Below are 55,605 nucleotides of genomic sequence, written 5' to 3'. Positions count from 1 at the left end.
CCATCGAAGAAGGTGATGACGGGGAAGGATCGGCTGTATCCATGGAAATTCTCTGGTATCAAATGGAAACGTGGTCTTGATTTTCACTTGAACATAATAGACAATTTGGTCTTCAAGGTTCTGTATGTAGCTGAAGCTGCTGTTCTTGTTTCCACTCTCTGCTTCTTCTATCTCTGCTGTGGCTGCCACATATGAGTAATCAATGACTAGCTCGTTGTTTTCTCTATCCATTCATTCTTTCTTCCCTTGATCTGAATCTGTATTCACCTTTTCCGTAAAATTAAGAGTTAATGATATTTTCGGTATGCAAACTTTTTTATTTTTTTTATTTGAGTATATCAACATTTATTTTTGCTACTTGAGTGTGTAGATTTTCAATTTTTTTTTAATCAAGTATTTCTGTTAAATTACTGTCACTGTTAACTTGATCAAAAATTTGTTAGCCTTTAAATTTAAAAACACTCAACTAACAAAAAAAAAAAAAAATGAAAATACAAATATTTTTAAAAAATAAAAGTGGAAAAATAAGAGGAATAAAATCACCTAGACTCAATTAAAAATAAAGTAAAATCTTCAAGTACACATGACGAAGATGATAAGAATTTAAGATTAAATTTTTTTTTTTTTTTTAGAGTTCAGTTCGAGTTCTGTAATTGTTAATATGATAGCTATTGAAGGTTTACATGGTTGTTAACTTCAGAGTCCGTGAGATTAGTCGAGGTGCGAACAAACTGACCCGAATACCCACGTTAATAAAAAAAATTAGAATTTAACATAAATATTTGATTAAAAAAATTAAAAATTTATTTATTTAGATAGAAAAAATAAAAGTTACTATACTTAAATAGAAAAATTACGCACCAAAAATGTTATTAACTCAACAAATTAATACAAGTATGCTTAATATCGGCCGAATTTAAAATTACTCAGGACTCAATTAAGACACAGGTAATACTTGAGGGATCAAATTGTCCTCTTCTATTTTTTGTTTCTTCGGGTGTAGCTCAAGTCTAGTTCCGACTGCCACCAGAAGAAATGCTCTCTACCCCCTGAAATCAAATCGAAACCAAACCATAAAGAAAAGAAAAATGGCATCATCAGCAGCAACACTTCAAAGATCCCAACTCCCCTCCATAAACACCACCGCTTCTCCTTCACATTCTTCCTCTTCTTCCCCCCTTCATCGCCTCTCCACTTTCAAAACCCCTTCTTCGTCCTCTCCTCCTCCACCATTCTCAACCACCACAAACCCATCACCTTCCCCTTTAGACTCTCTCGCCAAAGACCCAATTCTCTCCCCATTCCTCTCCTCCTCCTTCTCATCCACTTCCTTCTCCTCCGCTGCCCTCTCCTCCGGTTCCCCTGCTTCCACTGCCGAACACCTCCACCATGCCATTCGCCTCCTCGAATCCCAACTCCGTTCCGAAGTCCTTTCCCGCCATTCCCACCTCCTCCACCAACTCTCCTCCCTTAAAGACGCTGAACTCTCCCTCTCCACCCTCCGATCCGCTGTCTCCTCTCTCCAGTCCTCCGTCCGCCGCGTTCGATCCGAGCTTTCTGATCCCCATAATTCTATTCAGCCGAAAACTATTCAGCTCTCGAACTTGCATCGAACCATCCAAGCGTTACAGCACACGACTCGGGCGCTGAGGTCGTCGAAAAAGCTTCGAGATTTAATATCTGCATCAGAATCAGAGCCTGAAAAATTGGATCTTGCCAAGGCGGCGCAATTGCATCGCGAGATCTTGACAATGTGTGATGAGTTTGATTTGAGAGAAATCGATGTGGTTGATGAAGAGCTCAGTTGGGTTAAAGAAACTGGGGAAAAACTGCGAAGCGAAGCAATGAAAGTATTAGAGAGAGGAATGGAAGGATTGAATCAGGCAGAAGTGGGAACTGGGTTGCAAGTTTTCTATAATTTAGGAGAGTTGAAGGTGACTGTGGAGCAATTGGTGAATAATTATAGGGGAATGGGAGTAAAGAGTGTGGGTTTGGCATTGGATATGAAGGCTATTTCTACGAGTGGTGGTGGTGGTTTTGGTCCAGGAGGGATAAGAGGGAGTGGGACTCCACACATTGGAGGAGGGGCGAAAGCAAGGGAGGGACTCTGGCAGAGAATGGGGAATTGTATGGATAGATTGCATTCTATTGTTGTCGCTATTTGGCATTTGCAGAGAGTGTTGTCCAAGAAGAGGGATCCATTTACCCATGTTTTGTTGCTTGATGAGGTTATTAAGGTGAGAGGGATTTATTTTAGTTTTCATAATGTTTCGGTTTGTTTGCTGCTATTATATGAATGCATACGCCTCGGTTTTGGAATGTGGTACCTTCTGTCGTGTGAACTGCTAACCAGAGTTTTAGTTGGTTTGTAGTGTTTAGGTCTTGTAACGCTGTTAGTTATTCATCTGTTTTGGGTTGATCCTGTACTAGAAGTTGATAGCACTAGTTTGTAACGTAATAACCTGTGCATATCTTTGTACCATTAAACGAAGTTTTTGATCTTCTACTTTTGAATATAACAGAACTAAATGTTCTTGGATAGCAAGTTAGCACAATCTGATATCTAGAAAGAAATGCTATTGCATGGAGGTAGTAGGCCTATAATGGACAGATCCAAATCATGTGAAGCTACGGACCATCCCACTTGATCTAGCAATTCAGTGGATTAGAATCTATAGTCAAAACTCGTTTATTTTTCTTGGTGTTTTTCAATAATAAATTTAGCAATTTTATGTGCTCTGTTTCCTGGCTCATTCCATATAAAAGCTTCCTGAGTAGTTCAAGTCATTGTTGATGGTTTCCTGTGTTTTGGTTGCTTTCCTGGACCATAAACAAATTCAAGAAAGAAACATTCTCATGCTTACGCTTTTTTTTTTTTTGGGTGGGGGGCGGGGTTATTTCTGCGGATGTGTACCTACGATTGCTACTTGATTTTCTGCCGCTTTACTTTTCCTCTCTTTCTATGCTAACAATAAGCTGATATTTTTGTAGGATGGTGATCCCATGCTAACAGACCGAGTTTGGGAGGCACTTGTGAAGGCTTTTGCAAGCCAAATGAAGTCTGCTTTCACTGCATCAAGTTTTGTTAAGGAGATATTTACCATGGGCTATCCTAAACTCCTCTCCTTGATAGAGAATCTACTTGAAAGAATCTCACGTGATACAGATGTCAAAGGGGTTTTACCAGCTATAACTTTGGAAGGAAAGGAACAGATGGCTGCTGCCATTGAAATATTCCAGACATCTTTTCTGGCTCTGTGCTTAAGTCGCCTTTCAGATCTTGTGAACACTGTTTTCCCAGTTTCCAGCCGTGGAAGTGTTCCTTCCAAAGAACAAGTCTCAAGAATTCTCTCCCGTATCCAGGAAGAGGTTGAAGCAGTTCAATTGGATGGGCATTTGACTCTTCTTGTATTGCGTGAAATTGGCAAGGTTTTGCTCCTGCTTGCAGGACGAACTGAATACCAGGTAATTTTGTAAAACAAACAGTATTTTGGTTTGTTGGCTCAGGTTTCTCCGTTAAGTGCTCTTAATTTTCTGGTATAACGTGCTTATATATGTGGCATCATTCCCTCTATGATACATAAAAACAATCCAACTTCATATCTTACTTGAGCGTTTACTCAATCCAGTAATTTGATGTTTTCTTTCCTTCTTTTTCCCTTTTTCTTAAATAAACTTATAGGTGATGTGTTCTTGTAAAAGTAGCACAATGCTAAACAACATAAACCGAACTACAAGAGCACAGCTTCAAGAAATGCTATCACATCTCGGAGTCCACTGTGGATTCCGATCATGGCCCCAATCTGATGGTTGATCAATTTTTCATGTTGTGTTTGTGTAGTTTGGTCTTCTGATTAAGACTTTCTCATAAAATCATCATTCTTTTATCTGTTGTGTTAGATTGTTACTTGTTACTTGTAATTGTCCTATTCAAAGGTTGAACAAATGGTTAATTCCTGGTACGGTCATATTTACTAGTTTTTCATGCACAGAAATCTTGGTTCAAGTAAAGCAACTGTTTTCATAGTTTTAGTTAGTATGCTATCCAAATCTGGTTATTTAACGCTAGTGGTTTCTTCATATCTCGCGGTGTTTTCTGTTTGATTATGATAAATTCCCAATGTTGGAACTTGAGGACAGAGTAACTTGTATGCTGGAAACTTCTTTCACTTGTGTTTTCATTTGATCATGTTGCTGGACCATGTCATGGATCTCCTTCTGTGGCTAGGCCTTCAAAAATAATATATAGCAATGAAGATTTTCCAAAGTGGATGTAATTGGATTCTCTGAAGGGTTAGTTTTCTCATGATTTTTTATAGAGGAGAATTCCTTTCATATATAAAAAAACTGCATTGAAATTTCAGATATCTGCTGGTCATGAGGCACGCCAAATTACAGGTCCTGCAACTGCCGCACAAGTCAAGAACTTTGCTTTGTGCCAGCATTTACAAGAAATCCATACGCGGATATCATCTATGATTGCTGGGATGCCCTTTCTTGCTGCGGATGTGTTGTCTCCTTCTCTGGGTGCAATATATGGGGTAGCTCGTGACTCAGTGACACCCTTGTTCAAAGCAATGATTGACTGTCTTGAGACATGCATCCTGCAAATTCACGATCACAACTTTGGTGCTCATGGTATGGATGCTGCAATAGACAACAATGCTTCACCTTACATGGAGGATTTGCAGAAGTGCATTCTTCACTTTCGCACCGAGTTTTTGTCGAGGCTCTTGCCTTTAGCAAGGGCTACAATAGCAGGGACAGAAACTATATGCACCCAGCTTGTGAGAAGTATGGCATCACGGGTTTTGATATTCTTTATCAGACATGCATCTCTTGTACGACCCCTTTCAGAATCAGGGAAACTGAGGATGGCTAGAGACATGGCTGAGCTGGAGTTAACTGTAGGCCAGAGTTTGTTCCCAGTAGAACAACTTGGACCACCGTACCGGGCACTCCGAGCATTCCGGCCCCTTATTTTCCTGGAGACATCTCAGTTGGGAGGATCTCCTCTCCTTCAAGATCTGCCACCAAGTGTTGCACTTCACCACCTTTACACCCGAGGCCCTGATGAATTGGAGTCACCACTGCAAAGGAACAGGCTTACACCTCTGCAGTATTCATTGTGGCTGGATTCTCAAGGGGAGGATCAGATTTGGAAAGGTATCAAAGCAACTTTAGATGATTATGCCGCGAAGATTAGATCAAGAGGAGACAAGGAATTTAGCCCTGTATATCCTCTGATGCATCAATTAGGATCGTCTTTGACATAGAATGCTGCCGTGTCCCAAAAGCACCAATAACAAGTATACACAGAAAACCAGCATTTTTTAGACTTTTGCTTTCATTTTAAGTTTTTCCATTAATCTTCAATGTATATGAGTAAATTGAGGAAGCTTCCTATGGAGTGGTGCTAATTTTGCTCTCCAGGTACATTTTTCTCTTCATACAATTTTTTTTCACTTCAATTATACTGTCATTTTTTCTTAATTGCCATGTGTGTAACTATGAAAATCAAGGGATAAATCATTGTTCCAGGAAAACATCAAACTTTAAGCTAATTGTTCATGAAAATGTCTAATTGTTCTTACTGACAGGTAGAAATTCTGATGTTTGCATCTTGAATAACTTGGTTATTTCGCCTTTACCTTATGGTATTGGAATCTTGAAGTTCGTGCCTTGATTCTTCTACTCTTCCCGCACAATTTTCATCCAGAGTAGCATACCAGCATCTAAACTCACAAATTTGAAGGTATACTTATTACATAATCCTGGATTTTAGGAACTATGCATCCAGTTGTTGATGTATGGACATCGCTTTTTATATTTGCTGGCTTGATGATTCTTTAGGAGCTTTTAGAACCATCTCGCTTGTCAACTTCAATATCGAGTTCCCCCGAGGCACAAGGGAACTGGATTGGGATCGCCAGCTGCCAGCTGTATATGTCCTGCTTTCATGCACATTTACACTCTATACCTACGTATGGTTAGGACGATGAAATTGAGGAGGAAAGGTTGAAAGAGAACAAAGAGTCGGAATCAGCTTTTGAATTCCCTTTTCATATCCAGTGTTGGATAAGCATGGAGAATAAAATATGGAATCCAATTTTGTCTTTTTAGGCTGGATGGAGAAATGAGAGAAGAAACAAATGAAAAGTAAAAGCAAATAAACAAATAATTACCTTCCCCTTTGCAAAATTTTCTATTTGGGGAGATAGAAAAATTGTGAACCTTGAGACCTGTCTTCTTTCCTTTGAGCTCGAGCATCACATGTTACCCATTCCTTCTTGTCCATCACCCGCCGAGTTCCACAGAAACAAGCATGGTGTAAAGAAATGCTAAACGATAAATTCACACCTCAACTCCTTGTTTTGCTGGAATCCATACAAAATTTATGACCGTACCCACTGGATGGCAAATTGGAATATACCATCGGAAACTCAATCGCGACGTCCAAGCATGGGCATACGTGCTTGTACCATGTTGGACTATGCCAGGAGCAACCTTTTGAACCTCAGAAAACCAACTGAAAAATTCATAGCAGAGGTCAACAGTACAGCTCCTCCTGGTTATGCTGGTAAAAGAAAGCCATTCATTTAGTTCGCTGTTTAGTATTTACCAACTCAGAATCACTTGCCACCTTAGTCTGAAAATGCCTTGGAGGGGAATACAATGACTAAAAGCTTTGAACACAAATAAAAATTCTGACTGCATTTTCTATCTTTATCTTTTTATTTCCCCAAAGAATCTCCATAACGTCCTGACTGGTTTAACCGTCCACCCCTCAAGGTCAGGTCAGTGGGCAATAGGTTATCCGCATCTAAAATTTAACAGAGTAGGAGGGTTTGTAAACATGGGATCTTAAAAGTTCACGCAAGGTGGCTTATCTCTGTTTTGCTTCACCAGATTTCAGTACTGTGTGTTCTGGTTCTTCTGCCGCCCAGTTTATTAATATCAGTTAAAAGTCATCAAATCAGCTTAATCTTTGCAGTTTGATCATATTCTTTTGTCGTTACATGATTAGTTAGTTATTTGGAATCTAATGCAAGCTTTGGTTGAGCAGCCAAGCCTAGAAAACAGATGATGGTCTTCTTCTAAACACATGAAAAATTTAGGCCAGAAACCTCCAAGTTCATATTGGAAAATTAATATAAAATTATTCATTAACCAGTAGAGGATTCTTTTGTCATATTGTGTTCCTACTGAGCAGCCTCGTGCATACATCATGCCGCTCGGATTTCTTTTTTCCCAAGGGGAATTTTACTTGAAGTAACCTGTGAAAGCATCCCTTATAATTTAGACTAGCAATGCTATTTTAACCTATTATTTTTCCAGAAATGACTTTCTGAAAAGTTTCATACGTTGAATGGGTGGACACCATATATCAAGTGATAGAATATTTTTCAGGAAATGATTTGGGGAAGAATCTTTCTATCATCACTAATCCTTCTTGTTGTTTTTTCTCCTAATCGTCTTGGTTAGAACTCCATTACCATGAAAGTGGTGCGCGTGTTTCCTCCCAAAACTGTTGGAGATGTCAATCCAATCTGATCAAGTTGCAACAGATGTTATGTTTAACAACGAAAAACTTGGCAATCAGTAGAGATTAAAATGCAATCAAAAGCTTTCTTTGCTTCCAACCCTATATGCCCAGAACTTTATTTATTGCTGACAAAAGTAAATAATTATTCCACTATCAGAGAAAAGAACAAGATTTAAATAGATGCTCATAAGAGAAATATGTACAGACAACTAAAGTTCTGCACAAAAGTTAATTAACCGATTAACACATCTTGCTGACATGGTCTAAATGGACATATGCTAAACACTGCTCATGGACGAACAAATCTCATAAGAACTTGCTACAAAATGAATCATTTTTCATATCACCCACTGTGACAGAAATTTTTTTCCTCGATCATGGACAGGACACGCCATCCCACAAAATTTGTATCTCCAGCGAAGATCGGACAGGCTTTCCACGTCGAGGAGTTTCATGCGTGTTACCGTGAGCAATGCGTAAACCATAACTGCAGCTAGCATACAAGATTAAGAAATTGACGAGGAGTATTACCGAACGTTAGGCACATGATGTGACTTGCAGCGAGCCTGCACTTAATAATTAATTAGAGGAATTTTGTCCCCACATTTTCGTTTCACGTTGCCCAAAGGACAACGAACGCCAAAAGTCCAGATCTTGATTTGACATTGGACGAGCAAATAGAAAATGACACATTCTATCTGATGAAACTTTTTTTCATTTCCTTTTCACACTAAAAGTTAAACGAATCCAACGTCAACGCATACACGTATATTTTCAATAACAAGAACTGATGTGATTACTTGTGTCCTACGACAGCTCCCTCAGTACTCCATGCATCCATGACATTAGTACTGCTATTAATGCTTTTGTGTTTGATACAATACCAATACATTAATGTATTTCTTGCCAAAATGTTTCTTTAATAATATAATTATCAAACTGATGCACAAATTTAACTGGGATCAAAAACCTCTGCCAAGAAAAGAAAAACGAGCCCAAACTATTACCTAAATTAATTGCATCCAGGTGTTTGGAGTGCAGGTTGATCCAAGTTTTTTTTTAGGTGTTAGGAGTGACAACATCTATTATTAGATTCGGGTATAATACTTGGATCCAATTAATTTAGGATATTTGGTGTACGCCTAACTCCCATTGAGTCCAGGTGTAACACCTGGACCTAAATATTTTTGGGTAATGGGCGCACGCTCGACGCCTTGCTAGGCATGCATCCTAGCATGCATCTTCATAGGCTCGGACACGCGTTCTAAGCTTGACACTCATTTGAAATTTTTTCAGGATCCCGTGCGGGTCTCTCGGTATTTTTTCAGGACCCCTACGCAGGTCTTTTATTATTTTATATTAATCCAATACGTATTATTTTTTAATATAATACAACTCAAAGTATTACATGGGTGGAATGATTATTCAACCCTTTCTCTCCATAAAAAGACAAGACTCATGGACTATAAATATCTCATGAATCCTTTAAGCTCTAAGTTCACAATCTCTTCATTCTTAACATTTTTAGCACATATATTTTCAGAGTCTATCTCTCTAAAATATCATTGTATTTTCTCTCTTTAAAAAGATACTTGCTTAAGCATCTAACAGTCCCTAAATCTACAAAAGAAAATGTTTTGCAAGTACCAACCACTAGCTACCTTGACTTACTAGGTACAAGCTACCAGGCACTAGATATAAGTTACCAACTACTTTAGCTAGGAAGAATAAATCAGATTGCTGGAATTAAGAGATTAATTGATTATCCAACACATAAACCTTCCCCCTAAGCTACTTGAATTTTTTATGATGTCGTCATAAACTTTATTTGTTATTTTCCATCAAATTTCAACATCCTTTATCTCAACTGGAATGTGACTAGAAGCACAAGCAAAAGAAAATTACTCCATAAATAGTAGGTTTTGTGCCTTTAAAGCCCTTGTAACTCACAAACAACTTCAATTAATCTCATGCTAGGCATTATTTTGATTTCTGATGGATCAATATATTTATAAAATTTATTTTTTAGCCTGAGTTTATATTTAAAAGGGCGCAAGGTGATAATCCAATTATAAGAGGATGAGGCTTACGTCTATAACCAACTTCTCTAAGCTTGGAAGAATACCAGGCCCATATAACATATGTTTGACTTGCTTCCAAGCTTAACATTCTTGGGTTCAATTATGCGCTGGGCCGAAACGAACATAGGTATAACGAGCTAACAGACCCAACATCTCCGGGTTCGACTACGTGTCGAGCCCAAGTATACATAGGTCTCGCAAATTGCCAGACTTAACATTCTTGGGTTCGACTACGCGCTGAGCTCAAGTAGACATGAATTTGGCAAGTTGTTAGAACTAATATCCTTGAGTTCGGCTACGCGCTGAGCCCAAACAGACATAGGTCTGATGAGCTTCCAGACCTAACATCCTTGAGTTCAGCTACATGTTGAGCCTAAGAAGACATGGATATGTCAAGCTACCAAACCCAACATCCTTGAGTTTAGCTATACGCTAAGCCTAAACGGACATGCCAAACCCAACATTCTTGGGTTCAACTACGGGCTGAGCCTAAGTGGACATGAGTTTGGCAAGTTGCTAGACCCAATATCATTGGGTTCAACTACGCGTTGAGTTCAAGAAGACATGAGTTTGACGAGTTATCAAACCCAACATTCTTAGGTTCAGCTATGCGCCAAGTCCAACTACACATGTGTTTGAAGAGATGTTAGACCCAACATCTTTTAGTTCAGCTACGCGCTGAGCCCAAATAGATATGGATTTAACAAACTACTAGACCCACATGGGTTTGGCATAATGCCAAGTCAAAGTGGATATGAGTTTGACAATCATTATTGGCCCTGTGTTAGGCCTTGAGGCTTTATTTATTTATTTTCATGACTTTTAACATAAAATGTAAATGTCAAGAATACTCATCTTTTTACACCATTAGATATATAAAAATCTTCTAAGGGTCTATCATATTTCCATAAACATTAAAATTTTGTAAGGAAAATTTTTTCCTCATTAATATTATGTAAATGATTTTTATCCCTCATTAATTTTATATAAGATCATATATTTATCCTTCATTAATGCTATTAGAAGAAAATGACTCTTCAGCCTCTAACTTCAGCAAAAACAACAAGGTTTATGAGTTATAAATACTCTTTAAACCATCCAGGTAAAAAGTTCACAATTTCTTTTCTTTAAGTATTTATACTTTAATTCTTAGAGCATTTATCAAATAAAAACAATAAAAAACATTATTATTCTTGAAATTTAAAGCTCATTATCTCATTATTGCAATTCCTTACTAAAAAGTCACTAACTTTATTATTTAAGGATTCATAAACCCTACTAAAAAGGATTATTTTGAAGGTGTTGAGTTTTTTACTACCATTCATCTACTTATTGAGTTTCAGAATATTGATATGAAACGATAATTACCCACTATTCAAACACTAAAAATTCTCATTACTGGGCATATTAAATTTTAAAACGTCACCAATTTCTTTCACCTTAAACCAGCATCAGGAGTTGACCTACTCCTTCCATGTAAATACAAACGCTGGCATTCTTCATTTGATTGGTTCAGTGCTTTGACAGTTAGAGACAGATAGAGAGACAAAGGGCACAATATAATATAAGTTGGTGAGTGGATGGAAATTCCTATTAAGAAATTGTAGTGAAGAAAAATAGAGATCATTTTCAGATTCTTTAATTTAATTACGAACTGTGTCTTGTCCTGTCTCCACAATTCTTAAGCCTCGTAAATACGTATATATATATTTATAGCTCTTGGTATCTTCCGCTTAAGCGAAGAAACCTGAGCAGATTTCGAACTAAGTAACATTGAAATAATGGGAAAGAGAGTAAGTCAAGCATCGACGAAAATCTCTAAGAACGAGAAGAATCCACTCAACAGCTTCATAAAAGTTTTGCGGCCAAAGGTCTACATCACTGACATCTCAAGCTTTAAGAGGCTTGTTCACGAATTAACTGGAAATGGAAGGACGATTCCCTCTCCACCACCTCCACCTAAATCCCTAAAAGTACTTGAGATTGTTGAGGTTGTAAATGTTGAAGCTCATGGAGAACCTGATCAGTGTAGCATGGAAACATCCTTGGATGCATCGGTTGATTTGTTTGGGTTTTGCAATCAGTTAGTCTCTTCTACCGAAGAACTAAATCAACCTTGCAAATATGGAGAATCTGAGAGTAGCATGGAAACGTCCTTTGATGAATCGGTTAATTCGCTTGAGTTCTGCAATAAGTTAGTCTCTTTTACTGAAGAACTAAATCAACCTTGCAATCATGGAGAACCTGATAGTTGCATGGAAACGTCCTTTGATGCATCGGTCGATTCTTTTGAGTTCTGCAATCAGGTAGTCTCTTTTACTGAAGAACTAAATCTACCTTACAATCACGGAGAGCCTGAGAATAGTATGGAAACATCCTTTGATGGATCGGTCGATTCGTTTGAGTTCTGCAATCAGTTAGTCTCTTTTACTGAAGAACTAAATCAACCTTACAGTCACTTATATTTTGATGACATTTCATCAGATCATGATCTAACGATAAATAAACAGACAGATATGCTAACAGATCAAGATTTCGAGTCCCTGCTACTGGGTATCGAGCAGTATCCTTTCTCTAGCAGTTATTCCCAGATTCACCAGATAGAGGAGGTCAGCATATACGACTATGAATTATCAGGGATATTTTGAAGGGTTTTTTCTTTCTGTAGAATAGCAGAAAAGCTAGCAAAACCTCTGCATGGTTTTTGCCTTGTGATATAAATCGCCTTTTTCTTCATACTTCTTAGTATATATATATGATTAATACACAGGGAAGGCTGAGTGCACCATCGACTCCCTGTGTATTCTTTGCATATATAGAGAGACAACTATTATGTTCTTGAATTTCTTTGCTTTGTATATTGCATGCATGCTGCTGTATAATTAAGATATTAAATCTATTTTGGATTTGATGTGATTTCATGGTTGTTAAGATATTAAATCATTATTTACCTCTTTAATCCATGTTAGTTTTTGGTCTGCTTCTCTTGTTTTCTCCACCTATTAATTTCAGACCGATTTTTTTTCCAACCGATGCATGCATCCGTAGTTCGTGTGAACTACCAATCCATAAAAAATTAAAGCATGATGAGACCGGGGATCATGCACGAAAAGTATTTGAGGAAGTCGAACGGAAGATGCATAAACTTGAGAACAGTAACATCCATTTTTGGTATTTGGATCATGCAATATGATTGTTACGAACTGGAAAATGCTGGGTTAAAGCCATTATAAGAGGACTTCATCTTGTATGATTGTAGCTAAGGTATCATCTAACTCGTAAGGGATCCAGGATAAGGCAGAAGAGAGTTATGTTTATAGGTTGGTCTTTCTAAGTCATGGAAAAATTGTTCACTGAGACCTCCTCCCAAGTTTCTATAACCGTGGATATATTGAATTTAGACACGCATTTATCAGAAGACAAATATGGAAAAAGAAAGTAATTTGTTGATTAGAGCTATCTTTCTGGCTTCTCACATGGTTTCCTATGATACAAATTAACTTGGAACGACTCATTGCACAGCTAGGATTGGCATTCCAGGAACGCCAGACATCCTCTTCTGCCCCACTTTCTTGTAGAATATTTCTGCGGCGAAGCATAATATATAGCTATTCACTTTCATTGGGAGCTCCTTATCGTCATCAAAAGGCTAATATTATTCTAACTTTGAGAAGTTTATTGGCTGCAGTTTCAAGGAAAATTCTACAAGCAGAATGATCTCTCTCGTTTTCTGTTTAAGTAAGCTTAAAATATATAAGAAAAACCAGAAAGTACGTAGTTGAGAGCTTCAGTAGGATCATTAAGAGGTTTTGAGAAGAAATAGAAGATGAGAAACATGAACAGAATCCAATTAATGGTGTATATATTAAACAGGCATTTACCCTCCCACTCCCTCTGGGTTTGGCTTATCAGAAGACGGTCTGATTAGGCTTATCTCTATTAGTTCTTGAAAGATATCTTCGCCTGCCTCTCTTAGCTGTTCTTGTTTCTGGTTTTCACAACTAAATCAGTTGGTAAAAAATTGTTTGGTGTTTAAACAATCTGAGCAAAAATAATTTAATAATGTATTAAAAAACAATATACAAATGTATTATATTCGTAGGCACAAAATTTAAAAACAAAGTAAATGATGCATTTATTTGGATGAAAAAAAAAGATATAAAAAAATATTGCTGTCAAAGATTATACCCTCTATTATTCAACTAAATTGTCCCTTGCTTGATGGAAACCTTCAAAGTTTCTAACACCTCCTCCTCAAAAAATCTCACTACCCTTTAAGATCTACCACAAAAAAAATAGATTTTTTTTCTATGATATAAAAATCTAAAGCTCTAGAAAAAAATATTAGAAAAAAAGAGAAGAAAACTGAAGCAAGCATGGAGCTATAGGTGCTGTTTTGTGTATAAATACCTGATTTTGTTTTTCAAAAAATTATTTACAATTACCTCAAACCCGAGCCAAACACGTGCACGAGGTTTAAGCACAAAACTCCCATTAGATAAGATCTTTTCCAATGTTTACTTCTTATATAGGACATCACTATATATACAAAAAATCTTTCCTTGTGGGATTTAAGAGTGTTTTAGGTTTGAAAATTTATTAACTAAATATTCTTTGAAATTAATATCTCATTCAACCACAATTAATTTTAGATATATTAAAATAAAGAATATTTTTCAATAAAATCTTAACCTCAAATATGATTGAACCTTACCTTTTAATTTCATCTCAAATATATTTCAAACCAATTTCTAACAAAACCTTCACTGATCCACCAGTATTATTCAGATTCTTTTAACACTTAATTGTTTGAAAATGTAAGACATGATGACCTCTATTACAGGACAATTAAATTTCCGCAAAAAGAAGAAAAAAAGTGCAATTGTTAGTGCTAACATCTGAGAACCTCGCTAAAGTAAGATCGTGATTATGAATCTTTTAGAAAATACAAGTAAGAGAAGATGAAAGTTGACAGAGAAGTTTTCATTATTGTGAGGTGAATGAACTTTTTTTGCCACCTTCAAACTTCGGTATGGGGGAAGAAAATGGAATCTTCTGTCTTATTCTTCACACGTCAAAGAAAGAAACGAATAAATTACAAAAGATTATTGTGAGAAGAAAAAAGATTAAATGATGAAATGCGGGTACACATTTACCTTTCCATGCTTGGATTAGATGAACACAAATTTGCCAGCAAGACAATCTATGAATACAATTTTGCTTTGCTCTTTTCTTTTTCCTTTTCTGTTTGGTATCTATCAGATACAGATTACAAACAGAGAATGGTAGTGTGAAAGAAACAGGAACGAAAACGAGGTATTTGGCAAATAATGAGAGCATATAACCTTATGTCATTGTGGGATTCGCTGTGTTGGTTGTGTAGCTGGGAAAGTATACAACGATTTCAGCTGCCTGCTCATGAGCTTGCTGTTATGTAGAGCCTGTTGAAGTTGCACATCATCAGACCACCATTGCTCTAATCCATGAGCCTCAAGAAACTTCTGTTTTCCCTTGGACATAACAAACAGCTTCGCAGCAACTTGCCCATTTGCAGGACCTGCATTCTCCTTGTCAGCTTCTTTTTTATCTTCAGTTCCATCCGGATCAGTGTAGGAGCAGCAGATGTAGTCACTATTGTTCACGTAAAAATTAGGCGCCCAATTTTTTAATCCCATAGAAGGAGTTTTATAACCAAAAGGAGGTATCCAACTCCTCAATCCTAAAGTAGAGGTCTTCTCTCCGTCATCACCGGTTGCCTGTGTTTCACCGTTTGAAGGAAGCATTGACTTAAATCTCTTCCAAGCAAACCCAGCCTTCTCTCCTATGTTTCTTAAGCTCATTGCCATAGAAACAGAAGGTGGGTTAAATAAATGGGCCTCCACATACACACCTTCTTTAGCTAATGCTTTTCCCACCTGGAGAGCAAAACCAGCCCCCAAGGAATGACCAGCAACACATACATTGCTGCTTCCATGCATTTCAGCAACTGATTTTAATGCCTCCAACGCTACTTTGAATCTGACAGAACCTTTCAAACTTTCCCATGCCAGAAAACGGAGGTCATCCTCAATATCCCTCCGGATTGTAGGGCCTTTGAGTAATGTTCCTCGGAGTGCTAAAACAGCCTTTGGTGCTCCGCTGGGTCTCATAAGGACCATGTCAGCTAATGCTGCAGCTCGATCCCATTCTAGGACCGCACCAAATATAGATCCATCTCTTTCATCGATTAAGGTTTGGGTCAATTTGTATTTGAAGCCTCGCCACCAATTTGGAGCTAGCGCATTTTCTTCTGTTCTGTTCTCTTGTCTGTCAATTTCAAGCAAGTAAACTGCTTGAATGAAGCAGGAAAATACAGTTCGCTTGTAGTTCTCTTTCTTCCTGTATACAAAGATCATCTATGAGAAACAAAATTATCATGGATATTGATAAAGATCATATATTCTGACAATAGATTGCAGGCAAATTTCTGTAGGTGAGTATGTTCCTAGCAATTGAAAACCACCAATAAGTCATGTTCCTACTTAAGTTGTATATCAATGAATGATGTGTTTTTACCATAACTGGAGGAGAAGAATAAAATGCAAAAAAGGCAAATGAGATGCAATAAACTCATTATCCGGTCATAACAAAGGAGAAATTTAAACCATTTACCAACCTCCTTAGGAACAAAAAGAAAAGAATATTGCATTTTGTGAGCCAGCAGATTAGGGCATGATTCTGCATTACAGAACCCGAAATCACTGATAGACAATCACAAAATCATCATTGATAGGAAAGATCCTCACGCACCCAGCTCACATATATATGTTCCTCCTCCAAATGATCACATAGTACATATAGCTAGGATTTTGCTCCTTTACTAACGCATTCTATCATTCAAAAAGGGCTCGAAATCCACGACTGGACAAACTTTAAGAAATCCTAGTCTTTCACTTGCTCTCCGCTCTGCCCTATACTCTTGTTCGAAGAAATTACATGAAACAAAAGAACAAAGCTAAAAATATGCAAGATTTATACCCCGCCAATGATCTCCACGACTGGACAAACTTTAAGAAACCCTAGTCTTTCACTTGCTCTCCGCTCTGCCCTATACTCTTGTTCGAAGAAATTACATGAAACAAAAGAACAAAGCTAAAAATATGCAAGATTTATACCCCGTCAATGATCTCCACGAGTAATTAATTAACCAATTAGCCTCTAGAAGTCCAAGATTCAATGACCTCTACTACTAGAAATCTTGTTCTGTCCTAGACAACAACGTTCTCCAGCAAAGGAAAGTCCAAGAATAATTAGAACAAATAACTAAATAGCTACAATCTCCAAATCCAAACATAACCCGAATCCCGCATTCCAGCTAAAATTAAGGAATCCCGGTAATTTGGTCACAAAGAAATGATTATTAATTTATTTTGAGTATTGATGAAGGAATCCCACTGATGGTGGAGTCTCAACATTGATTATGTGATTATATAATCCACAATCACCTATCACAAAGAATAGGGGAATCCACAATCTATACCACCAGTTACATTAAGTAAAAATAAATAAAGAAATCCAACAAAAAACCCCAGCCCTGTAAATCCAGTACACTAAATTCAACCAGAGATCCATCTGATTGACAAAACTTACCAAAACTATCCAGAATTGATTACCATCTATAACAACCAGGACACAAATCATGTGCAAACCATGAACTTATAATCAGGCAGCATAAATAAGGAAGTTACTGCATCAGTATCTTAAACCCAGATGCCCATTTATGTCATGCTCTCTGTTTCTGATTATTCAAATCTAAAATTGATCAAAACCCACTTATTACTTGTACCCACACGAAGAGCAAAAAAAGTAGTAATACTAATAATAACAATACTGACCAACTAGAACTGATAAGGTCTCTCCAATTAGGAGAAGCCACATTTCGAGGTCCGGAGACATGAAACGCATATGGGTGTGCTTCTTCTTCTTGAACCACCACCATATCCCTCTCTTGTACTTCACCACTACAACTGTTTGCCATTTCCAGTTTATATCCTTCTCTTATTCTCCGTATAGTTTGGTTTCTTGAGACACAGACAGAGATTGAGAGAAGGAAACTGTGCGTGGATTCGGTTTCGCTGAGATTTGATAAGTTGCCTTCTTTCTCAGCTTTTTAATTGGTTAGCTTTGCTTACATGGAATCTGATTCTCTCCCTGTTTGATTCAATTGCTACACTATTCAATTTCTTTCTTTCAAATCACAATATTTGAAAGACTAACGCCTGGACTCTCATCCACAACGGTCATATTTCTCTCTAACGTTGTCGGTTAGTAACTAAATGACTTTTTTGTCCCTGGAAAGTGTTTTTTGTTCCCGAATGAGTATGAAAGCGTGTGTGCTGTGTCTACTGTCTCTGTCTCGGAAAAGGGAAAGGAGCCAGGAGCCAGGTTCCTTCCCCGGGCTCTATCTTCCACTAGAAGTAAAGTTAATGGGTTGTAGGGGTATTTTTGGTATTGACGATGGGACCTTCTGGGGTCTTCAGCTTCGGCTTTATTCTGGCTGTTGTTTTTACATTTTTAAAATATTTTTTAAAAATATTGAATTTTTTTTATTTTAAATTAATAATTTTTTTATTATTTTAAATTATTTTGATATGATCATCTTAAAAAAATAAAAAAATAGAAAAACAACATTCCTATATATCCTCGAATGGGTGGGTTACAGTTGTACGCTTTTGATTGGATGTTAATGGTTACGTGAACGCTTTGTTTGGGAAGGAAAGAAAGAAATTGTTTCCCGTTTTATGTTTGGATGAAGGGAATGTGAGAGAATAATCCATGAGCGTTCTTTGGGACGACCAGCAATACTGTGTTTGAAAATGTAATAATAATTATTTTTTAAAGTGTTTTTTATTTAAAAATATATTAAAATAATATTTTTTGTTTTTTAAAAATTATTTTTAATATTAACACATCAAAATAATTTGAAAACATAAAAAAATATTAATTTAAAGTAAAAAAAAATTTTAATTTTAAATTTTTTTCAAAAACAATTTTGAAACGCAATATAAAACATACAGAATGTTTTTTTATGGTGATTACAATTTTGCTGTGGATGATGAATGAAGGGGTGTTTGGTTGTATTATAATACTTATTTTTTAAAATGTTTTTTATTTAAAAAAATATTTTTTTTATTTTTAAAAAAATTATTTTTAATATTAGTATATTAAAATGATCTAAAAACAAAAAAATATTTATTTAAAATAAAAAAATTAATATTTTTTTAAAAATACTTTTAAAATATAAAACAAATGGAGTATAAGATTTTATTCAAAAAATCCAAAAAAAATAATTAAGTTTTGCTGATTTTTGTTTAAAAAACCGAACCAAAAACTAGTTTTCGATTTATTCACTTCTGATTTTTTTTAAAACAATTCCAGTTTAGTTATTTTAAAAAAATGCTGGAACAATAACGACTCAAAATCTCTAATCCATCATGAAATCTCCACGTGTGCGTGAATCTGATCCTGACCGTTGATCATCAAGATCCAATACACATACTGAAAATAGAAAATAGAAAATAATAGTAAGAGAACTAATAACCGGGAAGCCCATCTGGACTCCAATGCACTGGATCCCGACCTCCTCCCAAGGCCCATCCAAGTTATAATTGTAAATTGTGGAAGAGAGCTCTTCAGATTCTGGCCTGTTTATTTTATTTTGAAAAAAAAGAAAAGAAAAGAAATAAATATTTCAGGTGGCTAAAATACGAGAGAAATTTGAAAGTAGAACCTCATGAATTATTATAGCCTCACAATTACAAGGCAAGCAGAACTGAATACTCGAAAGCTGTAGTAGATTTTTGACAAAACAGAAGTAATAATCCATGGCCTTGAATTTCAGTGCCTCTTCTCTTTCCCATGTATCCTCTTCTACCACCGGCCCTCAGTTTCTAATCCCAGCACACAAGCACCTCCTCAAGCTCTACCCCTCTTCCTTCTCTTGTACTAAAACCTCTGCTCAATCAGAAGGTGCTGCAAGTGGAGTTACAGAGCAAGACCCTTCTTCCTTTTCAGGTATTTTCCCTGTTGTTGCTCTCTTTTTAGTATCTCTTTAAGGTTGTTCTAGTCAAATTTGTTAGTACAGTGCCAAAACTTTCAAGAATTCCAAAGCAGGAGAACAATTCAGAGCCCTTGATGCTAACGTGTTATTTACTGCCAGTCCTGGTTCCAAATATTGTAAAATTTCTTGTTGAAACTTTTTGAAGGTTATTGAATTGGATAAAGGATTTGGTGATTGACCCTATCGTGTGATTTTAATGTTTTTGCATTGAAGGGTCTCTGTCTTCCACACGCACACAGCTCGATCTCCTGGAACAACTCACCTCTGCCACCCCATCCGCTGATGGTATGTGAATTTTATCTCTACAAATCTGTTCCATTCATTTTAGATCAGCAATAGTCAGAATTTACTTGCTTCACTGATCAGGTTATGAGAGTGATGGTGGTTCTGGTAAACTTACAATTCGTGAGCAGCTGGCTCAATTGGTTGGAGAAGGAGATAATGATTTCAGCATTCCACTGGGTAAAAAAAACTTGAAGAAAGTTAGTGCCAAGTTCTTAACTGTTTCACAGAAGAGAAACATTAGAAGACAAGCTTACCTAAATCAAGTATCTCAAAGGAATGATTCAGTTTTCTTTGCCACCATCGGAGCTTTCATAATTCTTCCGCCGATTATAATCTTAGGAATTGCCATATTAACTGGTTATGTGCAGCTTTTTCCATGATACTATACTCCTTAAATTGTTGTAGAGAAATTATAGCTTGATACTCCCATATATAAAAAGCTGTTGCTTGTTAGCTAGTTAGTTATAAGGTTGTCATAAGTTTCACATCTTAAGAGGGAAAAAAAAAAAGCTGAAAACTATGAAATGAACTGTTGATAGCATTAGAGTGCTAGTATATTTGAAGGAAACGAAATCGTTCTGTTTTGCCATCATCACATTTGAAATACAATTTTGTTCTTTTGTTTATGGTGGGTGTTAGAGACCAGTCATTGCAAAATCTTGCATCTTCATAAAGAGAGATGATGATAAAGGTGAAAGAGCAAGTAATTTCTTGAAATGATGTGATATACAATTTGAAATTCTCTAATCAGTGATGGCATTTAAGATGAGTTCTTTAACACCGGCTAATGTCTACCTGTGTCATGTGAGGATTTGGTAGGTATTGAACGATATCTGACACAAGATTTGTCATAAATCACTCACAGACTTAGTTTCGTGTCTCTCATTTTCATGTCTGCCATAAAGGTATGATGAACACTATTCTAAATGTGTGATGGGTTGTTGAAAGCTACAAGCTAGCATCAGTGGTGAATGTTGACTTCAAACTAGAGAGAGAGAACCTTCCTTACACATCTAATGCTATCATGCATTTTCAGAAAACTTCTGCATAAAGAAATCAAATACATAAATTTCATTTAAACTCTAGAACCTTGAAAGTGACCATCTTTCTGCTTGATGAGGACGAAGTTCAATTCTTAGATAGTGAGACTCGCATCTTGAGAGAGTAAAATTCATTTCTCTGATTCATCAATCTGCTGCTTACAACCATGTACGCTACTACTCACCAATGGTGATGACGTTTCCCCTTCCTTCAAATCCAATTTCTGCATCATTCTGTTTTTAACAGAGTATCAGATCAGCTTCTCTGGCTATAGTCTTTCAATTTCAGAATGTTCAGGGCTAATTCCCTTTCCTTGATCCTTTTACTCCCATCTCCCAATTCTTGCTCTAAGCCATTTCTCAGGAAGGGCAAAGATCTGCTGTCTTCATGTATAATTTCTCTGTTTCTGAATCAGATCAACTTTAGCTGGAGCTTTTCTTGCACAGCATATCAATTATTGCTCATGATTAGTGAATATAACAGGTCCTGCCAGCATATGACTAAAGTCCGTCCTGCAGAAACTTTTTAAACTGCACATTTTCTTAACAACTAGTAACTATTTTATATCTCAAGATTATTGAGAGAGATTCATCAAGACGTCTTAGTTGCCTCCTTGTTCCAAACGGGCAAGCAATGGTTTTTAATAGTGTCAAGCATGTACAGTTGCCAACGGATGTCGCTGTTTTCAACACAAAGATCCTTTTGATCCCAGCGGGATTGTAAACGAGGACACAATAATTAACAAGGCATTATGATGGCTTAGAGAGAGTAAAGAGGAACTACAGAGCTTGATAATTATTGTAAGATCCAAATTTCTCTTTCTTTTCCCTTGACTTGTATGGAAAATAAACAGCAACAGCTTTCTTGTGAACCATATTACCATCTACCAGATCAGATTTATCCTCTCAGGATTTCTGTTCCACATCGTCTTAAATTATTATCAAACCAGTTAGATATCGGAAAACTGTATTTATACTCCATGAAAAAGGAAACTATAGATACAACACTAAAATCCCAACATGGTCAAGAAATCTATATTCAAATTTACAACTGTTGAACAATAGTAGTTCACCAAAAATGAAAAAGCAAAAAAAGAAGAAGCATAACCCATCTTATTAAAACTTGCTAGAAATCTCCGATCCAACGTTCAATGCTTCCAAATACTGGTCCTTTGCAGCGGAGAATATCCAACGATAAGAAAAACTAGAGGTGGGCATAATTCTCTGTTAGTAATATCTCCAAGTTCTCCTTTCAAAATCCTATTATAGTGGGGCCATAATTGTTTTCAACGGCATTTTATCTACTTTCTCAGCAAGACTCGGTTGTTGATCCCTTTTGCTTTTCTCCTGGAGAAATTACTTGATGAGTGGGCCTCAATGGTTCCAAAATGACTCCTTGCTTATGTATATAATCCCATTTGTCTTGGAACAGGTAAAAGAAAATAATGAAAGAGACCTCGGTGGTGAAAACTATAGTCCAAATATGTATTCTTCTTGATGTTTTCTGATGGTAAGCTTGTAATCCTGTGTATACGTTGACGATTCCCAAAAGAGATACCGCAGTTCCAGTTATCCAGTGCACAAAAAACCACAGACCTCTTCCTTTAGATCCTCTGTATATGAAGACATTACATATAAACTCAGATAAACTCAGATTCTTAGCTAATTGAGGCTGGCAATATATTATTTAACTTCTCATTAATTACTACTCTTCCAATGTGTTCTTTCAGCACTTTTTATGACTAAGCATCAAATTGATGTTTGCTGAAAAGTATTTTTTTTTTTAAAGTGAATTTTGAGAAAGTAAATTATTTTCTGATGTTTGGTAGTGTAATGAAAAATAAGTTGGAAAACATTTTCCAGTGTTTGGTTATGTCATGAAAAATGAGCTGGAAAATAACTTATTAATATTTTATTTTTCTTAAGTTTATTAAAATAATGAGGAACAAATCTTACAAATTAAAAAGTTGAATGAGAATGAAATTGAAAAAAAATATAATTTCATAAATTATCTCAAATAAAATAAATAATAATCAAAATAATAGAGATCAAATCTAAAAAATAAAAAAAATGAAAGATAAAGAAATTAAAATAATAATAATTAACATTTCATAAATTATTTCAAAAAAAATAAGTAACAATCAAAAGAATGAGGACCAAATTTGATAGATAAAAAATTTCAATAAAAAAATAATAAGGGAAAAGCAAATAACAATTATAAAAATGAATATCAAAGTTAATATAAAAATTAAATTTTAAGAGATGAAATTGAAAAATAAATATTCAAAACAAAATATATATAGCAATCAAAAGTTTGAGGATCGAATTTGATATAATCAGCAAATAATATGACATTTCTAAATTTTTCACAATTTCCGGAAAGTGTTTTTCGTCCAAATCTTGTAGGAAAACACTTTCCTGAAAACCAAACCAAATTTTCCTTTGACTGGAAAGTATTTTTCGTTGACCAACTTTTCTAATGTCAAACAAACACAGAAAAGTTTAAAAAGTAATTTTCTGAAAAGTGAATTTTAAAAATCAAACATGGCTTTAAATAGTAAATATAGTATGCCCTTCATACTATACGGGTAACTAATAGGTCTAGCCTCAGGTGACTTCAACTAGCAGGCCTGGAAATGGCCGAGTGAGGTTGAGTAAGTTGTAAATGCCTAAGAATATGAATATAAAAAATACAATGAAGCCTGATAGCTTACCTCCTCGGTCGTAGAAACCCAATGAGTGCTTGTAACCATACCATACCATACAGGCCTACGCCTATTCGTTGATGGTGATTGTCGAATGAGTTGTTGAAGTTTTTTATAGACATTACTGCTCCCGCTGTGGAGAGAAGTACAGAAAGCATCTGCTGAACACAAATTACTCATTCAATACATACATGAAATTCTACACCATGGTCATGTAGTAAATTTAAAGAAGTAAAGTTGCTATCCTCACTCGTGTGTAAGATGGCTTTACCTATTCGTTTGTGAATGGCCTAGAGACACCTAATGTCATAATTCAGTACCATGAGTATGCTAAATTAAGATCATAAATCCATGAACTGCCAATCAACTATTACTTTATTATCATCGTCTTTACTTCCCTCTCAAGTAGTAATGAGATTAACAACAAACCGTGGGCTACATAAAATACTTGCAGAACAGGAAACAGTTCTACTTTGTTTCTCTTTCATCATCATTAAAAGCTAAAGAGTGGGGTGTCGACCTTAAATAAACAAAGCTCAAAGCTTTAGTGATATCTTTTTGTAACCTGTACAGAGATACTGTTTTACATATGAAAGTAAAAGAAACTAAAACGAACAAAATTAACCTTATGCGTGGGAAAATTGAAGAGGATAATGGAACCATAGTTACAAAAAGAAAAAAGAGAGGAGAAAGAACCTGCCTGCGAAATGGAATGAACATAGAAAAGAATCTTAAGCCGTCGTCCGCATGCCTCTCTGTGTGACATTCTGATAGCGATCACCCCAACAGGCATTAGAAATCCCATTGAGGCCCACAGCAGAAACCCATGGAGTGTAATCTCGAACAGCAGTTTAGGACTTGATCTGTTGTTACAGAACATCAGTCAGTTTTATTGGAATCGCAAGATGGTAACGGGCTAGTTTGTAAAATTGAAATGAACGTGGCACATGTATAAAGAAAAAAAAATGAAATAAAAGAGTGCAGAAGATGATGAATTTCAATTCTGAAACATCAGGAATTAGATAATAAGAACTTCACCTAAAAAATAACTATAAGCAAAACATGAATACCTTATGAATGATGTTCTTGTTGCTAGTAAGATTGCCTGTGGTTTTCAAGTGTTCTTGAGATGAAATGACAAATGGTAGGAGAAGAAGAATAACAAGACTCGCACAGATGGTGAAAGAAACCAGTTTCTGTAGAAGTTGCATTGTTTTTCAGAAGCACAGCCAAGGACTTTCTGTAATTCTTTTTCTGCTATTGACACCGTGAACTTAAGAGGTTTGGTGCATTAAAATGATGTAAAGACACAGAAAAAATGGAGAAGTAGCGCAACTGAATGCGTTTTTGATGTATTTCTTACAAGAAAGGCAGGTTCAGCTTCATGAATTCTCTCCAGATATAGCAATACTAACTTGCCTTTTCGAGAATTATCGGTAATTTCACCTTTCTCTGCGTGCCTGCCGCATACAAATATACCAACTAGACAGGCTTCTAGAATGTTATTTCAAGAAACTATAATGCTCATATGTTGAATTTAAGAATTTCAGGATGAAAGGTTATTTTTACCAAGACAAAGTAGGATGTTTTAAATACAGAACTCTATGTATTGCATGGAGGTTGATGCTTTTAGGTGGGGGGATTCGACTTTCGAGTAAGAAAGAGGTTATGGGCATGGCATGGGTTGCAAATTTCAACCAAGTGGGGTTCACTTTGACAGACCTTTTGATTTAATGAAAGGGAATGTAGGAATCACAGAGCAAAAGGAAGGTCGGATTTCAATGGAGGACAGAAGTTTGAATTTGTAAAGTGAGTCTATGAAGGTTACACTAGCAGACACTATCTTCTGCTTTATTCCCGCTGCTTGGTATACATATAGCATTAGCGTCATGGCATGCTAGAAATTAAAACCAATACACCAACCCACAAAACGAAAATAATTTGATAAAAGAAAACACAAATATATTTTTAGTTTTGTGAAAAGATAAGATGATTTTTGGATTGCATATGTAGTAAACTTTAGTGCTAAATAATGGTTTATCGGCATTTAAATAGACAACCTAGCTAGGCGGCTTTCACTGAAACAGATGATTTCATAGACATACATCGTTTTAAGCCCTTGTTATTTTGGCAGGCTTTTTTCTCCAAATCATCATCCTACAGACCAAACCAACCTGTAGCATAGATAACTGATAAAGAATAATAAAATCCTGATGAGTTTCTCTGTTGGTATTTACAAACACTTAAAAAAGACTTGCTCCTAAACGAAGGTACGTAGCAACTCTCAAATCAAGAAAGGTGGACCAAGACAAGCTTAGCCCATCTACACAACTTTTTAGCTGTGAGAAATCTAGCAGTGATTGCGCATATAGCTGAAGTGGTCCTTCCCTTGTCAAATACTGCAGCTGATTTTCTTCAAGCTCATGATGAAGGTTTGGAGTCTCTACCTGTTTTACACGGCTAATTCCTAAAGAAAGAGACAAGTAATTGTCTCTAATCTGTTTTGCATGTGATTCATTCCACCCACCCCCATGCCACCGTTTCTGGGCGTATATATGTACCCGCTCTTGCTAGCTAGATCTGAAGCATCGCAGCTCAAGTAGTAGTTGATATCAGGCGCCTGTGCTAAAACCATCAAACCTAGATTATGGTATTACGGACAAGACTTGTGACGCATGCATGCTTTAAAGTACCCTAAACATTTACAAGGACACAGCCCGCCCGAAGTACAATAATCATGTGGATCGCATACCTCTATATAAGGTAATAATATAAGCTTGCTGTGATAATAAGGATACAATCAAGAACTCCAGCAATAATAATCATCATCATAAATATAATAAGCTAATATTAGTATTGGAACTAGTTTTGATTAATGTCATCACTAGTTAGAATAATTAGTGTCATGAATTAAATAGATAATTAAGATATATTTTTGTTGTTACGTGCTGTCACTAATCTTTATAGTATGGAATTGCGAGTCCCAAAAGTTCCATTTTATTTCAGTTATAAAACTTAGATTAATTTGATAGGTTAACTCAAAACCTGAATCGATTCAAGTTGGAAAAAAAATAGAATAAGAAATGATTTTGTCAAAAATTTAAATTGACTTGGGGTAAGATTCGTTCAAGATGTAACCCTGATCAAATCCTTAATTTTTTTAAAAAAATGGAATCAGCCCGGATTGACCCCGACCTAGCTATTACTTGGACATTACCCGAGTTGATCCCGGATTGAGTTACATTGCTATGATTTTATCAATTAAGAAAGGAGCCAACCATATCATTTTGTGATACATGTCACATGTGATTCAACAGCAACGTTCACCCGTATAATCATTACTGAGTTGAAAGGAAATCATAATGTATTTTTCAACTTGCTGTATGAGCTCATTCTAGTTGGAAAATCAATAGCGTTGAAAAATGATAAAAGCCATTCACCTGCCTTTATTCTAGAGAAGACATATCTGAATAATACAAGGCCGAAAACCCAGGTCTAGCGAAGGGAATGCTTCTTCGACAAAGTGGTTCTGAAGAATAATCGAGTGATTGTCCAAAGAAAAAGGCTCTGTTTTGTTGATTTGAGCTCCTAACCAACTTTATTGTTTTGTCAATGGAGGCTTATATGTTGAATGAACATCGTGCTTTGGCCTTTATGTAAAGAGATTGGAAAGATGCTAGGACGACTAGAGTTTTTAACAGAATTGGGTGGCCAATAGAGACAGTGACAAGACCCTGTACCCAATGAGAATGATCGGTTTCATGCTGTTCTTTCATAATTAATGATCGGATCGAATGTTTCTCAGAAATAAATAAATAGATAGATAGATCCTTGATTGGTGCCTCCAACGCTGATTTATAATTACTAAAGATGGCAATCAGTTCCATTTTGATTAACTAAAGTCGAACTTGATGATATCTGTCCTTCTCACTTGAATACCACTCGATTTTTATCTAATCAGATGAGGAATTCAGTAGCAATGAGTTCATCTTCTTAAATCTATGAATTTTCATCTTAAGAGATGATAACTTTTTAATTTTTTACTTGAAAGGTTTAGTAGTAAGTATTTATACCCTCCCTGCTCTAAATCTTGTAGTTTTTAGAGAGAAAAAAAGAAGTCTTTTGGAACTGACATGTTTGTCAAACCCATGTTTTCTTAAACTTTGTTAACTATGAAGTCCAAGTTCTCTAGGTATGACATGTTTGTCAAACTCATGTTTCTTTCAACTTGGCTGGCTGACTGTCACGTTTAAGTTGGACTTCACTGACTACCAAGTCCAAATTCTTAAGGTCTGACATGTTCACCAAACCCATGTCACCTTGAATTTGGCTAACTGTCAAGCCCAAATACTTTGAATTTTGCATGTTTGCCAGACACATTTTATTTAAGAAGATTTTTATTTATCTTAACAAAAAATTAAATAATCATTTTTCAAAGTGTTTTTCGCTTAGAAATGTATTGAGATAATTTTTTTTTATTTTTAAAATTTATTTTTGACATCAACACACCAAAACGATTTGAAAACACTATAAAAAGTTAATTTAAAGCAAATATAAAAAATCAAAAGCATTAAAGATGTATTAAAATAATATTTTTTTTATTTTTAAATTTTTTTTTTAACATCAGTACATTAAAATGATCAAAAATCACCAGGAAAAAAAATTAATTTAAAGCAAATAAAAAAATTCAAAAGCTTTTTTGAAAAAAAAATAACCATGCTTTTAATCATTTTATTTTTTTTAGTGATAACGATATACTAAATATTCATGTATTAATAATCCAATGCCATGTTATCAACACATGCTGTGTAATTTTACTGCTGGGTACTTGTAGTTGCAGGTGCTAAAAGCCTAAAACAACAACCCAGACTATATATATATATATATATATGTTTTGTACTGTAATAATAGATATTTTTTAAAATGTTTTTTTAGAAATATATTAAAATAATATTTTTTATTTTTTAAAATTTATTTTAAATTTCAATACATCAAAATATCTAAAAATATTAAAAAATAATAATTTAAAGTAAAAATAATTTAAAAATATTTTAAAACGCAAAACGAAACATTCTCGTAATATCTCCTCACCAACCCCAGTAAAGTCAACCCACAAATCATGGTCGTGCACTGGTGCTAGGCTTTATCCTCCGTGCAAGGCAGACTAGTTAAAATATTCGGTTACTGTTCATTTAATATATTTTTTTGAATCATTTAAGTTAATAACTTTTTGCGTTGTGGTTTTACGTGAAGTTTATTATAGTTTTTTACTCTGACAATAATTGATTTTTAAAATATTTTTATTTAAAAATATATTAAAATAATAGAATAGAGAGTAACGCTGAGGTCACATATTTCAAACTTACGAGTGTGATATTTTCTTTTAAATAATAATTATTTTTAAAACAAATAATTGACAAAGAAAAAATATGTTTAGGTGTGCAGGTTTGTGTATGACCTAGAAGTAATGATTTTTTGTTTGGTTTGGTTTTTATAAAAAAAATAATTAAATTGAAATTTTGTTTTTAAAAAAATATGAAACCGAACTGAAACCGGTTCAAATTGACCGGTTTCAATTCGGTTCGGTTCTTTTATGACAAAACCAGTTCAAATCAGTTTGACTCGATTTTTTTCAGTTTGACTTGGTTTTGGCTATGTTTTTTTTCTGGTTTGACTATGTTTTTTCGGTTTGGGTTCGGTTCGGTTTTTTTGATTTCAGGTTTATAAAACCGAACCGAACTGGTCGGTTTTTTTAAAATTTTAATCAATTTTTTTTCATGGTTTGATTTTTTTGATTATTTTTTCTAGTTTTCTTGATTTAATTGGTTTTTTGGTTTTTTTATTCACTCCTAGTATAACTCATGCCTAAGCTTTTTTAATAGTGCCTAGCATAGTTCATGCAATTCTAGGTTTTTTTTTATTTTTTTTAATAGGCCTCTTGGCTTTTCTTCTTTTACTCTTTATTTTTTTATCTAATTAATTTTATCTTTTAATATTAAATTGATTATAAATTATTTTTTATATTATATTATAAAATAAAAAATTAATTCAACCCAATAAATTTTATAATTTAGATTGCAGATTTTGAGGTTGATCAAGGTGAATGTTATTTTTATTTAATTTTTTTTCTAGAATAAGTTCATGTTGAGGTAACTTAAAAATTATTTAATTTAAAACTCGATATAGTAAAATAATAGGAATATTAATTCAAATAGCCAGCAGTTAGTAACTACATTAGCCAGTGCCCAGTAGTCCCTATGTTGCATTCTCAAATAGGACTACAAATTCTCATGATCGAATACGGGCCTGTTTTATTACTCGAGATCGGCTTAAGGAGCCCACTACCTAAGCACGAGCCTATTAAGCCTCACAGACTACCCTTTCATCTTATATAATAAAAATAAATTATTCTTAATAAGATTAAAATTATCTGAAAGAAAATGGATTTGGGTCGGGTTGGTTCGACAAGGGAAAGGATAACCCATTTTCAGTCGGAGCTACAAATCATTTGCAGAAAACAATTGTAATCGATCATGATGACCAGAGCATTCCCAGCGTCTGCCGAAAAAGATGATTAGATCGTCCTTGTAACATAAACAGCATCAAAACCTCCTCTAATTCACCGTTCAGAAACCCTAACTTCTCAAATTTCCCTCCTCCAATGTCGAACGTCTCTGTCGCGGCTGAATGGCAACTCCTAACAGACCGGTATTACAGAAAACCCGAACTCTACCCAATGCGATGGAAACACATAGACTTAAGCCGTAATAAAGTAGCCTGCGCACCCTTCGGCGGTCCAATCGCTTTAATTCGTGACGATTCCAAAATCGTCCAGCTCTACGCCGAATCCGCCCTCCGAAAACTCCGAATTTTTAACTCCGCTGGTGTTCTCCTATCTGAAACAGTCTGGAAACACCCAGGCGGCCGATTGATCGGAATGTCATGGACCGAAGACCAAACCCTAATTTGCATAGTCCAGGACGGCACGATCTACCGTTACAACGTCCACGGCGAGTGTCTAGAACCTAATTTCTCCATGGGAAAAGATTGCTTTGAACAGAATGTGGTGGATTGTGTGTTTTGGGGGAACGGTGTCGTGTGCTTGACGGAAGCTGGGAAGTTATTCTGTGTTCCTGATTTTAAGGAGATTAAGCCTTGCAAGCTCGCAGAAATAGGGGTTGGCGTTGAGGAATTGCCACATTGTATGGCGGTTATAGAACCGCAGTATACGGTTTCGGGTAATGTGGAGGTTTTGTTAGGAGTAGGAAGTGGATTTGTGATTGTTGATGAGGATGAGGTGAGGTTCATTGATGAGGAAAAAGTTGGTGGTGCCGTGCAGAAAATTGCTGTTTCCCACAACGGGAGGTTTTTAGCGTGTTTTATGCATGATGGGAGATTTCTTGTTATGAATACTGAGTTTATAAATTTTACTAATTATCAATGTGAGGTAATTTATGTTGTGTTTGGTTTGATCTTAAGGTTTAACTTGTGTTTTGTTTGGTTTTTTATTAATGTGTTGAAATGTGCAGTCTGCGCTTCCACCGGAGCAGATGGCTTGGTGTGGATTGGATAGTGTGTTGCTTTATTGGGATGATGTGCTTTTGATGGTAGGACCTTCTGGGGATTCTGTATCATATTTTAATGATGAACCTGTAATTTTTATCCCTGAGTGTGATGGAGTGAGGGTATTGTCAAATACGAGTATGGAGTTTGTACAACTGGTGCCTGATTCTACCGTGTCTATATTTAAGATAGGAAGCACGTCTCCTGCATCATTGTTGTTTGATGCTTTGGATCATTTTGATAGGCGAAGTGCTAAGGTACTTGTCTCATTGTTTGCAAACAGCTGTGCTTTACTTTCTTACTTAGACTAACAAATGGGTGGACCACTTGCTTAAAATGTTTTTATAGTATTCTTGCTTACATTTGTGGTCTATAAATGGGTATGCTGGCCCACATGAACCATTTGGTTATGAGTTTCAATAATATCTCATGTGAATTCCATCTTCCATTGTTTTTACCAGGCTGATGAGAATTTGAGATTGATACGCTCATCTTTGCCTGAGGCTGTTGAAGCATGTATTGATGCTGCTGGTCATGAATTTGATGTTTCCCGTCAGCGGACGCTGCTAAGAGCTGCGAGCTATGGTCAAGCCTTTTGCAGGTGATTTCGATTCAGAAAAAAAAGATATATACTCGATAGCTGTATATACCTCTCATGATGGCGTGAATTTATTTTGTTGTGTGATTCCTATCGTTTGTAAAGCTTGACAAATTTTCACTAAGGCAAGAAAGCAAATTATGGTTGGCTCATCGAGATTGATTTCAATTTCATATTGCACTTTTGTTATCGTGGCAATGGATGGTTTTGGGAACCTAACTAGTCAGATTGTTGCCTGAGGCTATTGTGGTGCAAATTTCTATTTGGAACAGTTGCCTCTTGATGTGAACTGTAGTGAGCTTTACTTTTAGCATGAATCTTTTTTGTGTGTGAAATGGAAAAATATGCACTGATTACTTTGTGCTCATTTTCTTGATTATAATTCGTAGCATCTATGATCTTAAAATAGTTTTTCTTTTTTTTTTCTTTTCTGATTTCTGTTCTCAGCATTGATATCCAGTTGGCTTTGGCAGCAATTTTAAATGTGACCACATTCAAGAGATGTGCAAAACTTTGCGCGTCTTAAATGCCGTACGTGACCCTGAGATTGGCATCCCTCTAAGTATCGAGCAGTATAAGGTTTATGATACTTCCTGACTTAAGTTGTCAATTTCAAATCTGAACTTGCTTGCTGCTTGTCAATATAATACTGAATAAACATTTTGTGGCCAGTTGCTTTCCGCACCCGTTCTGGTTGGTCGTTTGATTAACGCTCACCAACATCTTCTTGCACTGCGGATATCAGAATACGTAGGATTGAATCAAGTAAGTTTAAGTCATAGATTGTCTCTTCATTGTTGCATTCTCTGGGACTTTGCCAATTAGGTTCCTCTTCCACAAATCAAAGCTTAAAACTGAACCTTGACCTAATTTCTTTGACGAGAAGACGTTAAGTGTTATTTTTGGGTAACATTCTATTGGGAAAATTTGTTGATTTTTATTAACATTATATTGGGTAAATTTTTATATATCATGAATACAACAAACCTTGATGTTCAACTAATGTAGAGCAGCTTAGGTTTGGTGGCCTACGAAAGAGTCACGATGAATCAAGCTTGGAGAATTAGGGATTTTAGGTTGGAATTAGGGTTAGGGCTTGATGTATGTGGAATCAGGATTTATTACTGATGTGTTTCAGGTGGATTTGGAATTTTTACTGTATCTGTAGAAACTAGAAAGTAATCCATGTTTACTTTAGCAGTAAGAAATAGCAGAAAAGATACTTAGAGAATAGAGAAGAGGAAGAAAGGGCAATGGCCACAACCCTCAAAACTAAATCAAAATATAAACTTCATTCTATTATTGAAATCCTACATTACTTAGAATAGCTCTTTTAGAGGCACCAAAACCCCTAGCAGTCCTAAACTAAGAAGAAAATAGAAAACTTAATAGGAAAAGGAGACACGCATACTAGAAAAATCCTACTTAATGTTCTAGTTCCTAAATAAGCCAAGTTTCCTAAATAGATATAATTAAGTAAATAAAATCCTAAAGAAATGTCAAAATAAAAAAATTAAATTAAAATAATTTATTAATCTCTTTCCTTGGTTGCATCATCAGGAAACATTAGAGCCACTAATTGGTAATTGTTTATATGACTGAGTACTTGTGGCCCCTAGTGTTTGCATCCATTTTGTGACTAGCACCAATACTTGGACTTCCATAGTTCTATTATATACATGTACTCTGTTCTCTAACATATTATCAACTTGGTTATATTTTGCCTTCTAGGAATTCTAGAAAGCAAATCATTTATGTGTGCATTCACCTTCTCCTGATTGTTTTTATATAGGAAGAAGTAGTAATGCACTGGGCATGCGCAAAAATAACAGCTTCATTAGCAATTCCTGATGCAGCCCTCCTTGAAATCTTACTTGATAAGGTTTGTGCTTCTCTTGATCATTGTTAGATTAACATCAAAAACTCTGGAAATCAACAGCTCTCTTCTTCTTGTGTTTTTTTCCTTCTTCTAATGTCAATGCAACACATCTGAAATGATTTTCTTTGAGTTGCAGCTGAAATTATGCAAGGGCATGTCCTATGCAGCTGTTGCTGCTCATGCAGATAGGAGTGGCCGCCGGAAGTTGGCTGCAATGCTTGTTGATCATGAACCACACTCCTCAAAACAGGTTTTTTTTTTTTAATATATTATAGTAGTTGTTAATATTGTCCTTTTGAAGAGATGACTGTTTCTGAGGTGTTACTGATTATATTTTTTTCACTTTAGGTTCCTCTATTGTTAAGTATTGCGGAGGAAGAAACAGCTCTAGTGAAGGCAACTGAAAGTGGTGACACTGACCTTGTTTATCTTGTCCTATTTCATATCTGGCAAAAGGTAATTGCTTCCTCTAAATTTTATAGACTAGCTTCTAATTTTGGGGATATATAAATGGAGCATAAGCAAAAGTACTTATTGATTCATCAATCACTCGAACCATCCTAGATTATTTTTCTTGTTTATCCAGAGTTCAGCCTTGGAGTTTTTTGGAACAATACAAGCCAGAGCCCTTGCTCGTGATTTATTCATAGCTTATGCACGGTAGGTAAAACATTCTAGTAGATTTTTTTCTGAAACTAATTTTATGATCTGTGTGTTTTTAATCTGTTATAAGAAATCTAATTTGCAAAGCTTTTCTCATCCAATAACCAATGTCATTTATCTGCTCAGTGCATACTGACATGTTTTTTCTTCCCTTGTTTCTCATGTTGTATAATAATGCATGAATCATTGGAAGACTTTTTTCACCTCCCTTTTTACTGGATGATTACATTTAGTTTTCCCCCCCACCAGGTATTATAAACATGAATTCTTGAAGGACTTCTTCCTATCAACAGGACAACTTCAAGTAAGTTCAAGTTCTTCCCAACTGGTTAAGAAACAGTGAATTTTTTTCTGTTTTATTTTGAATTGACTTCATGGAATAGAGTAGCAAGTGATAGTTCGGTATTCATATGCTGCTTTATGTAAATGTGTGATTGCTAGAAAAGGGGTTTTATTTGGTGATGAATTGCCATAACGAGTTCATAATGGTTCTACTCATTTAGCATGGTAAAATAAATTTAAAATGTCAAAAACAATCCTTCATGCTTGATGCTTGATCCTTCTACTAATTTCCTTGTATCCATGTGAAATTTTTAGTACTTTTTGGTAATATGTCATTGCCATAGAAATCATGTCATCATGACACTGTTCCATAGTTAAAGGTTTAAAGTTCATTAAAATCTCAATCAGCTTAGTGGGTGCAAATATGATCCTCTAATTTGCAATATATTGCAAGTAAATGGGCTCTATGTGCATGGATGACAGACCACTCCGGGTTTAGCAAACAGTAGTTTAGATTCAAAATTTTAATGTAATTTGACTAAAATGAGGCAATCCAATTTCTTCAGGTATCAATGACTAATAAATTGCTATGAAATTGTGATTTGTATGTAGGATGGGCTTCTCTTTCCATGCATACACACATATGCAACATCATGAACTGGGGCAGGCTTTACGTGCCTTTTGTAGTCCATGATGCCCATCAATATTTATTTTGGTTGTCAAAGCTTAAATTTGTGTGCATACTGATTACCCATTGACGTTGTTTATGTTTGAGTGTCTAAAGTTGTGCTGAAGATGTGATGCATTTATTGTTAATCATTTGTTTCTGTGTCCTAATTTGTAAGTTTAATTTGGTTTTTAGGAGGTGGCTCTTCTCCTATGGAAAGAATCATGGGAAATAGGGAAAAATTCAATGGCCAGTAAAGGATCCCCACTTCATGGTCCACGCATAAAACTCATTGAAAAGGCCCACGATCTTTTTTCTGAGACCAAGGAACATAACTTTGAGTCAAAAGCTGCTGAAGAACATGCAAAGTTACTGAGGTAAGATGCCAACTAGTACCACCAAATATGTTGTTGACCGTCTGTTTATTCCATTTTTCTCCAAAACATTGCATATTATAGTAGTTCATGTAGTTCTATTATAACAGTTAGATGCAAAGAAGATGTAATGTATTCTTTCTTTGGAAATTAATATAAAAAAGATGCAAAATCCAATCAATTAGCAGTTAACCCTTGCTATAAGAAGTGAAGGTTGTGTATTTATGGAGAATTTTCCGGTTTTATAGAAACTAATAGCACTTGGAAAACATGATTACTAAATGATGATTTCTGTCTTTTCTATTTTTCAACCACTAAAAGTTTATCAGATTCACCACTTTGAAAACCAAGGGCGCTGTTTGTTCACCTATTACTTTATCCCTTTGTTATTCATTGTTTTAAATGTAAAGACCTGTATTTTCTATTTGGGAAAAGTGTTAGATAGTAAACATGTTTTCTTTAGTTTTTCCTGGAGAAATGATTTTAGAATGAAGCTGATAACAGAAATGAAAATTAGAAATTTTTTTCTGAAAGTAAACACAACAAAAATGTTCTAGCAAGCCTTTCTAAAAGGGACTCTTGATAACATGTACAGGCAGTAAAATATGGTTATGACACCCCCCCCCCCTTTTCTTTTTCTTTTTTGTTCTAAACATCACTTTTATGCTCTATTAAAGTCCCCCTTCAATTGAAAAATCTCAATTTGATTCTCACTTGCTGCTTTATAAACTTGTGTGAACTCTTTTTCCTTTCTGATAATACCATTTTTTGCAGAATTCAACATGAGTTAGAAGTCTCTACAAAACAGCCCATTTTTGTAGATTCAAGCATCAGTGATACAATTCGAACATGTATTGCATTGGGAAACCATAGAGCTGCTATGAAAGTGAAAACAGAGTTTAAGGTCTGTTTACCTCAGCATGCTGGCTCACTATTTGAAAGAGTAAAATCGGGGTTTTACTGGTGCTTCTTGCCATGAATATAATATATATATACATGAGTTTTCTTTTGTCTGTGTGCTTAACTGAATTTTATACACTTGGCTGATGTAACAAAAATATTGTTTCAGTGTCCATAAGTTTGAGGCTTTTTTTTCAGGCCACAATATTCATCTTTTTTTATGTGACATTTACTTTACTCAGGTTTCTGAGAAGAGATGGTATTGGCTTAAAGTTTTTGCTTTGGCAACAATTAGAGACTGGGATGCCCTAGAAAAATTTTCGAAGGAGAAGAGACCACCAAATGGTAAGATCTCTTGGTTGTTCGATCTTGAAGGACAGCTAAAGGAAGTAAATTAATTGGTGACATCTTCCTTCCTTGGCAATTTTTCTTCTACGTTTCTTCTTACATAGAATCAAAATGCGTTGGGTTTAAATTAGCAACTTTGATTATTGGGATGAGTTTTTAATTGGTAAATCATTGCAGTCAGACATTTTATGTCTTGTTATATGACAGTCATGATATTTTGCATTTTTTATTTTTGTGGGGGGGTGCATCTGATAGGTTTCAGGCCATTTGTGGAGGCATGCATTGATGCGGCTGAGAAAGGTGAAGCTCTGAAATATATCCCAAAACTTGCAGATCCCAGAGAAAGAGCTGAGGTAATCAGACCATGTGCCTTTTTTTCTTCTCCTTGTATGTGTTATTCGTCACTTTTGTTTAGATCACCTTTGCTCAGGTCCCTCTCTGATTTTTACAGGCATATGCTCGGATTGGCATGGCCAAGGAAGCTGCTGATGCTGCTTCTCAGGCAAAAGATGGTGAATTGCTTGGTCGATTGAAATTGAGTTTTGCACAAAATACAGCTGCTTCATCAATTTTTGACACTCTACGAGATCGATTGTCCTTCCAAGGAGTTTCATAGTGACCTGAAGCTTCATATTCCTTTTCTTCTCCTTTGAGTTTTGAGCCTGTTGTATGTGTCGCGGGTGCGTGACGTCGCGGCGATCGTCCACCCTCAAATGTGTGATGGGGGGATATATATATATGGTAAATATGAGGAGACAAGGAATTCTTTCTCTTAGCAATGAAAAAAAGGTGTGGGAGTCGCCACCTAGTATTTTGGTCACTAGGAACCCTAACTGGTCTCAGAGATCGGGCACGGGGACTGGTTGCGTAAAGGGAAGGTATTAGCACCCCAAATACGCCCTACCTAAGGTAAGCTGCATTGTTTATTTGTCTGATAAAATTCAAGGTCTCGTTGTGTTTCCTAGTTGTTGGTCCGTCTATGGTTCAAGAAAAGTCCTCCTCAATAAGGAGGTCCTTATCTTATCGGGTAAAACTTAACCGTTTTAACGTCTATGTATGTTGGTCCGTCTATGGTTCAAGAAAAGTCGTCCTCAATAAGGAGGTCCTTATCTTATCGGGTAAAACCTAACCGTTCTAACGTCTATGTAAAAAAATCATATTTTTAATATCAGGAATACGTTTTATGTTTAATATTCGTAAACAAAAAGATTTTTTAGAATTTTTGAAATATTGGCCTAGTTCTCATGGCTTGAACAAACTGGTTATTAAAGCCAAAATGCATGCTAATACATATATTGTTTTGAAATTTTCTTTGTTATATGAAGAATATGATGTTATAATATTTATATATATATATTGGAGAAACTAGGCTGTATTTTAAAACAAAACATTTTTTAAATATGTATTTTTTTGTATGTTTTGACGCAAATCGGGTATTTTAATACTGAGTTTTGTATCCTTACGGTATAAAAATACAACCAAATATTAATCCATTTTGATAAAACAAATGCAGAAAAATCAACAATATTTTTAAAATAATTTTTGCAGAATTTTCGTAATTTTTTCATATATATATATATATATATATATATATATAATGCAACAAACAAATAATATACATAATATAAAATTAAATTGGGCTGGGCTGGGCCGGACTCAGCCCCAAAGGTGTTGGGCTGACTTTGACCTAAAAATCTAATATTCCCTTCTGGACCAGGACCGGCCCAGAAGGCAGGGCTGGGCCAGGATCTGCCTGGCCCAGCAACCAAAACGGGCGGGGGGAATTATTTCCCCCCCACCCCTGCATGCAGAACGCTATTCGTTCTGCATGCAGAAAAGGAAAAAAAAAACAAGAGTGAGGGTAGAGAAGAGTTACCTGGCACAGTGGCGGTGGCTTGCTGCGTTTCTGGCGGTGCTGTGGCGGAGGCTGGTGGCGGCGTCTTGGCTCACGGACGGCGGCTCCAAGCAGCAGCGGCGGCGCTCTGTTTTTTAGTGTTTTCCCGTGACAGCCCTCCCGGTTTGTTTTCCCTAAATTTTCAACTCTTCCTTCCTCTTTCTATGTTTCGGTCTTCCTTTTTTCTTCCCTTCCCTCTCTTCTCTCGGTCTGTTTTTTTTCTTTTCTTCTCTCCTCTCGGTTTCTCTCTTCTTCGGGTCTCTCTCCCCTTTTCTCCTCTTTTCGGGTTTTCTTTCTTTTTTTCTCCCCCTCTCCGTTCTCTCCTTTCGGGTCTTTCTCACCCTTCCTCCTCGTCCATTTCTCAGCGTTCTTGGGTTCTATTTATAGAGCCAAGGGCGTGGCTTTTTCTCATGGGGAGCAGCCAGCTGGTCGGCCATTGGGCGCGACTGCCAAGGTTCGGCTCCACCCGGTTTTCTGGCAGGTGCGTGGTCGGCCAGTGTGTTCGGTCGGTGGGATCCAGGCGAGAGAAGGACCGGCAAAAAATTCAAATTAAAGCATCCTTTTTCCTTCTTCCCCGCTGCATGTTCAGGGGGAAGAAGAAAGAGGAACAGTGTCGTTCAAAACGACACCGTTCTGCTCTTTCTTTTCTTTTTTTTCTTTTGAATGTATGAAACGGCGTCGTTTTGGAGAAAACGCGCCGTTTCATTTAAATGTGGCGCCAAAACGCGCCAAATTCCAAATCAGCCCTTAATCATCTTTTTTTCCTTCAATTGCGTCCCTGCCAATTTCGGTCTTCGCCCCTCTTGTTGGCCGCGTTTTTCACTTTAGTCCTTGGCCTCTGATTTATGCAATTGAGCCCTTAATTGATCAAAAAACTTCCAATTTCTTCAATTAGGCCCCTGAATCAATTAATTCCAACCCCTCCATTTACGCGCCTCTTCCAATTTGGTTCCTGGTTTCAGATTTTCTCAATTAAGTCCCCAATTGGCCCTTAAACTTCAATATTTATGCAATTAGGCCCCTGATTTGACCTAATAAATTCCTAAAAAATATATTTTGGCCCCAGAACTTAAATTTCTTCTAATTAAAGCCCAAATTGACTTAAAAATCAATTTATCTTACAATCAAATCTCCTATAAATTCATTTAAAAATCCAATTAAGTCCACAAACATCCAAATTTGGGCTTTTCTCCTCAAATTTCAAATTTTCCTTCTCAACAGGGCTCTCCTCCTTCAAGAATATACTGTCAAAAATCCAATCTTTGTATTTTTAACCTCATTGACCAATTTTCCAACCATTTTCTGAGCGCTTCTGCCTCCTGTTATTTTTCTAACCTCCTTTGGCTATATATTTTTATATATATTTTGTGGGGACCCAAAAATGGGTTACAACAGATGCCCCCTCTTTATAATGCTTACGGAGCAGAGGTTTTGCGCAGTAAGTTTTATAAAGATAAACCCAAAACGAAACTCCCGAAACTGATCTGGTTGAAGCTTGATTGATCTGAAACTTGTCTTTTACAGCAATCCTCTTCAACTTGGAATCCCATCTGGCGATTCCCTTTTTTTTTTTTTTTTACCCAACATGAAATACGAGGTCCCATCTGGCGATCTTCAAATAGCGAAACATGAGATCCCTTCTGGCGATCTCCTTCAACTTGGAATCCCATCTGGCGATTCCTTTTATTCAAACGAAATATGAGGTCCCATCTGGCGACCTCCAAATAGCGAAATACGAGATCCCTTCTCGCGATCTCCTTTATTCAATCTTGGAATCCCATCTGGCGATTCCTTTTAACCAACATGTAATACGAGGTCCCATCTGGCGACCTCCAAATAGCGAAACACGAGATCCCTTCTGGCGATCTCCTTTAATCAACTTGGAATCCCATCTGGCGATTCCTTTTATTCAACAGGTAATACGAGGTCCCATCTAGCGACCTCCAAATAGCGAAACACGAGATCCCTTCTGGCAATCTCCTTTATTCAACTTGGAATCCCATCTGGCGATTCCTTTTAACCAACGTAATACGAGGTCCCATCTGGCGACCTCCAAAAAGCGAAACACGAGATCCCTTCTGGCGATCTCCTTTATTCAACTTGGAATCTCATCTGGCGATTCCTTTTAACAAACATGAAACATGAGGTTCCATCTGGCGACCTCCAAATAGCAAAATACGAGATCCCTTCTGGCGATCTCCATCAACTTGGAATCTCATCTGGCGATTCCTTTCATTCAAACGAAATATGAGGTCCCATCTGGCGACCTCCAAATAGCAAAATACGAGATCCCTTCTGGCGATCTCCTTCAACTTGGAATCCCATCTGGCGATTCCTTTTATTCAACAGGTAATACGAGGTCCCATTTGACGACCTCCAAATAGCGAAACACGAGATCCCTTCTGGCGATCTCCTTTATTCAACTTGGAATTCCATCTGGCGATTCCTTTTAACCAACATGTACTACGAGGTCCCATCTGGCGACCTCCAAATAGCGAAACACGAGATCCCTTCTGGCGATCTCCTTTATTCAACTTGGACCTTTTAACAAACATGAAACATGAGGTCCCATCTGGTGACCTCCAAATAGCAAAATACGAGATCCCTTCTGGCGATCTCCATCAACTTGGAATCCCATCTGGCGATTCCTTAAACGAAATACGAGGTCCCTTCTGGCGACCTCCTTTGACCGATATCGAAATACGAGATCCCTTCTGACGATCTCAAACAACTTGGAATCCCATCTGGCGATTCCTTTTATTCAATATGAAATATGAGGTCCCTTCTGGCGACCTCCTTTAACCAATATCGAAATACGAGATCCCTTCTGGCGATCTCAAACAACTTGGAATTCCATCTGGCGATTCCTTTTATTCGAAGCTGAAATAATGAGATCCCTTCTGGCGATCTCCTTTAATCAAAAACCAAAAAATCTATTTTGTAAATCGGTCAACCTGGAATCCCATCTGGCGATTCCCTTTTACCGATTGCTCGATGTCGTTCTTCCTGATGGCAGGGTTTGAAAATTATTATCTGCTCGTTGTTCTAGAATCAACTCAATGATTCTTTCTTCGTCCACAATCTTGTTTGGAATGCACTAAGGTCTTCTCCTGTAACGAAAAAAACATATATGCAATGATTTATGATTAGATGTCATGCATGCATTCGTACCTGGTTTTGAAACATAGGCCCCATCCTCTTCTTCTAGTTCATGAGACTCCCTCTTAACATGAGCTTGCTTTTGAAGTCGTATGCTGGATTCATCTCTCGTGTTGCCTCCTATCATATTCTTGGAGAAGAAGTCTCTGACTTTCTTCGTGTAGTCCTTTTCCCAAAATGTATGACTTGTCATTGCCTCTTTGTCATGCTTTTGTCAAATGCTTTAGCTTGGTTTTCAAATCTATAAGCTTCCGTACATTTTAAACACATAAAACTTTTCATGAAAACATCTCTTATTGCCCCCAGTGTAGGGGTGTGATTCTAGTCTAGGCTTTTTGTATAGAGAAGAAATTCGTTCAGCCGATGCTAAACTTTTTAGGTGCGATAACAACAAGACATGCACTTTTGGGATTAATGCAAAAAAATGATTGTATATATATGGTGATTTGAAGGCAGATTTGGCAGCTAAGAAAATTGAAATTAGAACGCTGAAGGTGAAGTTTGACAAGGAACGAGAAAAGGTGAAACAGTTGACCAAAAACTTGGAAGTTTCAGAAAAACATAAAGAACAGATCGACACCAACAACAATACCTTGAATCGGAACAACATGTTGCTTATAGAGAAGATGGCCAAAGTAGATGAGCAAATGGATGAAGCTGCCATTCATGCACGGTTTATTAGAGCCAATGCTCGAAGGGTGGGAAGGGACATCTTTCGTTATCGACAAAGCTTGGCTGAGACAGATGCCTTCTTAGAGAAAATTGAGAATCGAGGCCTCGCTTTCCTACCAGTGGCTAGAGATATGATGAAGAGGAATATTGATGTATTTTTCTTTTTATTATTTTGTGCCCTCTTTTTGAGAGATGTATTAGCCAATATTAATGAAAAAGGGCTTTGACCCATCTTTTGTAAAAATATAGGCCTACCAAAGCAGCAGCTTGAGCAAAACTACTCCTGATAAGGAACGTGACAAAAAGAGTCCATGCCCATTACACAAGAGGAATGTTGGCCATCGATCGTTTTTTTTTGAAAAAAAACAAGCTCATTTTACATATGCATTCATGCATTGTTTCTTTATCATACATTCATTTACATTTTTCCATACATCCCAGACCGTGAAACATAGGTCCCACATCCAAAGTCCACCACACCCGGTCTAGAGCGAGAATGGAGAACGAAGAGAGAGCTCACTTAGAGTCACATTATCAGACCGAGTTGGAGTCCGTAAAAAATGAAGTTTCTCGGCTAACGGACTTACTCGAGCAGCTTTTAAGAGCTAAGAATGGGGAGGGAACATCAGCACGACAACCTGAAGAAGCGCCAGCAGTTCACATTCCTCAAACATCTCAAAACCAGGGGGCAAACTCGGCCAATGGACAACAGTTTGTGCCTATTACTCCTATCCTACCAACTCATACTCCAGTCACTGTTGACTTAACAGCGGAGGGAGTCCCGGATAATAGGTCTCCCAATCTGATGGACCAGGACAAGTTGTTTGCCTTGGAAGAAAGATTAAGGGCAGTTGAGGGTAATGACTGGTTTGACCCTATGCGAGCAGCTGAAGTATGTCTGGTACCAAACATCGTGGTACCAAAAGATTTCAGGATACCAGAGTTCATTAAGTACACTGGTTTGGAATGCCCAAACACTCACCTTCGTTCCTACTGCAATAAAATGGCAGAAGTAATCCGCGATGATAAACTGCTAATCTATTTCTTTCAGGATAGCCTCTCAGGGTCCGCTTTGAGTTGGTACATGAGGTTAGATAGTGTCAAGATCAGAAGCTGGAGAGACTTGGTGGAGGCTTTCCTCAAACAGTACAAGTTTAACATGGAAATCGCTCCTGATCGAACAAGTCTAATGGCAATGGAGAAAAGGAGCCAGGAGTTAGTAAGGGCTTATGCGCAAAGATGGAGGGATGAGGCAATGCATGTCCAACCCCCTTTGATAGAAACGGAGATGGTGAGCTTGTTCGCTAATACCTTCAAGGCACCTTATTATGAGCACCTAATGGGTAGTTCCTCTCAACATTTCTATGATGCGGTACGCATAGCTGAAAGAATAGAACAAGGGATTAAAGCTGGGCGAATAGCGATGCCAGTGGAAAAGAAGGGTTTTATTGGAAGAAAGAGAGAAGGCGATGTTAACAATCTGGAAGGTGGGTATAAGGGCAAGAGAGTAGATTTCCATAATCCTCAAGCACCTGCCTCTCAATTCTCACGCATAAACTTTAACCCACCTTTTTCCCCTAATCGAACAAATAACCAGTCAAACTAAGTACCAGATTGGGAATGGTGGTTGTAGTGGTAGTGTAAGGATAGGAGCTATTTGTCCAATGCTCAAAAGTTTGGCGTACATGTCCTTCAAAGGCATGGGTAACGGTGGCAGTTGTTCTGAAGTGTATCTTGTATGGGGTCTTTGGTAGTGATTTTGGTAGTTTGACTGGTTATTTGTTCCCCATACAAGATACACTTCAGAACAACTGCCACCGTTACCCATGCCTTTGAAAGACATGTACGCCAAACTTTTGAGCATTGGACAAATAGCTCCTATCCTTACACTACCACTACAACCACCATTCCCAATCTGGTACTTAGTTTGACTGGTTATTTGTTCGATTAGGGGAAAAAGGTGGGTTAAAGTTTATGCGTGAGAATTGAGAGGCAGGTGCTTGAGGATTATGGAAATCTACTCTCTTGCCCTTATACCTACCTTCCAGATTGTTAACATCGTCTTCTCTCTTTCTTCCAATAAAACCCTTCTTTTCCACTGGCATCGCTATTCGCCCAGCTTTAATCCCTTGTTCTATTCTTTCAGCTATGCGTACCGCATCATATAAATGTTGAGAGGAACTACCCATTAGGTGCTCATAATAAGGTGCCTTGAAGGTATTAGCGAACAAGCTCACCATCTCCGTTTCTATCAAAGGGGGTTGGACATGCATTGCCTCATCCCTCCATCTTTGCGCATAAGCCCTTACTAACTCCTGGCTCCTTTTCTCCATTGCCATTAGACTTGTTCGATCAGGAGCGATTTCCATGTTAAACTTGTACTGTTTGAGGAAAGCCTCCACCAAGTCTCTCCAGCTTCTGATCTTGACACTATCTAACCTCATGTACCAACTCAAAGCGGACCCTGAGAGGCTATCCTGAAAGAAATAGATTAGCAGCTTATCATCGCGGATTACTTCTGCCATTTTATTGCAGTAGGAACGAAGGTGAGTGTTTGGGCATTCCAAACCAGTGTACTTAATGAATTCTGGTATCCTGAAATCTTTTGGTACCACGATGTTTGGTACCAGACATACTTCAGCTGCTCGCATAGGGTCAAACCAGTCATTACCCTCAACTGCCCTTAATCTTTCTTCCAAGGCAAACAACTTGTCCTGGTCCATCAGATTGGGAGACCTATTATCCGGGACTCCCTCCGCTGTTAAGTCAACAGTGACTGGAGTATGAGTTGGTAGGATAGGAGTAATAGGCACAAACTGTTGTCCATTGGCCGAGTTTGCCCCCTGGTTTTGAGATGTTTGAGGAATGTGAACTGCTGGCGCTTCTTCAGGTTGTCGTGCTGATGTTCCCTACCCATTCTTAGCTCTTAAAAGCTGCTCGAGTAAGTCGGTTAGCCGAGAAACTTCATTTTTTACGGACTCCAACTCGGTCTGATAATGTGACTCTAAGTGAGCTCTCTCTTCGTTCTCCATTCTCGCTCTAGACCGGGTGTGGTGGACTTTGGATGTGGGACCTATGTTTCACGGTCTGGGATGTATGGAAAAATGTAAATGAATGTATGATAAAGAAACAATGCATGAATGCATATGTAAAATGAGCTTGTTTTTTTTCAAAAAAAAACGATCGATGGCCAACATTCCTCTTGTGTAATGGGCATGGACTCTTTTTGTCACGTTCCTTATCAGGAGTAGTTTTGCTCAAGCTGCTGCTTTGGTAGGTCTATATTTTTACAAAAGATGGGTCAAAGCCCTTTTTCATTAATATTGGCTAATACATCTCTCAAAAAGAGGGCACAAAATAATAAAAAGAAAAATACATCAATATTCCTCTTCATCATATCTCTAGCCACTGGTAGGAAAGCGAGGCCTCGATTCTCAATTTTCTCTAAGAAGGCATCTGTCTCAGCCAAGCTTTGTCGATAACGAAAGATGTCCCTTCCCACCCTTCGAGCATTGGCTCTAATAAACCGTGCATGAATGGCAGCTTCATCCATTTGCTCATCTACTTTGGCCATCTTCTCTATAAGCAACATGTTGTTCCGATTCAAGGTATTGTTGTTGGTGTCGATCTGTTCTTTATGTTTTTCTGAAACTTCCAAGTTTTTGGTCAACTGTTTCACCTTTTCTCGTTCCTTGTCAAACTTCACCTTCAGCGTTCTAATTTCAATTTTCTTAGCTGCCAAATCTGCCTTCAAATCACCATATATATACAATCATTTTTTTGCATTAATCCCAAAAGTGCATGTCTTGTTGTTATCGCACCTAAAAAGTTTAGCATCGGCTGAACGAATTTCTTCTCTATACAAAAAGCCTAGACTAGAATCACACCCCTACACTGGGGGCAATAAGAGATGTTTTCATGAAAATTTTTATGTGTTTAAAATGTACGGAAGCTTATAGATTTGAAAACCAAGCTAAAGCATTTGACAAAGAGGCAATGACAAGTCATACATTTTGGGAAAAGGACTACACGAAGAAAGTCAGAGACTTCTTCTCCAAGAATATGATAGGAGGCAACACGAGAGATGAATCCAGCATACGACTTCAAAAGCAAGCTCATGTTAAGAGGGAGTCTCATGAACTAGAAGAAGAGGATGGGGCCTATGTTTCAAAACCAGGTACGAATGCATGCATGACATCTAATCATAAATCATTGCATATATGTTTTTTTCGTTACAGGAGAAGACCTTAGTGCATTCCAAACAAGATTGTGGACGAAGAAAGAATCATTGAGTTGATTCTAGAACAACGAGAAGATAATAATTTTCAAACCCTGCCATCAGGAAGAACGACATCGAGCAATCGGTAAAAGGGAATCGCCAGATGGGATTCCAGGTTGACCGATTTACAAAATAGATTTTTTGGGTTTTTGATTAAAGGAGATCGCCAGAAGGGATCTTATTATTTCAGATTCGAATAAAAGGAATCGCCAGATGGGATTCCAAGTTGTTTGAGATCGCCAGAAGGGATCTCGTATTTCGATATCGGTCAAAGGAGGTCGCCAGAAGGGACCTCGTATTTCGTTTAAGGAATCGCCAGATGGGATTCCAAGTTGATTAAAGGAGATCGCCAGAAGGGATCTCGTGTTTCGCTATTAGGAGTTCACTAGATGGGACCTCATATTTCATGTTGGTTGAAAGGAATCGCCAGATGGGATTCCAAGATGATGAAAGGAGATCGTCAGAAGGGATCTCGTGTTTCGCTTTTTGGAGGTCGCCAGATGGGACCTCGTATTACATGTTGGTTAAAAGGAATCGCCAGATGGGATTCCAAGTTGATTAAAGGAGATCGCCAGAAGGGATCTCGTGTTTCGCTTTTTGGAGGTCGCCAGATGGGACCTCGTATTACATGTTGGTTAAAAGGAATCGCCAGATGGAATTCCAAGTTGAATAAAGGAGATCGCCAAAAGGGATCTCGTGTTTCGCTATTTGGAGGTCGCCAGATGGGACCTCGTATTACCTGTTGAATAAAAGGAATTGCCAGATGGGATTCCAAGTTGAAGGAGATCGCCAGAAGGGATCTCGTATTTCGCTATTTGGAGGTCGCCAGATGGGATTCCAAGTTGATGGAGATCGCCAGAGGGGATCTCGTATTTTGCTATTTGGAGGTCGCCAGATGGGACCTCATGTTTCATGTTTGTTAAAAGGAATCGCCAGATGGGATTCCAAGTTGAATAAAGGAGATCGCTAGAAGGGATCTCGTGTTTCGCTATTTGGAGGTCGCCAGATGGGACCTCGTATTACCTGTTGAACAAAAGGAATCGCTAGATGGGATTCCAAGTTGAGGGAGATCGCCAGAAGGGATCTCGTATTTCGCTATTTGGAGGTCGCCAGATGGGACCTCATATTTCGTTTGAATAAAAGGAATCGCCAGATGGGATTCCAAGTTGATTAAAGAAGATCGCTAGAAGGGATCTCGTGTTTTGCTATTTGGAGGTCGCCAGATGGGACCTCGTATTACATGTTGGTTAAAAGGAATCGCCAGATGGGATTCCAAGTTGAATAAAGGAGATCGCCAGAAGGGATCTCGTATTTCGCTATTTGGAGGTCGCCAGATGGGACCTCATATTTCGTTTGAATAAAAGGAATTGCCAGATGAGATTCCAAGTTGAAGGAGATCGCCAAAAGGGATCTCATGTTTCGCTATTTGAAGGTCGCCAGATGGGACCTCGTATTTCATGTTGGTTAAAAAAAAAAAAAAAAGGAATCGCCAGATGGGATTCCAAGTTGAGGAGGATTGTTGTAAAAGACAAGTTTCAGATCAATCAAGCTTCAACCAGATCAGTTTCGGGAGTTCCGTTTTGGGTTTATCTTTATAAAACTTACTGCGCAAAACCTCTGCTCCGTAAGCATTATAAAGAGGGGGCATCTGTTGTAACCCATTTTTGGGTCCCCACAAAATATATATAAAAATATATAGCCAGAGGAGGTTAGAAAAATAACAGGAGGCAGAAGCGCTCAGAAAATGGTTGGAAAATTGGTCAATGAGGTTAAAAATACAAAGATTGGATTTTTGACAGTATATTCTTGAAGGAGGAGAGCCCTGTTGAGAAGGAAAATTTGAAATTTGAGGAGAAAAGCCCAAATTTGGATGTTTATGGACTTAATTGGATTTTTAAATGAATTTATAGGAGATTTGATTGTAAGATAAATTGATTTTTAAGTCGATTTGGGCTTTAATTAGAAGAAATTTAAGTTCTGGGGCCAAAATATATTTTTTAGGAATTTATTAGGTCAAATCAGGGGCCTAATTGCATAAATATTGAAGTTTAAGGGCCAATTGGGGACTTAATTGAGAAAATCTGAAACCAGGAACCAAATTGGAAGAGGCGCGTAAATGGAGGGGCTGGAATTAATTGATTCAGGGGCCTAATTGAAGAAATTGGAAGTTTTTTGATCAATTAAGGGCTCAATTGCATAAATTAGACGCCAAGGACTAAAGTGAAAAACGCGGCCAACAAGAGGGGCGAAGACCGAAATTGGCAGGGATGCAATTGAAGGAAAAAAAAAGATGATTAAGGGCTGATTTGGAATTTGGCGCGTTCTGGCGCCACATTTAAATGAAACGGCGTGTTTTCTCCAAAACGACGCCGTTTCATACATTCAAAAAAAAAAAAAAAGAAAGAGCAGAACGGTGGCGTTTTGAACGACATTGTTCCTCTTTCTTCTTCCCCCCGAACATGCAGCGGGGAAGAAGGAAAAAGGATGCTTTAATTTGAATTTTTTGCCGGTCCTTCTCTCGCCTGGATCCCACCGACCGAACACACTGGCCGACCACGCACCTGCCAGAAAACCGGGTGGAGCCGAACCTTGGCAGTCGCGCCCAATGGCTGATCACCCGGCTGCTCCCCATGAGAAAAAGCCACGCCCTTGGCTCTATAAATAGAACCCAAGAACGCTGAGAAATGGACGAGGAGGAAGGGTGAGAAAGACCCGAAAGGAGAGAACGGAGAGGGGGAGAAAAAAAGAAAGAAAACCCGAAAAGAGGAGAAAAGGGGAGAGAGACCCGAAGAAGAGAGAAACCGAGAGGAGAGAAAACAAAAAAAACAGAGAAAAGAAAAAAAACAGACCGAGAGAAGAGAGGGAAGGGAAGAAAAAAGGAAGACCGAAACATAGGAAGAGGAAGGAAGAGTTGAAAATTTGGGGAAAACAAACCGGGAGGGCTGTCACGGGAAAACACTAAAAAACAGAGCGCCGCCGCTGCTGCTTGGAGCCGCTGTCTGTGAGCCAAGACGCCGCCACCAGCCTCCGCCACAGCAACGCCAGAAACGCAGCAAGCCACCGCCTCTGTGCCAGGTAACTATTCTCTACCCTCACTCTTGTTTTTTTTTTCCTTTTCTGCATGCAGAACGAATAGCGTTCTGCATGCAGGGGTGGGGGGAAAATAATCCCCCCCGCCCGTTTTGGTTGCTGGGCCAGGCAGGATCCTGGCCCAGCCCTGCCTTCTGGGCCGGTCCTGGTCCAGAAGGGAATATTAGATTTTTGGGCCAAAGTCGGCCCAATTCATTTTGGGCCGAGATCGGCCCAACACCTTTGGGGCTGCGTCCGGCCTAGCTGGCTGGGCCGGCCCAGCCCAGCCCAATTTAATTTTATATTATGTATATTATTTGTTTGTTGCATTATTTATATATATATATATATATATACATATATATATATATATATGAAAAAATTACGAAAATTCTGCAAAAATTATTTTAAAAATATTGTTGATTTTTCTGCATTTGTTTTATCAAAATGGATTAATATTTGGTTGTATTTTTATACCGTAAGGATACAAAACCCAGTATTAAAATACCCGATTTGCGTCAAAACATACAAAAAAATACATATTTAAAAAATGTTTTGTTTTAAAATACGGCCTAGTCTCTCCAATATATATATATAATATTATAACATCATATTTTTCATATAACAAAGAAAATTTCAAAACAATATATGTATTAGCATGCATTTTGGCTTTAATAACCAGTTTGTTCAAGCCATGAGAACTAGGCCAATATTTCAAAAATTCTAAAAAATCTTTTTGTTTACGAATATTAAACATAAAACGTATTCCTGATATTAAAAATATGGTTTTTTTACATAGACGTTAGAACGGTTAGGTTTTACCCGATAAGATAAGGACCTCCTTATTGAGGAGGACTTTTCTTGAACCATAGACGGACCAACATACATAGACGTTAGAACGGTTAGGTTTTACCCGATAAGATAAGGACCTCCTTATTGAGGAGGACTTTTCTTGAACCATAGACGGACCAACAACTAGGAAACACAACGAGACCTTGAATTTTATCAGACAAATAAACAATGCAGCTTACCTTAGGTAGGGCGTATTTGGGGTGCTAATACCTTCCCTTTACGCAACCAGTCCCCGTGCCCGATCTCTGAGACCAGTTAGGGTTCCTAGTGACCAAAATACTAGGTGGCGACTCCCACACCTTTTTTTCATTGCTAAGAGACAAAGAATTCCTTGTCTCCTCATATTTACCATATATATATATCCCCCGATCACACATTTGAGGGTGGACGATCGTCGCGACGTCGCGCACCCGCTACAGAATAACCAGTCCACTGGCGAATTTCATACTTCTCAATTTGGTCCAACAACTCTGCTTGAACATGCAAGAATTTGTCCTCGACATTCTCTTGATAGTCGTTGAAGTCGGCTTTCAACGCTTCTAATTCAGAGCTGCTTTGCATCCAATCCAAAATCAGTCTTCCTCTTTCTTTCTCGGACTCTTCTATTACAGCCTTTCCTTTGCTCAATTGCAGCTCTAACATCACTATTTTCGCATCTCTAGATTCGAGCTGTTCGTTCAGAAACACTCTGCTTTTATCTCCTTCCATCATCATCCTTTCTAATGCTGCTTTATCTCCCTTACTCTTTCCCAATTCTACTTGTAATCTTTCTAATTGCTCCATAAGGTCTTTCTCATTACTGACCTTTTTTCTTTTCAACGACCTTTCTTTAATTCGTGAAGGCCCGTCTTTATGACATGGTTTTTTCGGAGCGGCAATCAGGGTCAAATTCCTCCACTTTTCATATCCTTCACTTGAGCTAGGGTCTCTCAAACTTTCTGACTCCTTTTGAATTATAGTCAAATGGCACCAATCTTGTTTGATGGTTTCAAGAACTTCTTTCGCGGATTGATCCTTGAAAAACCCGAAAAATTCAGCAAGTCCCACAGTTCTTGGGATGTGTTGTATGCCACCTAATTGTCTTATCACCAGAGCCGGAGCATAGCTGACATAACCTGTGATCCCAATTAAAGGTACCCAGCATTTTTGTCCGCAACTTACTATGACATCCACTGATTTAACCCAAGGGGCCTTCCAACTAAAGCTGCTACTAGGTAACTCTTGCAGTTTTTCCATCCAACCTTGATCACCTAGGATTCCCCATTCTTCTTCCTCCATTATCTTCAAGGGTTTTTGGTTAAACCACCAAAAATTATTAAAGATCGGCTTCTTGGTTTCAACATGGCTTACCATCCAGATGTATAATAATTGAGTACAACATCTCATTGCGCCTTTCCCCGTCTTTTTAAAATGGTTGAGGGTCAGAAAGGTCTCAGCTAATATGGCAGTTGTAGGGTTGACATGAGTATTTTCATATTCCATGAATGCAGCAGCAGCTTCTAGGCTTATAACCCCTATTAAGCTTGGAAATAACACGAGCCCATAGATCCCCAGAGCGATTAACTTGTCTCTTTCTAGCATTGACCCGTATTGCTCTTTTTTCTTTTCTAGTTCAACCTCCAGAAATTTCCACTTTAAACCGCTGCCATTCTTCTCTAAAAATCTGCTCAAATGTGGAATCTTCAGCAATTTTGACAACTCAGGAATCACCTTGTCATTTCTCAAAGGAAAATAAACTCGGTGCAGGTGTTTGGGAAACTCCGTCAACATTCCATACTCCTCTATAGTGGGACACAAATCCACATTTCCAAAGGAAAAGCATCTGTAATCGGGATCCCAAAAGTTAATCAAAGCTTTGATTGCTGGGTTCAATACTTCTATCTTTGTTATTTCCAACAATCGCCCATACTTTCCGAAGAATGCCGCCTCATCAATGTTTTGACTATGGCCCAATATTCTCTTCATCTCATATATTACGCAATTCAAGTCTTTGACTACTGGAAGCTTCCTTGCATCATATCTAGAGCAATCTCCTTCTGATAGTTGTGACAATTCAGAATTCTGCCCATATTCCACAGTAGTAAATTTGGTAATGATGGCCATCTTATCATTTCAAAAGACCTGAAAACCAAATGCTTTATGGTTTAGGTTGTTTTATGCAAAATGTACTTTGTGGAGCATACACCCTATAGCCGGTTCTAAATCTTTTGTGCTTGACGAGGGTAGGTTGGCTATTCAGTCTCTAAAAAGGGTCTCTTGTTGTCCCAGTGATTGCCCTCGTGGAGGCAATATGGGGGCTTGTAGGCAATGAGATGGCACATGTACCAACTATTGACAGTCTAAGCACTCAGCGAAGAGTTGGGGTTTACACAAACTTAAACCTTGACTAACAGTCGTAAGGTAAGCTGCTAGTCCCCCACTTAACTTAAAGTTTGTGTGTGCTCTCAATAATCAAAGTATGTGATGCATGAGACAGTTCTATATAATGCATGAACAATATGTGTAAAATATATGTCAAAGTATGTGATGCATGAGACAGTTCTATATAATGCATGAACAATATGTGTAAAATATATGTACAATATTTAAAGCATATGAGACAGTTCTATATTTAACAATAAACCCACAAAAACAAAAAACAAATCAGACAAAAACAAAGCTTAGTCCACAAGGTCCCCAGTGGAGTTGCCATTCTGTCGCGGGTGCGCGACGTCGCGGCGATCGTCCACCATCAAATGTGTGATGGGGGGATATATATATATGGTAAATATGAGGAGACAAGGAATTCTTTGTCTCTTAGCAATGAAAAAAAGGTGTGGGAGTCGCCACCTAGTATTTTGGTCACTAGGAACCCTAACTGGTCTCAGAGATCGGGCACGGGGACTGGTTGCGTAAAGGGAAGGTATTAGCACCCCAAATACGCCCTACCTAAGGTAAGCTGCATTGTTTATTTGTCTGATAAAATTCAAGGTCTCGTTGTGTTTCCTAGTTGTTGGTCCGTCTATGGTTCAAGAAAAGTCCTCCTCAATAAGGAGGTCCTTATCTTATCGGGTAAAACCTAACCGTTCTAACGTCTATGTATGTTGGTCCGTCTATGGTTCAAGAAAAGTCCTCCTCAATAAGGAGGTCCTTATCTTATCGGGTAAAACCTAACCGTTCTAACGTCTATGTAAAAAAACCATATTTTTAATATCAGGAATACGTTTTATGTTTAATATTCGTAAACAAAAAGATTTTTTAGAATTTTTGAAATATTGGCCTAGTTCTCATGGCTTGAACAAACTGGTTATTAAAGCCAAAATGCATGCTAATACATATATTGTTTTGAAATTTTCTTTGTTATATGAAAAATATGATGTTATAATATATATATATATATATATATATATATATATATTGGAGAGACTAGGCCGTATTTTAAAACAAAACATTTTTTAAATATGTATTTTTTTGTATGTTTTGACGCAAATCGGGTATTTTAATACTGGGTTTTGTATCCTTACGGTATAAAAATACAACCAAATATTAATCCATTTTGATAAAACAAATGCAGAAAAATCAACAATATTTTTAAAATAATTTTTGCAGAATTTTCGTAATTTTTTCATATATATATATATATATAATGCAACAAACAAATAATATACATAATATAAAATTAAATTGGGCTGGGCTGGGCCGGCCCAGCCAGCTAGGCCGGACGCAGCCCCAAAGGTGTTGGGCCGATCTCGGCCCAAAATGAATTGGGCCGACTTTGGCCCAAAAATCTAATATTCCCTTCTGGACCAGGACCGGCCCAGAAGGCAGGGCTGGGCCAGGATCCGCCTGGCCCAGCAACCAAAACGGGCGGGGGGGATTATTTTCCCCCCACCCCTGCATGCAGAACGCTATTCGTTCTGCATGCAGAAAAGGAAAAAAAAAACAAGAGTGAGGGTAGAGAATAGTTACCTGGCACAGAGGCGGTGGCTTGCTGCGTTTCTGGCGGTGCTGTGGCGGAGGCTGGTGGCGGCGTCTTGGCTCACGGACGGCGGCTCCAAGCAGCGGCGGCGCTCTATTTTTTAGTGTTTTCCCGTGACAGCCCTCCCGGTTTGTTTTCCCTAAATTTTCAACTCTTCCTTCCTCTTCCTATGTTTCGGTCTTCCTTTTTTCTTCCCTTCCCTCTCTTCTCTCGGTCTGTTTTTTTTCTTTTCTCTGTTTTTTTTGTTTTCTCTCCTCTCGGTTTCTCTCTTCTTCGGGTCTCTCTCCTCTTTTCGGGTTTTCTTTCTTTTTTTCTCCCCCTCTCCGTTCTCTCCTTTCGGGTCTTTCTCACCCTTCCTCCTCGTCCATTTCTCAGCGTTCTTGGGTTCTATTTATAGAGCCAAGGGCGTGGCTTTTTCTCATGGGGAGCAGCCGGGTGATCGGCCATTGGGCGCGACTGCCAAGGTTCGGCTCCACCCGGTTTTCTAGCAGGTGCGTGGTCGGCCAGTGTGTTCGGTCGGTGGGCTCCAGGCGAGAGAAGGACCGGCAAAAAATTCAAATTAAAGCATCCTTTTTCCTTCTTCCCCGCTGCATGTTCGGGGGGAAGAAGAAAGAGGAACAGTGTCGTTCAAAACGCCACCGTTCTGCTCTTTCTTCTTTTCTTTTTTTTTTAATGTATGAAACGGCGTCGTT

At 37.5% G+C, this 55,605-nt stretch overlaps 5 protein-coding genes across 8 annotated transcripts; 3 read left to right on the top strand and 2 right to left on the bottom strand.

Moving 5' to 3' along the window:
- Window positions 1-992: 992 nt before the first annotated feature.
- On the top strand, window positions 993-5,493 carry LOC7480721 (conserved oligomeric Golgi complex subunit 5). The gene is made up of 3 exons (XM_002302102.4): window positions 993-2,237; window positions 2,992-3,465; window positions 4,365-5,493. The coding sequence occupies exons 1-3, from the start codon at window positions 1,089-1,091 to the stop codon at window positions 5,274-5,276; spliced, it is 2,535 nt and encodes an 844-aa protein (XP_002302138.3). The 5' UTR covers window positions 993-1,088; the 3' UTR covers window positions 5,277-5,493.
- An 8,914-nt stretch (window positions 5,494-14,407) lies between these two features.
- On the bottom strand, window positions 14,408-17,909 carry LOC7480720 (GDSL esterase/lipase At4g10955). 2 transcript variants are annotated; one of them, XR_002980179.2, is made up of 3 exons: window positions 17,502-17,909; window positions 14,784-16,005; window positions 14,408-14,692 (listed from the first exon to the last, which is right to left on the bottom strand). XR_002980179.2 is itself a non-coding variant. In XM_002300836.4 (2 exons), exons 1-2 carry the CDS (start codon window positions 17,642-17,644, stop codon window positions 14,979-14,981), a joined length of 1,170 nt encoding a protein of 389 aa, XP_002300872.4. In that variant the 5' UTR covers window positions 17,645-17,909; the 3' UTR covers window positions 14,754-14,978. The 2 variants fall into 2 exon arrangements, 1 of the variants encoding a protein (XP_002300872.4); XM_002300836.4 differs by lacking the exon at window positions 14,408-14,692 and having other exon boundaries at window positions 14,754-16,005.
- A 1,407-nt stretch (window positions 17,910-19,316) lies between these two features.
- On the top strand, window positions 19,317-20,464 carry LOC7468729 (uncharacterized). Its single transcript, XM_002302100.4, has 3 exons — window positions 19,317-19,680; window positions 19,940-20,011; window positions 20,093-20,464. The coding sequence occupies exons 1-3, from the start codon at window positions 19,491-19,493 to the stop codon at window positions 20,389-20,391; spliced, it is 561 nt and encodes a 186-aa protein (XP_002302136.1). The 5' UTR covers window positions 19,317-19,490; the 3' UTR covers window positions 20,392-20,464.
- A 1,542-nt stretch (window positions 20,465-22,006) lies between these two features.
- Window positions 22,007-25,555, bottom strand: LOC7480719 (cytochrome b561 domain-containing protein At2g30890). Of its 2 annotated transcripts, none has more exons than XM_052450884.1 (4): window positions 24,827-25,518; window positions 24,457-24,618; window positions 23,766-23,914; window positions 22,007-22,664 (listed from the first exon to the last, which is right to left on the bottom strand). In XM_052450884.1, exons 1-4 carry the CDS (start codon window positions 24,965-24,967, stop codon window positions 22,361-22,363), a joined length of 756 nt encoding a protein of 251 aa, XP_052306844.1. In that variant the 5' UTR covers window positions 24,968-25,518; the 3' UTR covers window positions 22,007-22,360. The 2 variants fall into 2 exon arrangements, with proteins under 2 accessions (XP_052306844.1, XP_052306845.1); XM_052450885.1 differs by lacking the exon at window positions 22,007-22,664 and adding an exon at window positions 23,594-23,681 and having other exon boundaries at window positions 24,827-25,555.
- A 4,614-nt stretch (window positions 25,556-30,169) lies between these two features.
- On the top strand, window positions 30,170-38,221 carry LOC7468728 (protein VACUOLELESS1). Of its 2 annotated transcripts, none has more exons than XM_002302099.4 (15): window positions 30,170-31,203; window positions 31,286-31,576; window positions 31,781-31,920; window positions 32,391-32,496; window positions 32,590-32,682; window positions 33,710-33,799; window positions 33,933-34,046; window positions 34,145-34,252; window positions 34,383-34,456; window positions 34,709-34,763; window positions 35,604-35,785; window positions 36,557-36,686; window positions 36,925-37,027; window positions 37,286-37,383; window positions 37,482-38,221. In XM_002302099.4, the coding sequence occupies exons 1-15, from the start codon at window positions 30,418-30,420 to the stop codon at window positions 37,644-37,646; spliced, it is 2,535 nt and encodes an 844-aa protein (XP_002302135.4). In that variant the 5' UTR covers window positions 30,170-30,417; the 3' UTR covers window positions 37,647-38,221. The 2 variants fall into 2 exon arrangements, with proteins under 2 accessions (XP_002302135.4, XP_024451785.2); XM_024596017.2 differs by having other exon boundaries at window positions 31,051-31,198.
- The last annotated feature ends 17,384 nt before the right edge of the window (window positions 38,222-55,605 follow it).

Source organism: Populus trichocarpa, chromosome 2, assembly GCF_000002775.5.
Source record: "Populus trichocarpa isolate Nisqually-1 chromosome 2, P.trichocarpa_v4.1, whole genome shotgun sequence".
NCBI classification, from domain to species: Eukaryota; Viridiplantae; Streptophyta; class Magnoliopsida; order Malpighiales; family Salicaceae; genus Populus; species Populus trichocarpa.
This window is presented reverse-complemented; position numbering and strand designations above follow the sequence as displayed.

Coding starts and splice junctions, on each gene's coding strand:
- LOC7480721 (XM_002302102.4), top strand. CDS start 1,089: ATGGCATCATCAGCAGCAACACTTCAAAGATCCCAACTCCCCTCCATA. Junction 2,238..2,991: donor TGCTTGATGAGGTTATTAAG/GTGAGAGGGATT, acceptor ATATTTTTGTAG/GATGGTGATCCCATGCTAAC. Junction 3,466..4,364: donor CAGGACGAACTGAATACCAG/GTAATTTTGTAA, acceptor TTGAAATTTCAG/ATATCTGCTGGTCATGAGGC.
- LOC7480720 (XM_002300836.4), bottom strand. CDS start 17,644: ATGGCAAACAGTTGTAGTGGTGAAGTACAAGAGAGGGATATGGTGGTG. Junction 16,006..17,501: donor GACCTTATCAGTTCTAGTTG/GTCAGTATTGTT, acceptor CTTTGTATACAG/GAAGAAAGAGAACTACAAGC.
- LOC7468729 (XM_002302100.4), top strand. CDS start 19,491: ATGGCCTTGAATTTCAGTGCCTCTTCTCTTTCCCATGTATCCTCTTCT. Junction 19,681..19,939: donor AGACCCTTCTTCCTTTTCAG/GTATTTTCCCTG, acceptor TTTGCATTGAAG/GGTCTCTGTCTTCCACACGC. Junction 20,012..20,092: donor TGCCACCCCATCCGCTGATG/GTATGTGAATTT, acceptor TTCACTGATCAG/GTTATGAGAGTGATGGTGGT.
- LOC7480719 (XM_052450884.1), bottom strand. CDS start 24,967: ATGCAACTTCTACAGAAACTGGTTTCTTTCACCATCTGTGCGAGTCTT. Junction 24,619..24,826: donor ACAAGAACATCATTCATAAG/GTATTCATGTTT, acceptor TGTAACAACAGA/TCAAGTCCTAAACTGCTGTT. Junction 22,665..23,765: donor GGGTTTCTACGACCGAGGAG/GTAAGCTATCAG, acceptor CTTCATATACAG/AGGATCTAAAGGAAGAGGTC.
- LOC7468728 (XM_002302099.4), top strand. CDS start 30,418: ATGTCGAACGTCTCTGTCGCGGCTGAATGGCAACTCCTAACAGACCGG. Junction 33,800..33,932: donor TTGAAATCTTACTTGATAAG/GTTTGTGCTTCT, acceptor TTTGAGTTGCAG/CTGAAATTATGCAAGGGCAT. Junction 34,457..34,708: donor TTATTCATAGCTTATGCACG/GTAGGTAAAACA, acceptor CCCCCCCACCAG/GTATTATAAACATGAATTCT.